Source organism: Ochotona princeps, chromosome X (assembly GCF_030435755.1).
Source record: "Ochotona princeps isolate mOchPri1 chromosome X, mOchPri1.hap1, whole genome shotgun sequence".
Taxonomy (NCBI): Eukaryota; Metazoa; Chordata; class Mammalia; order Lagomorpha; family Ochotonidae; genus Ochotona; species Ochotona princeps.
In genome coordinates, this window is record NC_080865.1 from 5,444,686 (window position 1) to 5,501,831 (window position 57,146).

At 52.2% G+C, this 57,146-nt stretch overlaps 2 protein-coding genes across 2 annotated transcripts; one reads left to right on the plus strand and one right to left on the minus strand.

Moving 5' to 3' along the window:
• The first annotated feature begins 363 nt into the window (after positions 1-363).
• On the plus strand, positions 364-44,733 carry FGD1 (FYVE, RhoGEF and PH domain containing 1). Its single transcript, XM_004598298.3, has 18 exons — positions 364-1,497; positions 18,709-18,882; positions 19,168-19,345; positions 19,494-19,935; positions 21,573-21,662; positions 22,947-23,095; positions 24,351-24,507; positions 24,613-24,751; positions 33,510-33,568; positions 33,720-33,866; positions 34,239-34,331; positions 34,415-34,494; positions 40,791-40,821; positions 41,294-41,395; positions 41,714-41,839; positions 42,017-42,178; positions 43,125-43,268; positions 43,748-44,733. The coding sequence occupies exons 1-18, from the start codon at positions 1,191-1,193 to the stop codon at positions 44,051-44,053; spliced, it is 2,886 nt and encodes a 961-aa protein (XP_004598355.1). The 5' UTR covers positions 364-1,190; the 3' UTR covers positions 44,054-44,733.
• Positions 44,734-45,037: 304 nt separating this feature from the next.
• Positions 45,038-50,301, minus strand: TSR2 (TSR2 ribosome maturation factor). The gene is made up of 5 exons (XM_004598299.2): positions 50,188-50,301; positions 49,926-50,016; positions 46,586-46,677; positions 45,930-46,106; positions 45,038-45,682 (listed from the first exon to the last, which is right to left on the minus strand). Exons 1-5 carry the CDS (start codon positions 50,266-50,268, stop codon positions 45,548-45,550), a joined length of 576 nt encoding a protein of 191 aa, XP_004598356.2. The 5' UTR covers positions 50,269-50,301; the 3' UTR covers positions 45,038-45,547.
• Positions 50,302-57,146: the final 6,845 nt, after the last annotated feature.

The window sequence follows — 57,146 nt, forward strand, 5'->3', positions numbered from 1 at the left end:
GCGACAAGGCAGGAACTGAGGCTACCGCTAAGACAGTGGCAAGGGCCGTGGAGTGTGGTGTGAGCAGAGTCGGAAAGGTGACTGCTCTGTGAGCGACGCCCGACGGGAAGCACTGGAACATGTGGGAAGGGCTTCTGGAACAGGCACTGAAGGGCAAGAGCAGGGGAAGGCACCCGAACTGGGTCAGAAGGGCAAACTGCAGGGGTTCAGCCCGAAATTGGCCTGCGGGACCAGGAAGGGAGGGGGGAAGGCGGGTTGATTGAGGGGGGGTTCTTTAAAAAAGGAGGGCCTGGGGGGGCGGTCGCAGCGAGGAGCGGGGCGGGGCCGAGAGAAGGGGCGTGGTCAAGCACAAATCCCGGGCGAGGGGGCGGGGCCCCGGGAACTGGGTCCCAGCGCCGCTTTGGCTGCGGCTGCCTCGGCGACGGCTCCCGCCTCCCCAACCCCCCTTCCCAGGGCTGCTTCCCGCCTGCCGCCGCTGCCGGGATTGAGGCTGAGGCTGGGGAGGCCGGTGGAGCCCGGCCCAGGCCGTTCCCCAGCCCTCGGGGCTGGAGCATCGTCCGGGAGGATTGGCCCAAGGCGAGCCCCGAAGCCCAGGCGCGCGGCGCACACGCGCGCCCCCGGCCACCGCCATCCTCCCTTCCCTCTTCTTCCCTCCCCTGCCCTCCCCTCTCCTCCGCCCCCAGCCTACGCTGCGGCGGGAGGAAGAACCGTTTCGGACCAGCCTGGAGAGTCTAGATCGATTCCCATTCGGGGAGAAAGAAGAGATCCCGCACTCGGATCCGACAGACCGCTCGCCCCCCGGGCCACGGAAGTGGCTCGCAGCGGACGGGAGAGTCCGCGCCGAGCGCAGCCCCTCGACCCTCGCCCAGCCGCAGCCGCAATAGACAGCGCTCCCCAGTGGGCCCCCGGCCCCGCCAAGCCCACTCCCCGAGCGCAGCCGGGGCCGGCGATGCCTGGCACGGCAGCGGCGGTGGCCGCGCCTGCTGCCGCTGCCCCTGCCACCGCTGCCACGGCTGCTGGCCCAGGCCTGGGCTGGGGGCTCGAGGCTCCGCAGTGGGGCTGAGCCCGCAGCCCCGCCCCCCGAACCTGAGGCCGCTGCTCCGCCGGGCGCCGGGCCTCCTCCGCCCGCGCCTCCGCCCCAGGAGCTGGAGCCAAGCGGGGAGCCCGGGCCCCGCGCCCAGGCCCGGACCATGCACGGCCACCGAGCTCCGGGGGGCGCCGGGCCTTCGGAGCCCGAACACCCGGCTGCGAACCCCCCCGGCGCCGCTCCGCCGGCCTCTGCCGACTCGGACCCTGGAGCCTCAGAACCTGGACAACCGCTGCGGAGGGGCTCGGACTCCGCTGGCGGCGGCCCCCTGGATCCCCAGTTGCCCGGACCCTCGGACGCCAGCTTGGCTGCGGTTGCAGGCCCTCGGGGCTTGCCCTGCGGCCCCAGCCCACAGCACCACCGGGCCCTGCGCTTCTCTTACCACCTGGAGGGCTCGCAGCGTCGGCCTGGTGAGTGATCTCGAGAGCATGGGAGCCCGGGCCAGGGGCCTGGTACTGGGAGCGGGTTCTTGTTCCCGGGGCCCTCTAAGCTCCACCTCGGGGCCGGCCTGCTCATCCTGGTCCTTCGGATGCCCTCCGCCTCCTGCCCTTGGCCTGGGACCTTCCAATCCGTCCTTTCAACCTCTGTCTCCGGTCTCCCTTCTCTGTACCCTGTGCCCTCTACCCCTCCAGCCACCCCCCCCCCCGTTCTTCTGTCTGAGTCTAATGGGAGAAAGAAAACTCCGACTAAAAGAGCAGGGTTGTAAAGTAGCAGTGCAAATTTGGCTGGGGAGACGCCTGTCTACTTGGGGATTTCGGATTTAATTGGGGGAGTAGCAGAAAAAGGAGGAGTCTCCCGTGAGCCCGGCACCTACGTTGTGCAAAGCCCAGGGCTGCATGTTTTATCTGGGTTCTTGTTTCTGCTTCAGAAGCTCTCTGTGAAGTGGGGATCATTACCATCATTTTGTAGGGAAGGTAACTGAGGCTCAGAGGAGTTGAGTAAGTTGCCTGAGGTCACACAGCTTCGTGTGGACTCCAAAGCAGATCTGTTTAAGTCCAAAGTCTGTGCTCTTTCCACCTCTCCAAACTGAGGCTGGAGACCATGAGAATAATGCCAAGCCTTCTGCTTCTGTGATTTTCTGCTGTTACTGTTCAAGCAGCCCTTGACTATGAGTGGAAAAAAAAAAGAAGGCTGGTGGATTGATCCAAGGTTGGGGTTTTGCCAGGTGTGTGTGGCGGGAGGACAAGGGAAGGGAGGAGGAGCAGGTACTGAGGAAAGAGAAAGATGGAATGCTGGAGGTTGAGGGAAGCAAGCTGCAGGGGCAGGTAGGCAGGGAGACCGCAGGGAGGGCAGCAGGGGCAGAAGCCAGGAAGAAATCAGGAGGGTGTTTGGGGTTTGTAGTGGCAGAGCAGCCCTAGGACAGGCTGAGGCCCACAAACCCCTGCCAGGAGAATCTTTTATGTTGCACAAACCTGAGTGTGAGGCCCAGCGGAGTCCTGCAGCTGCAGACAGGAGCCCAGTCCCAGGATGGCAGCGGCACCTGCGAGCCTGCCCTGACTTCTCCAGGGATGGAAGGAGTTGTGGAGCCTCCTCAGCAGGTCCCTGCAAATGTGGCCCAGCAGCAGGTAGCAAGCAGTGGCCAACCAGAAAGGATGTGTCCGACTTGGTTGCCAGACATGACCTTGAGTTAGTCCCGGAGCCTCTGGGAGATTTCAGGGCACTCTGTCCACATGGGCCAGAGCTAATCACCTAACAACCAGTTTCCAGTGATGGCTCTCTAAACTCTCCTTGTCAGGCGGGGGTGGGGGCGGGTCGGAGCGGGCTTCTCGCTGGCTCTCCTGATCTCAACACGTGGCGCCAGCACTGCCACCCCAGGGCCTTTGCATTTGCTCTGCCCTCTGCCACCCAGCCCTCCACCTAGCTTGCTCCTCATCTTTCAAGTCCCGGCTCAGATATCACCTCCTTCAAGAGCCCTTCCCTAGCCACTTTAGGTAGGCCCACTTGGGAGCCTTCGTCGCAGCTGCCAGCTCCCACACTTGTACTCAGACGTTACCTTAACCGTGTGCATCCTCCTGCTGATTGCCCCTCTCCCTCTGCCAGGAGGTGAGCATCCGTGAGGTCAAGGGCATCCTGGTTTCTTCACTGCTGGATCCTGCTGAATATACCAGGCTGGGCTCACACACAGTGGGGGCACAGTAAATCCAGGTTCAACAAATGGCTGGACAGATAGGAAATGAGCACATAGTAGGCTCTGAGGGGCTCTGACCTGACTTCCTGCCCTCCATATTCTCTTGGTCTGGGAGTCAGTGGCTGAGTGTCTGGTCCGCTGCTCTCTGGCCTGTCCGACCCGTATGCCGTGGTGGTTAGGATGCCTTCCCACTCCACCAACCCTTTCCCAGTTACAAAGTGCAGTTGCTTAAGTCCCTCTCCTGCTCTAACCCCAGCACCTCCCTCCCCCCTCCAAAAAAAAAAAAAGCACACAATTCCCAGGAACCTTGCCCCCACTCAAGCCCTTGCCTCTGCAACTTCCTGGATTGGGGGGGGGATCTTTTTTGCTTCAAGATGTGGATTGGGAATTAGAAACAGCCTGGTCTGTTTAAACCGTCAGCAATTGGAGATGTTTTTTTTTAAGATTTAATTATTTATTTTTTATTGGAAAGTCAGATTTACAAAGAGGAGAAGACAGAGAGGAAGATCTTCCATCTGATGATTCACTCCCCAAGTGGCCGCAACAGCCAGAACTGAGCTGATCCAAAGCCAGGAGCCAGGAGCCTCTTCTGGGTCTCCCACGCCTGTTCAGGGTCCCAAGGCTTTGGGCCATCCTCGACTGCTTTCCCAGGCTACAGGCAGGGAGCTGGATAGGAAACAGTGCTGCTGGGATTAGACTTGGCACCCATATGGGATCCCAGTGTGTGCAAGGCAAGAACTTTAACCACTAGGCTACTGGGCTGGGCCCATTTTTTAAATCAAATCACATCATAAGAGAGAAAAAGCTCCTGAAGAGGAGGCGGAAGAATTACTCAGACCCTGGTGAGGCAGGCACTGGGCCCTGTGATTCACGGCAGCATGGGTGGTGAGAGACCCGCCTCCCCCCACTACCCAGCTGGCCCAGGGGTAGACGCAAGCCACTGACTTCTCTCTCTCTCTCTCTCTCCCCAGGACTCGCCTATAATTGGCCTGAAGAGGGCAGGGTTGGTGGTTGTAGGGTGTGTGTGTGTAAGAGAGAGAGAGAGAGAGAGAGAGATTCCTGAGCTTCAATTAAAGGGTTGAAACATTTTAGTCCACATGTTAAGATGTCTGTATGCCGCAGCTGACTTCCTCCCTCAGACGGGCCTTTCATTGACTCACCATCCTCAGGGCCCCACGGCCCATCCTAGAGGAAGAGGCGGGGCGGGGAGGGGGGAGGCTCTGTAAATAAGTCTATCTTAGCCATCTGAAACGCCTTGAAGTACTTCAGAGGCTGTTCCCTTTTTAGTTCCCCTGTTTCACTCCTGGAGAGAGGGAGCAGTTGTTAGTGTGCCCATTCTCCAGGTTGGTAAAACCTTAGGCCTCATGGATCAGTGGGCATAATATATTAAGATACCAGAGAAGGCTTCAAGAGCTGGAAAGAAGGTCCCCAGTATGGATTTCCTCCCAGCGATTTAGAAGAGACTTACCCTATTCGGGGTTGATGCCTAGATGGTGGTGGGCACTGTAGCTGCGGGAGCTTGGGACCTGGCCTTGGCTCAAAGAACTTGCACCTGATGTTGAAGCCTCCTTGTGGGTAGTGGGGGCGGGGAGGAACTGAACCAAACTAGGCGGTTGGTGGGTGGGGATATGTGAAAAGGGCTGGCTGCTTCTGATTTGGAGCCTGGAGGCATTTTCAGAGAGTCCAAGGGTTGAAATGGGAGCTGGCAAGTTATCTACACACTGTTGGGTTCTGAGGGATTGTCATATTCCCTTGTTGGCCTGAAGAAGAATTTCAGGGTGCCCAGACTCCACTTGCAAGCTGCAGCTCCTTGGGGGTGGGACCTAGGCACCTGGTTTCCCAGATGATTCTGACTGCACAGTGTAGAATGGAGACTGCTGGTCAAGCCCATTTTCTGGTTGGGTTAGTAGAGGCTCAGACAGGCAGGAATGTGGCCATCGTTCCGCAGTGAGTCAGCATCATTTGGAAGGATGTACAGGCTGCCTCCTCCTGAGGCCCTCTCCCAAGCACACTATTTGGGCCTCCCTCAACTCCCAACTGCATGGGGAGGCCCAGGATCTAAAATAAAGGGATCAGAGTGAGTGACTCAAGTCCTCGCCTACATACACGTGGAGCAGGACTGCGTCAGTTTACCGTCTGTGCCCAGCTCTCATGAATGGCTGCCACTTGGCAGTTGAGCTTGGAAGGCAGTTGTCATTCTAGAACTCGAAGCACAGGAAATCTTGGTATCAGCAGTGTGCAGCCCAGTGCCTGGCCCAAGGGAAGGGTTGTAGGTGGTAGGGGAGAGATGGTCAAGCAAGAGAAGAATGTGGGAGGCAGTTCAGGAGTGTGGTTTAGTGACTTAAAGGAGCTGAGCCATGAGGCATCAGTGAATGGGGCTGGCATCAGGAGTGGAGCCATGAGACTGGCAGAGGAAATTCCCCCTAGTGGGAAGAGGGACTGCTGAAGGGTTTATGGGGGGCGGTGATGGAATGTCCTCCACATGCTCCCAGGAGGCAGGCATTTGCAAGCCTCCTGGCGAGAATGGATGGAAAGGGTGCCAGAGTGGCGACAATGGCAGGGAGACAGACAGGTGGGTGTTACAGTCAGCCCAGTGCCAGGTGACAGAACTCATGGTGGCAGGCGAGGAAATAAGGCCTGAGAGATATTTTGGGCGTTAACATGAACAGGCTTAGTGTGACTTGGAGGTAGAAGCCAAGCAAGAGAAAAAAGTCTAAGGCAAGGTGGCTCTTCTGTATATGTGTGTTGTGTGTGTTTTACGATTTATTTATTTTTATTTCAAGGGCAGATTTTACAGAGAGGAGAGACAGAGGGAAAGGTCTTCCATTCATTGGTTCACTCCCTAAGTGACCACAGTGGCCAGAACTGAGCCCATGTGAAGCCAGCAGCCAGGAGATTCTTCTTGATCTCCCACATGTGTGTGGGGTCCCAAGGACTTGGGTCACCCTCTACTGCTTTCCCAGACCACAAGCAGAGAACTGAATTTGCAGTGGAATAGCTGGGACATGAATCGGCACCCATATGGGATGCCGACGCCACAGGGTGAAGGATTAGCCTGTTGCACCACCCCATTGGTCCCCAGTGTCCCCCACCCCACCCCCAAATTTTAATGACAGTGACCTGGTGAATAATGGCTGGGCTACCTACATACTAGAGAAGCAGTAGGCTTAGGGAAAGATAATGAATTGTGTTTGAGAAACCTAGGAGGACATCCAGGAGGAGACAGCCTGGGCCAGCAACAAATAGCACGCAGCACATAGCGGCTCATGGGGAGGCTGTATGTGTCGGGCTGTAACAGCCAGTCCCATCCTCCAAGCAGAAAGTGAAGCTCACCCTCGCGTGTATCATCATCCCTTACCACCTGCTCCAACTGACTGAGAAATGCCTCTTGTTGGGGGCGGGAGAAGTTTTTGAAGCATGTTTGCTTGAAGCTGAGATCCATTTTCACTAACACAGTAGCTGGCTGTCAAAAAGAACTAAAAAGCCACTCAAATGTGGATCAAATCCACAAGCCTCTCTGGAGATTGTAGAAGGGGGTTGCTCACAGACAGGTAAGGGGCTCAAGATGGGAGGGGCAGGGGACCCTGTTGCGGAGTTCGGGAGAGTGGGAGTTGAAGATTTCCAGGAGAGCATCTGAGAAAAGGCCCAGATTCTGTTCCTTAGGTGAGGCCTTTCCAGCAGATGCCAACACAGTGTAAAGACTCAGGGTAGCTGAGAGAAGGACTTCCCCCAGGTAGGACTAAAAGAATTGAAGTTTCCAAGTTGCCGGTGTTTGGCGTCCCCCACTGCACCCCACCCCCCAGCCCTTTCAGGCACCTCCGCTCCTTCATTCACCAGGGAGTGACGGGGCTTTCTGGGGGCCAGCTAGCTAAATGCCTTAGGCAGATGTGGAGCTGGCCAGACATTGCCTGGGTGGGGCTAAGACCTGTCTGGAAGGGGGGGGCAGGAAGCTCGAGGTGCTATTGGCTAACCCCTCAATGTGAAGTTCCCTCCTGGCAGCCTTGCTTGGAGCGGCAAGTGCGGCCTCTGGAGGCATCCCACCTCCATAAGGTGGCCATCCCTCCACCACACCTCCAGGCCTCCCTTGCCCTGCCAGAGTCTGTTTGAAACATTGTAACCTTGCAGACCTCGTCATGCCTTCGCCTGGCATGGGATGTGACTCCTGGAAAGTACTTGTTCCACGTGTACTTAATTGAGTGTGTACTACACACTGGGTGCTGGGTAAGCCATAAAAGGAACACAGCAGGGAAACCCCCACCCCACCCCACCCCGCTTCAACTAATGCCACTCGCAGTTGCAGTAGGAACTCCCGGGGTTGAGGGGAGGGGGCAGAGACAAAAGAGGACACTTTTGAGTTGAGACCTGAATCTTGAGGGAAGGAGCAGGGGAAAAGCAATTCAGGCTACGGGTACACCACGTGCCAAAGCCCCGGGTGGAGGAGCGCACTTTCGAGGAACAGACAAGAGGCCATTGTGGCAGGAGGGTGGGGGCGGGGAAGTGTACTTGAGCTTCGGCCTTCCCTGTCCCTGTGCTCAGGAGTCCCGCGTTCACCCCGGAGGCAAGAGGAGCCCTGCACGAGGCTGAGGGCCATGAAGAAGGCTGTGTTTTCCCCGAGCGAGCCGTGGTGCGGAGAGTTGGGGTGGGCGGGCCGGGGTGGGTGGATGAATATACAGATTCACTGCCACCAAGGGGTCTACTCGGCCGGATGTGTGCCTTTACGGGGGTTGGGGGGGGGGAGCAGCGGAGATGACCAGCCCTGGACGGGATGGATGCTAGGGCCGGGTTGCTGTGGGGTTGTGCTCGAAGATGCAGGGGCTGAAGAGCCTGTAATGGCCAGCAGCCATCAACTGATGTGCTACTCGGGGCACACACCCCCTCCCGAGTTGTAGCCGGAGGGTGAAGCGGACAGGTGTGTGGCTGAGGCCAAGACAACAAGCACGGGAGGCTCTTCCGGGTGCCGGGAGTCTTTTTCCCTTTAGTCCAAGGCGCTAACCCCGAGGCTCCTGAAGGGAAAGGGTTAAGGCGCCTGTGGAAAGCGGGAAAGGCGGGCCTGGCAGGGCTGGCCCCTGGGAGCTGCAGCTGGCACAGAAGCCCTTCCGCCCCGGCCTGCTGGGCCCGCGCCGCCGCTGCCGCCCACGCCGCCGCCGGCCGCTGCCGCCCGCCTTCACCTTCACCTTTTCCTGCTTCCCCTTCAGCTGCTTCTTCCAGGCCCCCCTAAGTCCCTAAGGCAGGGCCTCCCTACCTAATGCATTCCAGGTGTAGACGCACCCCTCCCCCTCCCCGGGGCGGCGGGGGTGGGAGCTGGGAAGGCGCCGGTTTCGGTCCCTGTACTTCTCTTAGGGTGAGTCTCCCAGGCACCCTGATGGCTTCTTTTTCAAGAGACTTCCTTCCCAGAACTCCCAACAGTGGTGAGAGAGCCCCCACCTCCTCTCAACAGCCCTCTCCTCCCCACCCCGAGCTTTCTAAAGTTTTATGTCACCTTGGGCAAGTCACCTCATCCCTCTGCGACCTCTGTCTGCCCATCTGTCATCAGGGCTTCTCATCCCACCTATTAAGGGTTATAGCCAGAGCCCAAGTGGCCACAGGCCTCCCTGCGGCACACTGCAGTCAGGTTCAGCAGTTGGGCCTGGCGGTCCTTAGTGTCCTTGCTCCTTTGCTCTTGTCTGACCCCCAGCCCTTCTCAGCGGCCCCTGCCTTTTTTTTTCTTTAAAGATTTATTTATTTTATTACAAAGTCAGATATACATAGAGGAGGAGAGACAGAGAGGAAGATCTTCCGTCCAATGATTCACTCCCCAAGTGAGCTGCAACGGTCGGTGCTGCGCCGATCCGAAGCCGGGAACCAGGAACCTCTTCCAGGTCTCCCACACGGGTGCAGGGTCCCAATGCACTCCCAGGCCACAAGCAGGGAGCTGGATGGGAAGTGGAGTTGCCAGGATTAGAACCGGCGCCCATATGGGATCCCGGGGCGTTGGAGGTGAGGACTTTAGCCACTAGGCTACGCCGCCGGGCCCTGGCCCCTGCCGGGATTAGAACCAACGCCCATATGGGATCCCGGCGCGTTCAAGGCCAGGACTTTAGCCACTAGGCTATGCCGCCAAGCCATGGCCCCTGCCTTTTTCTGGGTCCCTGTAGCTGCTCCCTCTTTGTCCTTGCCCCAGCGTCTTTCTTTAGCTCTTCTGGCTTCATAATCTCTGTGTGGCTCCAATTGTTCCCTTGGACCAGACCTCTGGTGTACGCAGGAGGGGAGCTGGGTGGCTCCTGGGGTCCCTGAGGTGGGGGAGGGATCCCGGGAACCATCCCCCCTAGGTGGCTTTGTCCTGCCAGGAAGGGGAATCCCGCCAGCCAGCGTGGCAGCCCCAGCCCTGGGTAATGACTGCCCCGTGCTCCCAGCTGCAGCTCCACTCCCTTCCTTTCCTGTCCTCTGAAGTCCCCAGCTCCTCGGTGGGGAGGGGCGGGGGGTGGAGTCACTGCCCGGTCCTTTGCTGGCCTTTGGTCCAGAGAAGCAAGGAAGAGGTGGCCAGGCCCTCACAGTAATCAAGCCACTGGAACAGGGATGGGCTGCTTAAGTTCTGCTGTGGCCAAGTGGTTTGTGTGTGCGTGCCTGCGTGCATGTCCCTAACTGCCTGTCTGTGGTTTTTATGTGTCCCTCTGTGTATGTGTGTGTGTGTGTGTATACTCCACATGTGTCTGCGTGTGGTTTTGAGTCTGTATACATTGTTATTGTGTGTTTCACATTATGTGTGGCCTTGGTTCCATGTAAACCCATGTGGATTTGAAGATATTTCTGCTTCTAGGGCTCTGTAGATCGTGTGTGTCTTTGTCTTGTTGTCTCTGTGTCTGTGTGATTTTTTTAAAGATATATTTCTTTGAAACACAAACTTAGAGAGACAAGGAATGCTCGAGTCGGCAGCACATATACTAAAATTGGAACGAGAGACAAGGAGAGATGGAGACATTATGCATCTACTAGTTCACTGCCCAGGTGGTTACAGTGCCAGCGTTACAGTGGTTACACGTCCACTGGGTTACCTCTATGGGGAGCAGGGCCAGAGGACTGCTTTCTGCTGCCTTCCCAGGTGCATTAGCAGGGAGCTGGATTGGAAGTGGATCAATGTGGGTTACAGGAGCTGCTTAACCTGCTGCACCACAGCGTCAGCCCCTGTTTGTGTCTTTATACTCCCTGGAGATCTATGACATGACAGTAGTTCTCGGTGGTGTCAGGGCAGGCAGCGGTGCCTACCTGCATGCTGTCCCGTGTGTTTTGGCCTTTATTGCCCCTTCTTGCTGCTCTGGGACCTTGCAAGCCCATGTTCTTCAAACACATATTTCATTCACACCGGCTTTTTCATTATCCATTTTTTTTTTTGGCCTGCTTTCCTTCCTTTGTCTGCAAGATCATCCCCAGTCTATCTATCCCCTTCCAAAAAAAAAAAAAAAAAAATGCCCCATCCAGGATGGTTTCATCAAAAACTATCTGCTTTAGAAAGTCTTCCCCCAGGTGCTGCACAGTAGCCGAGCAGCTAAAGTCTTTGCCTTGCACACACTGGGATCCCATATAAGCGCTGGTTCTAATCCCAGCAGCTTCGCTTCCCATCCAGCTCCCTGCTTGTGGCCTGGGAAAGCAGTCAAGGATGGTCCAAAGTGGAGACCCAGAAGGGGCTCCGGGCTCTCCTGGCTTCAGATTGGTACAGCTCCGGCTGTTGCAGCTGTTTGGGGAGTGAGTCAACAGATGGAAGATCTTCCTCTCTGTCTCTCCTCCTCTCTGTATATCTGCCTTTCTAATAAAAAAAAAAGAAAGAAAAGTCTTCTCAGCTCACCCCTCCAAATGTGATTTCTTTACCAGCTCAGTAGCATTTCCTGAAGATCTTCTCTGTGACTGGATAGAGACCCACTTGGAATTTAGTCCCAGCTCAGCCACTTCTAGCTCTCAGACCAGTTATTCTGCTTCTTTGTGCCTTGGAGTCCTCATCTGTAAAATGGAACCAATTGCTCACAAGATTATTAGCAGAACACCATATACTCCTAGAAAACATTGACATAAGACCTGGCCCAGAGTAGGTGTTTAACAAACAGGTGCATCGCCATAGCTTACAGCTTCCGCAGAAAAATCAGTGACAAGAGCTTCCAAGGGCTCTGAGTGTCCCTTCCGGGCTACCGTTCCCTTCCAGGCAGGTTTCCTACACAAAGCAGAAGGTGAACTGGGCCAGAGAACAAAAGGCAGGGAGCAAATAAGGAGGGATATCAGGAGCTTTCAGGACCACATAGTGTGGATTTTACAATGTGATGGCCTACAAGTTGAACTTGACTAACAGGTTTCATTTGACCTGCTCAGTTTTATTAAACGTATGTGTTTGAGGGATGGAGCCATAGAAACATAGAAAGCCCCTCTGCTAGTTTACTCCCCAAAATGCTCCCAACAGTCATGGTTGAAGGGCTGGGCCACGAAAGCAATTCAAGTTTGTCACGTGATTGGTGGGAATCCAGTTCCATGAGACACCACTGCTTCCTCCCAGGGCCTGCACTGGCAGAAGTCAGGAGGCAGAGCTGAGAAGCAAGCACATGTACCCTGATAGAGGATGCTGGCATCTTTAACTACTAGGTTAAATTTTTCTTCTGGTCTGCTCCCTTTTTTATACCTAAGGAACTTCATGTAGAAATCTAGATGCGTGGGTTCTCTTGAAGATTTGACGTGTCAGGGCTCTGTCACTGCGAGGTCACAACTGGACAAGAGACAAGGAGCTGCCATCCTGGATTTAGATGAGGCATATGCGTTATAGTTTCCCGCAGTCTACCACTCCCTGTTTGTTTCTACTTCCTTCTTCGGCAGAAAGTTCCTCACTTTACAGATATGTTCTTTTCTCTCTAGAAGGGCCCTTGTGTTAGAAAGGCAAAAGTTGCTCCATTCTGCAGCCTCCTTTTTGTCAGAGTATGTAATTTACAGACAGATCATTCCTTTCACAAAGGGGTCTTTATAGAACCTCCCCACTCTGTAGAATGCCCTTCCACTGCGAAGAAGCTTCCGCAAGTTTCCCTTTACCAATGGGGCCTTCTTTTTTTATCCAAGAGCCCTCCGTGTTACCAGACAGTTGCTCCCTTTTGCAGGCCGGAACACTGCTTAGGGAGCTCCTGATTGGCCAGTGTGGTTCCCACTTTTCCCAAGCGGCTTCACCTTGCAGCAGCTGCACACCCGCGCCCCCCCCCTCTTTTTCTGCCAAGTCCCAGTGTTCGGAAGGACCTGGGAGGTAGGGAGAGCCTCCGGACTACCCGCAGGGTTCCTGTAAACAGTTCCTGCCCATTCCACACTTGACAGAGCTGTGTGTTTGACCTCTCTGAGAGCACACCTGCCAGGCCAAGTGAGGCCTGGGTGTAGTCTGGCCTTGAGGCTGAGAGGGGCAGCTGGGCTGGAGCCGAAGCTTAAGGGAGCAGGTGGAAAGAGGTGGGGGGCAGTTATGCCTTTATCCCCTGCTGTTTTTTCCCCTCAGTTGAGGGACTCCCCTCCCTTTCCCCCAAGGGGTTGGCTTCCCAAAAGGCACATTGCTTTTAGTTGTTCTTCTCCACTCCCTCTGGCTGCCTTTCCTCCAACTCCACCCTCAGGAATTCCAGTTGTCCCTGGGGCCCACCTCTCAGGCAGAGATTTGGGGCGTGTAGGGAGAAGTTCCCTTCAGCTGTCAGCAGGGCAGCCGGCCTCTATCCACCCCAGCATCTCAGATTCCTCACAATGAGCACACGCTCATCCTCACCCCAGCATCACTACCCCCAACGACACACACCTGCTACACAAGTACCTTCTTCTGCAGATAACAATATTGGGGCCCAGAGGCATGAGGTCACTTGCCTCAGCTCACTAGGGAGTTAATGGCCAACATGCACTCTTGGGATGAAGTCAAGGTTACAACTAAGATAAGACAAGGTGGAGGTGAGGGAACTGTTGCTGGCCAGGTCAGGGTAGGGGGCGGTGGAAAGTTAGCAGCTGAAATTCCCAGAAAAAAAAAATGGTGAGAGTAAAAAGCAGAGTCTTATTCCAGGTGAAATGGGCGGAAGGGGGCCTTGTCCTGAAGCACAACCAGGAGCTGGACCTGCTCTGCCACTCCACCTGGAAGCGTGTGCTCCAGCCACCTGCCAAGCAGGGACAAGCAGCCACCACAAAACAATTTTTGGAATGACTTTGCTGTTTCAGCCACAGTAAGTTGTCATGGGAAAATTCGAAACCCAGCAAGGCTCCCACACTGATGTTACCATCTTGGACGGTTCACATTTGCAGTCGACTTTGACTGGGGAGTTGAATTTGGCTGAACACCGTTGTCTTGAACACCCTGCTCCTCTCCTAGGACTCCTCATCCCATCTGTACAGCTGTCCTGCGGAGCAGCGCAGGTTTCCGGGGCCACTTCTGTTTGGGTTTGCAGCATAGCTGTCATTTTACGTTGGTTGGAACCTGCAGGCTCTGCATTTATGCATTGGTGTAGATGATATTTTATGTCCTTGTGATATGTGACTCTTAGGTTTTTTTTCTGCATGTGTGTGTGTCAGGGTGCTGTGTTCTTTCTCTTCGTGGTCCCCTAGGCACTCCCCTCCTGAGTCTGGTTGCTGCAATAACTACCTGAGCATTCCTAATCAGAAAATCTGAAACCCTAGCTGCTCAGAAATCACCAACATGGCAGTTAGAGAGTTCCCTTTTGGATTAACGATGTTGAATTGGTAAAATGTATGCAGATATCTTAAAAATCAAATAAATCTCCCATCCCAGATCTGAAACACTTCTGGGACCATGCATTTCAGATGGGGGATAGTCAACCTACATGGCAGAATGCATTTTTAGCATGAGTACACATGAGATACGCTTACACAAAACAATTCTTTATTGTTTATCTGAAGCTCAACTTTAACTGGGTGTCCTGTACTTTATGTTATTCCCATATCCTTTTTTTTAAATTTATTTATTTTTATTGGAAAGTCATATATGCAAAAAGAAGGAGAGACAGATGGTTCCATCCGATGGTTCACTCCCCAAGTGACCACAATGGCTGGAGCTGTGTCGATGTGAAGCCAGGAACTTCCTCCAGGTCTCCCACGCGGGTGCAGGGTCCCAAGGCTTTGGGCCGTCCTCGACTGCTTTCCCAGGCCACAAGCAGTGGTAGCTCCCATATCCTTACCTTCCCCTTTCCCTCAGTGTCCCCTGCAATTCGTGAGCTTGCCCTGAATGAGTCTCTTGTCTTTGAGATTGGCAGCTCACTGAGGACATGGATGAAAATTGCCTTATGTGCTTCAGTACGTGCTGAGGGCCTGGACGGGGTGAGGACAGGGCAGGGAGGGTATGTGACATCCCTGGGGTGCCCAGTGTGTGCTTCCCATCTGTGATGAGGTACCAGGTGGCAGTGGTGGTCGTGGGTGTGCGTTTTGCTGACTGTCGCACATGGACTTGAGTACTGCTCCATGGTTCTCCTTAGGCCTTCGGTTGGTATGTGGCTGGGTACAGCTTCTTCAAGTGTTGCAGGACTTGGTGATGTAGACCTTGTGGCCTCTGCTGTGACAGACACTGGAGACGCCGGCGCTGGTTGGGGATCTTGTCAAGGTATGCGAGTGTAGGCAGGAATATGCCTGAGAAAGTTGGAGATGATCAACCGTAAGAAAAATGGGCTGCAGAAAATCCATGCAGGGCCAAGCTTGGCGGGGTGGGGTGAGGCCATGGGAAGAGCTGGCTGGAAGTTTAAGGAAGAAGGAGGGGAGGATCCTGCGGGTTCTCCAAGGGCAAGCAGTAGGATTTTCTCATCTCCCCGACAGCATCTACCAGACTCAAAAATGTTTAGTGACCTTAATTCAGCTGAAGGAACCAGAGAATTCTGCAGATGTCACAGAAGACATTCACCCGCTGTATGCCATGGTCACCAGACTTTCTCACAGGCAGTGAAGAGTTCCAGAAGGTTCCCGTGCAGGGTAGTGGCAGGAGCTGAGGTGGATGATAACAATCTATCCAGTCACCTGGAGGAAAGGAATAAAGCCCAGGGACAAAGGAGCCACAGAGGGGAAACAGGAGGAGACGGGCGAAGGTGGACAAAAGGCAAGGCGCGGCTCTTGAACCGTTTTTTTCCCTGGTGGGCCCTCATCTGGTTCCTAACCAGGCTTAAGCTCCTGGTCTGAGGCCCTGTAGTTCCTGTGGGCAGACTTGGGAGTGTCCCTCCCTAGCCATACTGCAGCTGGTGACTTTCTGAAGCCCCGGACCCAGCCCTGGTCTCCCTGTTGTCCAATTTCCTCTTGGTGAGTGGTGTCAAGTCCATAGCCAGTCCTCTGAAAGTCTGTCAGGAATTTGCTGTGTGATCTTGGATAAGTCACTTGGTCCTCGCTGTCTGCCTTGCTCTCATTAAACACTGCATTTGACAACGCCTTCTCCTCTGACACGTGCTGAGAGCTCAGCTTCCTGTTTGTAGGACTGCCTGCAAGGAGGCTCACAGAATGGCAAGGCCAGCCCCTTTATGGGAGCCCAGGTGAGCAGGGATCCAAGGGTAAGCCAGGGCAGTGTCAAGGACGTGGTATGAACATTGCCCTCTGAGGATTGGCAGTGGAGCCGGAGAGAGGGAGCCCCAGCCATGGATCCCGCGGCCATGCTGAGGCCTGGCAGAGGAGGTTCCCTTAGCAGTCAGTGCTTCGAGATGTGGAGACAGGGCCAGATCAGCCCCACACAGCCCCTAGAAGGCAGGCAAGAGATGCCAGGGACCCTGGCACCCGTGCATAATATACAGAGGAGGCATGGCAGTGTACCTGGCCCTGCCCCGGGTCACCTGGCCCTTCCAGCCACTGTTTGCATCTCTTACTTTCTCTGGTCATGGGTCTCTGCAACTATTGTTTCCACTAGGACCGCCTCCAGGTGACTCATCCTCCTCAACTCCACGCCCGAGGGCAGGGCAGGGCAGGGCTGGGCAAGGATGTGCTGAGCCGGGCAGGGTAGGCCGCCCAGCTGAGCTGAGAGGAACACCTCCTTCTCTGGCTGGCCAGCTGGCCGGCTGGCAGCAATAACAGCAACACTACCTGCTCAGGTGGGAAAACTGCACTCAGAGCCAGGTACAGGGTGGCAGAGTGGGTGCTCAGCCAGGGACGTGGGGCACCAAGTGTCTTCCCACGCTGAGAAAGGACTCTGGCCCAACTCCTCGCCACACTGGGGCTTCCTTGGCTAGGTTGGTAGCCAGGGTGGGGGCAGGGGCCCAGGGTATCAGCTGAACTGGGAGATTCCTAAGCGCCCTGTAATTCTTTCTGCTCATGTGACCTTGTAAAGCGAGAGTACAGATGACTTGGGGTGTGTCACAGCTATATGATTTTATAGCAAAGGCCACTTGTGGCACTGAGTGTGTAGACTGGGAGATAAGTGTCATATACGTGTGTGTGCATGTATGTCCCTGAACCATGGTCAAGACCCAGGGCCACTGCGGCCATAGCCACAGACATGTGTGTTTCTGAATATGTGGCAGCCTGCTCTGTTGCTGTTGTATGAGATTGTACCTGCCATGGTATAACTGACCCCACGTGGATACTCTTGATGTGTGTGTGCACATGCAGGCATGTATATGTGTGTAGGCACATTTGCAGGTGTGTAAAGGCATGTTACATGTGTATTCCACCCTGTGGTCCTTCAGTTGTGAGATTCAGCATAAATGACATTGTATATCTGTGATTCAGTGGCATCACGTGTGAACGATGAATACAACCGGGTATGTGAGGGTAGGTGGTTGGGCCATCATTGTATGAAGGCTACGAGAAGGTTGAACCGCCATGATAGGACTGTATCTATGACGGTGCTTGGCCACCATTTCAGGTGAGTGTGAGTTCCAGAGGCTGTGTGACCAACCCTAGGTGAGGCTGTGGCTGTGGGGTCTTTCTCGGTGACTGGGTGTCTGGGCCTGGGTAGCCCTGCAGTTGTGTGAAACAGTGTAAATGGCATCCTGTGATTCTGCGTCTGGCCACTTACAAGGCTGTGTGTGACACAGGCAGCAAACACATTGTGGTTATTGTCTTTTTTTTAAATGAGAAATATGTATTTGTTTGAAAAGCAGAGTTAGAGAGAGAGAGAGAGAAAGAGATGGCTGCAATAGACAGGGTTAGGCTGATCTGAAGCCAGGAGCCTGGAGCTTCTGCTGGGTCCCCCACATGGGTACAGCAGCCTAAGCATTCAGGCCATCTTCTGCTGCTTTCCCAGGTCATTAGCAAGGAGCTGAATCAGAAGTGGAGCAGGTAGGACTCAACCAGTGCCCATATGGATGCCAGTGCCACAGGTGGCAACTTAAGCCACAATGCTTTGGCCCCCTCGCAGCTGTCTTCTGCAACAAGATGGATGTCCAGCTCCTCAGCCTGGCACCCACAGCTTTTTCCTTCCTCTCTGGCTCCATCTGACTTCTCTGTCATCTGAAGCACTTCCCTAGCTCCCCAGCCCCTAGTCTCCAGCCCAACTATGAGCACCTAAGCTGTGGGGCATGTCCTCCGAGGGGTCCTCTGCTGCCTCCCACATCGAATCTTTTCCCTTCCAAGTAGGGCCATCATCTCTTAAAGAATCAGAGACAGAAGTGGGTTTAGGGGACCCTACAGTGAGGGGAGAGGGATGATACAAAGGGGCCTCCCCATTTTCGGAATTCGCTGCTCACTGATTATAAAGTTGCTTCCGTGAGCTGAAGTCCAGCTACTGGGGTTGGCATGTGGATGTGGAAGTAGAGGAAGCTGATTAGTGAGGAGCTGGGATTTGAGGAAGCACAACTTTGGTTCATGAATTATAATTTCATCCTTTTTAAGCATAGCAAGCCGTTAAAAACCATTAACAAGAATGGGGCTGGCATTCCTGGCACAGGAAGTGAAGCCACCGCTTACGACACCAGAATCCCGGATGGGAGTGCATGTTCGAATCCTAACTGCTTCTATTCCAACTCCCTGTTAACGCACCTCAGAAGACAGAAGATAACCCAAGTCCTTGGGCCCCCAGCACCCACATAGGAGATCTGGATGGAGTTCTAGGCTCCTGGCTTCAGCCTGGCCCAGCTCAGGGCCATTGTGGCCCGAGAATGGCCCAGCAGATCTCTCTCTGTCTCTTTCTCTCCCTCCCTCTCTCACTGTCTCTCTGCCTTTTAAATCAATATTTTGAAGACAAAATTGTGGACGGGAAAGTCTAGTTATCCTGAGGGCCTCAAGGAAGAATGGTTTATAGTTAGCCTGGAGCATACACTTTACGGTGATCACTCATGCCCTCGGCCTTGTGAAACACTGGAGTGATATTGACCACTGACATACATGGAGCCAGCGTTCTCATCTTAAAGAACCTTGTTCATGTGCAGGCACTCCCAAGCCCCGGCCTGGCTTCCCATCTGAGAGCCAAGGTAGGGGCCTCCAATAACAGTAGCATGGCCAGGAAAGGGGCCCAGAAAAAACCAACACCTCAGACACCTGCTAAGACATGCAACTCCGCAGTGCCCTTTGGGTCAAGTCAATTTCTTCACACCTACTTTCTCTCTTTGTAAAGGGCTACACCAAGGAAACCGGATCCTGGTTAAAAGTTTGTCCCTTGATCCTGGCCAGAGCCTTGAGCCACATCCAGAAGGCCCCCAGCGGCTTCGCTCAGACCCAGGACCCCCGACAGAATCTCCCAGCCAGCGTCCTTCGCCACTGAAACGATCACCAGGCCCAAAGCCACAAGGTAAGTGTTTCCAGAAAGGAACAGGAAAAATGGCCTGGAGGAGGGGAAATGATAGTCAGTGGCAGAGGGTTTCTTAGGCCAAGGGGGCACCATGGTCTCCGGGCCATGGCTCCTGACCCACAGGTTTGAAGATCGTGGCCTGGGGCCACATGTGTGTGCTGGCATCTCACCCCTGATCTGCACTGTGCCCGCCTGCCTCAGGGGACCATCACTTGGTCATGACAGCCATCTGTGAGGCCACCTCATGAGTTGTCCCCCTTCTTTCTTCCCCTTCCATCTCTGCAGTGCCCCCGAAGCCCAGCTACCTACAGATGCCCCGACTGCTCTCTCCACCTGAGCCTATCCCCCCTCCGCCCTCGCGTCCCCTGCCCGCAGACCCCCGAGTGGCCAAGGGCCTGGCCGCCAGAGTGGAGGCCAGCCTGAGTTCTGCAGCCGTATCCTCGCTAATTGAAAAGTTTGAAAGGTGAGTTCAGTCCCTGGGGTAGGGGTGGCAGTGGGGGCCCCTGGGGTGGGGGGAACGGCAGGCCTGAAACAGGAAGGGATAGTCATAGGAGAGGCCTCACAGTTAAGCTCATACCCTTGCCTCCATGTGTGTCTGCCACCCACCTCAGAGAGCCTGTGATTGTCGCCTCGGATAGGCCAGCCCCTGGCCCCTGCCCAGGTCCCCCAGAGCCAGCCATGTTGCCACAGCCACCCCTGCAGCCACCAGTGCCCCAACTCCCCGAGGGTGAGGCCTCCCGCTGCCTGTTCCTGCTGGCTCCTGGGCCCCGGGATGGAGAGAAGGTACCCAACCGGGACAGCGGCATCGACAGCATCAGCTCGCCATCCAACAGTGAAGAGACCTGCTTTGTCAGTGATGATGGGCCTCCCAGCCACAGCCTCTGCCCTGGGCCTCCTGCCCTGGCCAGTGTGCCTGTGGCCTTGGCCGACCCCCACAGGCCTGGCTCCCAGGAGGTTGACAGTGACCTGGAGGAGGAGGACGACGAGGAGGAGGATGAGGAGAAGGACAGAGAAATCCCAGTGCCCCCGCTGGAGAGACAGGAGTCTGTGGAGGTACTTACCCATGTTCACCAAGAGGCAGGACCCTTGGGAGAAACCAGGAGAGTGGCTTTCAGGCTCATTTCTTCCCCTGGCTCTGTAGTTCTCAAAACAGCGGCATTGTTTCCAGCTGGAAGGATCAGCGTCCCTGCTCCTCCTGGTGCTACATGCCAGTCACCAAGCACTGGTCATTGTGACTAACCAAAGCTGCTGTGCAAGGTCCCTAATGCCAGTGAAGAAGGTCGCTCTCCTGTTATCTCACAACCGCTAGTGGGACCTTGGTTTTGCCATCTCTTGAAGATGGGCATGCTAGTCGGAGGCCTTTGAAGTCCTCTTCCAGGTGGAAAATCCTATGGCTCCGCAGCTGTCATAGGAAAGCTCTCTGGATGTGACTTCCCATTTTACAAATCAAGAAATGGAGGCTTGTGGTGGTGAAGCAGAGAGGGAAGCTATGTGCCCTGTGCCTTCCTGACGGCTGGAGGCTGGTGAGGGGGAGGGGAGCCAGGGCGAGTGCCCTCTAGGAACCTGAGGCTATGGAGATGAAGGTTTTTGGCAGCAGGGACCTTCTGACTCCAGCAGCCCAACATTTCTTTTTCTTTGTTTCAAAGATTTATTTATTTTTATCGGAGAGGTAAATGGATAGAGAGAATGAGATACAGAAATACAGAAAGATCTTCCAACTACTTCCGTTCACTCCTCAAAAGGCCGCAGTGTCCAGAGCTGACTGAGCTGAAGCCAGCAGCCAGGAGCTTCTTCCTGGTCTCCCACACAGGTGCAGGGTTCCAACAGTTTGGGCCATACTCTATTGCTTTCCCAGGCCATGAGCAGAGAGCTAGATGGGAAGCAGAGCAGTTGAGATACAAACTTGCACCAATAAGGGATCCCAGCACTTGCAAGTCAGAGGATTAGCCAATTGAGCCATTATGCCAGGCCCTGCAACATTTCTTCAAAAGGCACCCCTGCCCCTGAATTTGGTCTCCACCAGAAGGCCTGTTCAGCTGGAAGCAAGCTCCAGCGTGGGGGTTGAAAACAGGGACTGCTGGGATGGCAGCAAATAGATGGCTAGTGAGTAGGAAGCCAGACCAACAGGCAGTGAGTTTTATGTAAATTTATCCTTTTGTATTTCTCTCACACCCCTGGTACTCTGCAAACCTTTGCTGACAATGGACTGAGTGGGTACATAAATAAGTGCCATTCATAGACTCTTTGGCCTGCGGTCTGCTCTTTTTGTTTGTTTGTTTGTTTTGTTTATTGGTATGAAACCAGCTCATGATCTCCATCACAGATGCACTTGGATGCTGTGATTATCTCTACAGAGTAGTTACATAGCTTAGGCAAGTTAGTGAATGGTAGAGGTTGGACTTAAACCCAAGAACTCTTGACTGCTCAGCCCACTTGCTTAACCAGTGTACTGTGCGGAAGGAATGGAAAGAGTGGATGAGGGGCCTGTGGGGTGGAGTGAGTAGGAGTAGGAGGGAGTGTGTGCCATCAGGGTGGAGAGGCAGGCGTGATGATAGGCTGAGGAGGGCCAGGAGAAGGGGTTAGCCGTTGGGGTGGCAGTGGGCTTGGAGCAGCATGGGAGCTGTTCTAGACACTTGAGGAAAGCTTCAGGTAGAGGATGTTGTGTCAAGGGAAATCTCTCCCCTTTCTAGTTGACGGTGCAGCAGAAGGTCTTCCACATTGCCAATGAGCTCCTGCAGACAGAGAAGGCCTACGTTTCCAGACTCCATCTCCTGGACCAGGTGAGTGGCCCCTTGGCGCTTCCAGGCCCCCAGGCCTAGAAGGTAGGTCCCAAGGAGGAAGTGATGGGGCCTGAGCCAAGCACCACCTCTGGGGTCAGAACCTAGAAGTGATAAGACCCCTGTTGGACCTGGAAGCCATCTTGTCTACAAAGGACAACTGTGGCTATGATCCTGAACTTGGTCCTTGTACCAACCCTCAGTCGAATCCTACGCAGTTACACCAGCATTAACTAAGTCTCTGACACTAATGCTTCCACTGACCCATGGCCTCAGCTGATCCAGGCTGTGAACCTCATCCTAACTGTCCTGATTCCTGATCCTCAGCCCAGTACAATCCCTGAGAGTAGAGATTATTGTCTGTTTTGTTCACTGCTCTATTCCAGCCACTGGGCAATGTTTTACAAAGTATAAACACAACTGTTATTTAATAAGTGGATCTACTCTCTCTCTCTCTCTCTCTCTGTGTGTGTGTGTGTGTTAGGATTTATTTATTAGGGACCAGCATTATGATGTAGTGGATTAACTGTTGCCTATTGTACTGTAATCCCATATGAGTTCCCATTTCCCATCCAACTTCCTCCTGTTCCACTGTTCCACTTCCCATCCAACTTCCTCTGAGTGTTCCTGAGAAGTCACTAGAGGATGGTCCAAGTGCTTGGGCTCCTGTGCTCCTTGGCTTTGGTCTGGTTCTTTATTTGAAAGGCAGAGTTACTGAGAGAGAAAAAGATAGAAATCTTCCATCTGCTGGTTCGCTGCCCAAATGGCTGCAACAGCCAGAGCTGGGCCAAGCTGAAGCTAGGAACCAGGAGTTAGTTTGGGGTCTCCCATGTGGGTGCAGAGGCTCAAACATTTGGGGCCATCTTCTGCTGCTTTTCCAGGTGCATTAGCAGGGAGCTGGGCTGGAATTAAAGCAGCTAGGACTGGTGTCGTATGGGATGCCAGGATCGCAGGTGGAAGCTTTACCCTCCATGCCCCAACACTGGCTTCGAATGGATCTGTTTCTTTCTGTCTGACCCTGAGACAATTTCAGACTTTGACCATGGTCCTGATTTCTCATGCCTAACTCTAGGTCCTGCCTTGACAACCTGAAATCTATCCCCATATGTAGCCCTAACTCTGTGCCCTCTCTGCTCAGTCTCAAGACAAATGCCAACCCCAAAGCTCCACAGGATTGCCCACAGCACCCCCCACACACCCACACATACTGAAACACTGGCAAGCTGTCTGCTCCTCAGCCAACAGCCAGGTCCAGCTGGGCTGAGCAGTCATGCCCTGCCCCCACAGGTGTTCTGTGCCCGGCTGCTGGAAGAAGCTCGGAACCGCAGTTCCTTCCCTGCTGACGTTGTCCACGGCATCTTCTCCAACATCTGCTCCATCTATTGCTTTCACCAGCAGTTCCTGCTTCCCGAGCTGGAGAAGCGCATGGAGGAATGGTGAGGGGCTCCCCGCCAGGTTGCCCCCTCTCTGACCGAGTCCAGGCCCGGAAGGATAGACAGGATTTGGTTCCTGCTTGCCTTGTACTCTTCCTGACTTTTACAACAAGAGAATCAGGCCCAAGCTCTGTCTTCTAGGCCCTCCCAATCTAATGCAAAACAAACATGAGGGCTCAAAAAATGACAACTGATAGCAGAGGCCTTAAGACTTTGAGATTAGGAATCCAGTTAGCTGGATGCATATTTTGGCTCTGCCATTTGCTAATTTTCAACAAATTTCTCACCTTGCTTTGCTTCAATTTCCTCATCTGTACAGTGGGAATAACAGCCTACCTCGTAGCGATGTTGTGAGTTGATGCAGTTAGAGAGCTTAGAGCAGTACCCGATATAAAACAAGTACTTAATAAAGGTGAGCTGTTGTCATGTGTGTCAGTGCTATGAGACACGTGAGAGTGGCAGGTCTTGGAGACCCACGCCGAGGGAGCAAGGTGAGTCTGGGGCTTTGGGGAAGTTTCGAGGAGGAAATCGGGCCTGAGCCAAGTGGTCCTGGGCATGGCAGGGCAGTGCTGAGTCCCGAAACACAAGAGCAGGGTTTGTGGGCCTTCTCTCAGGCCCGGGGTTCTGGCTCTCCAAGCCAGTCTTCAACGCTTCCATTACTTGCTAGAATGGTCTTCCTAAACGACAGTCAGCCCATGGCACTCGCTCACTTGCTACTTTAAATCATTTCTACATTGCCCCCAGCTGCAGGGTAAAGTATGTTCCTCTCCCTAGAGTGTGAGCACGGAGAGCTGACCTGAAGACTAGTTAGCATGCCTGTCTGCCAGCCTGGGACCCCCCCGAGGGCTGGCACTGGGTCTCATTTATCTTTCTCCCACATCAGGCTGTGACAGTGAAGAGCACTAACAGGGCTGCTCACTTTGCTACCCAGACAGTGAGCTTCTTCATCACTCAGCACAAGACTGGGCACAAATCAATAATCAGGGTTTGAAGTGATTTTTGCAGTCAGGTCAGGAAAAAGTTTCTAGGTCATGTCATTCCTGGTGCTTAGGAGAACAGAACTGGGGCAAGTTGAGGCCCAGGCCCAGGCCTTGGTCTCAGGTCCACCTGGCCCCATTGGCCGCTAACGAAGCAGTGTTTCAGAGGAGCAGACCGATTGAGGAGTGGGTTTCCAGCACTGAGATGAGCACACCTCATCTTAGAGCATACCTAGGAGACACGGTTCAGCTAGAGCATGACAGTCCCTGCTCTTCCCCAGGGACCGCTACCCACGCATTGGCGACATCCTGCAGAAGCTAGCGCCCTTCCTCAAGATGTATGGCGAGTACGTGAAGAACTTCGACCGGGCCGTGGAGTTGGTCAACACCTGGACCGAACGCTCCACCCAGTTTAAAGTCATCATCCATGAGGTGCAGGTAGGTTGCATGGAACGGCCTGGGGGAAGGAGGAGCTGTCTGTGAGGGGAACATTGGGTGGGCTCTGCAGCCTAAACAGAGCTCCTCCGCTTCTCCCCGTCACAGAAGGAGGAAGCCTGTGGCAACCTGACGCTGCAGCACCACATGCTGGAACCCGTGCAGCGCATCCCCCGCTACGAGCTGCTTCTCAAAGATTATCTGTTAAAGCTTCCCCATGGCTCCCCGGACAGCAAAGATGCCCAAAGTAAGTGTGTACACACCTAGGCCCTGCTTTCCTCCCCAGCCCGGCTAGCCCAAGGCCGGACCTCTGAAGCAGGACTGAGTGGGTATCTGTGTGTGTGTGGGTATGATCAATTTGAGAGATAGGGTATTCCCTCAGCTGGTTCACTTCCCAAGTATCTACAATAGCCAAGTCTGGCCTTGGCTGGGCCAAATCTGAGAGTCAGGATCCCAATCCACGTCTCCCATGTGGGTGGCAGGGACTCAACCACTTGAGCCGTCACCACTGCCTCCCAGAGTCAGTGTTTGCAAGCAGTTGGAGTTAGGATGCTCCAGTGTAGTATGTGGACATCACATATGCACTGTTTCATTGCTGGCCACCATGGCCCCCTCCCCATTCTTCGGCCCTGCCATGCCCAGGACCACTCAGAACACAATTCACAAGAAACAGCCTTCTGTTACATTGTCACTAGAAGGTCTGTGTTGAGGCTGTGAGCTGAGACTGCAGGGTGAAGCTCGAGGTGGAGGGCTCTGCCTGAGGACCAAGAGAACACTCAGAAGGAGACCTCAGGGGGAACTTCCCATCTGGGAACTTTGAGCGTGAAGGGCAGACCTTGTATGTTCACATAAAGGGAATTAACCCATTGCCAAGGTCAAGTGCTCAAATTGAGTCCCAGACTCATCCCCAAAATGATGTCGTGTCCACTAGAAATTGAAGCTCAGCATGAGCCCTCAAGGACCGAACCAACAGGGTGAGAGCCCAGTCAGGCCCTGGTCCCTGAGTCTCCATGGCTGAGCTCCCCAGCAAAAACCCTGTCCCATCAAACTCCTGGGCTTCCAGCCTGCATCTTGGGAGCTCCATTCCGTGTGTACCAATCAGTATCCTGGATAAATCTCTCCCCGAAGAAGCTCCATGCCTGATCAGAGCTATGCAGAACTGGCTCTCCACAACTGAGCACCCCAGGCAGGGTCACCTATTTTCTGCCTGTCACGTTTGAATCTCTAGGATGAGATCCCTGCTCCCCAGACTGATGCCTTACACATTGAGCCACTAGGAAGGGATTTTCTCTTGTTTTAAGATTTGTTTATATTGGAAAGGCAGATTTGCAGAGAGGAGGAGAGAGAGAGAAAGATCTTCCATCCGCTGATTGACTCCTCAAGTGACCACAACGCCCAGACCTGAACTAAGCCAAAGCTAGGAGCCTCTTCCAGGTCTCCCATGCGGGTGCAGGGTCCCAAGGCTTTTGGCCATCCTCAACTGCTTTTCCAGGCCACAAGCAGGAAGCTGCATGGGAAGTGGAGAAGCCAGGGCACAAATCAGCACACCTATGGGGTCCTGGCATGTACAACAGGAGGATTTAGCCACTGAGCCATTGCACGAAGCCTGGAAAGGATTTTCTTTTGACTCCTTCATTATCAGCCCCACTCCTATAAGGTCACATTGCTCTGTGGAGGTTCCCAGAGTGTACCTTGGTTTCTCGTTCCCAGACTTTTGTTTTCATTCAGTCATTCTTTTATTATTATTATTTAAAAGATTTATTTTATTTTTATTGGAAAGTCAGATATACAGAGAGGAGGAGAGACAGAGAGATAGATCTTCTGTCCAATGATTCACTCCCCAAGTGGCTGCAACGGCCAGTGCTATGCTGATCCAAAGCCAGGAGCCAGGAACTTCTTTCCGGGTCTCCCAAGTGGGTGCAGGGTCCCAATGCATTGGGCCATCCTCCACTGCTTTCCCAGGCCACAAGCAGGGAGCTGGATGGGAAGTGGAGCTGCCGGGATTAGAACTGGCGCCCACATGCAATGCCGGCATGTTCAAGGCAAGGACTTTAGCCACCAGGCCGCGCCGCGGGCCCCATTCAGTCATTTGTTACCTTACCAGCCACCTACTGAGTCCCTCATGGTGTTCTGGGCATTGTTCTAGGAACTAGAGATAAAAAGGCAAACAGAACAGACAAGATCTTTGGTCTCAGGGAACACACCTCCTAATGAGGAAGAGACAGTAAACCAAAGTAACAAATACACAGAGAAAATTAAGTGCTAGGTATTTCAGAGAATTAAAAACGAGGGTGATGTGGCAGTGACTAGAGACCCTCCTAAAAAAGCATGATAGTCCAGCCCTGAAAAAACAAGAAGAATGTAAGCACCAATTAAGAAGAGCATGGTTCCATGCAGAGGCAACAGCTGGTACAGAATTCCCCAAGGCAAGCAGGAGGCTGCGACTGGGGTGGAGGAGGTGGTCAGTTTGCATATCTGTGACCATACTGAGATCTTGTATGATCTGAACATTACCAGGAGGGTAGGATGACAAAAGAAGTTTGAGATGAACAAGGCCAAGATAAGAAGATGGCTTTTAGTCTGAGAGTAGGTAGGTAGCCAGAAGATTCCAATCTGGGTTACTTGTGAGCAAGAACAGGAACCAAGGGATAAGTTATCAGGCTTCTCCAGTAATCTAAGAAAAGTTGGCGTGGGTGAGGAGTTCAAAGTGGTAAGAAACGGTTAAGTTGGATGTATACTGTATTTGGAGGAAGTACTGAAAAGATTAGGGTCAAATAGGTACAGAGCTTGGGAAGAAAAGTCAAGAATGATATGCTGGGTTTTGAGTGCTTCCTAAGTTTAAGAATTTAATTTTGGACTTGTTCAAGGTAAGCTGCCAGTTGGGTAGTTAGGTGAGCCTAGCATGCGAGGAATGGCATTAGAAAGCCGTTACGGTTAGCAGTGGCATACAGACAGTGATCAAAGCCAGGGCTGACAGCACAGCCACCATAGGGGGAGAATGTAAATGGCGGACAGAAGGGATCAAGAAGGTGGCATCACCCAAGCAGACTTAAAAAGAGGCAGTTGCACCCGCTGTTAGTCTACTTTCCAAACTCAGTCCTCTCCACTTAGCTAGATCGGACATTTTGCTACCAATCGTAGACTTCTAGAAAGAGCTAGAGCCCTAGGAAGTTTGATAGCTGAGCTCCACAAAGAAGGCATCTACAGAGTGAGTCAGTAGCTCATTCTTGCCCCTGCTGCAGTTTCACGATGAGCTTCATCCCTTGAACTGCTAGACAGAACCTTCCGACATGATTCCCTGGGTGAGTCTCAAGGACTGACAGCTCCTACCTCAGCCCTGTGGCTACATCCAGTGAGGGTCCCACAGCAGTTCCTCAAAGCAAGATGCCCAGGCAAGGCTTCAAGAAGATGGTGCCTACAGTAAACACTGAGTGGACTCCCAGTCAGAGCCCTCTACCTGAGGCCCCGGATGGAGAGTGTCCCAAAAGAGCATCCCAAACCTGCTCCAGACTCCAGTTTGTTCTCCCTAGCCCAAGTCCTCCCGACTAAACACCCCTATGTTTCATCCACCATATGGAGAGTCCTTTGCCCACGCCCACACCGATGCCCTAGATTGTCCCCACACAGGCTGAGTCCAGCAGACTGATGGCTCCAACTTGGGCCCTACACTAAGCCCTGAGAAAGCCATCTTCCTGCTTTGTTGCAAGCCACCATCACGTTTCATACAGAATCGCATGTCTCCATGGAGTTTCCTGCACTCAGTGCTACGGTTTTATTTCCAGACTCAGTCCCCTGCATGGCATTCCTAGATAGAAAATCCCTAAGTGAATTCCCTGGATAGGATTTCCAAAATAAGCGGCCACTGTAAGCTTCTTAGACTGGGCCTCGGCTGGGGTCCCTTTTGTCAACTCTGCGTGAAGCTTTTCAGCCTTCCTAGCCTCACAGTAATTTTGAGGCTTGGGATATTCTAGATAGAGCTTTTAGCACGAGCCTGGCTCATGGCAAAGAGGCTCAGTAAAGGCCACTTTCAATGACCTGAGTGCCCTGGCTGACACTCTGTGTGACCTCCCCTCCCTCCCACTAAAGCAGCCAGCCCCCAGATGGTTTACGAGAGTGGACCGCCTGAGTTGTATTGAACTTTGTGTTTAATTGACATTACAGTACAAGGCTTAGGTGACTCTACGAAATGAATAGTTAAATAAATCAAAAGTTTAAAAAAAGTCAAGAGCAGGAAAATACACAAGGGCGCTAAACAATAACCAAAAGAAAAGCTGTCAAACTTCACTCCTAGAAAGTAAATGTTCAAGGAGTTACAAAAGCATTAAAAACTACAGTAGTATGTAATTCCTGTCAATTTATCTGACAGATTTAAAACACAGTTCAGGGCCCGGCGGCATGGCCTAGAGGCTAAAGTCCTCGCCTTCAACGCCCCGGGATCCCGTATGGACGCCGGTTCTAATCCCGGCAGCTCCACTTCCCATCCAGCTCCCTGCTTGTGGCCTGGGAAAGCAGTTGAGGATGGCCCAATGCCTTGGGACCCTGCACCTGCGTGGGAGACCTGGAAGAGGTTCCTGGTTCCCGGCTTCGGATCGGCGTGTACCGGACCGTTGCGGCTCACTTGGGGGAGTGAATCATTGGATGGAAGATCTTCCTCTCTGTCTCTCCTCCTCTCTGTATATCTGAGCTTGGCCAATCAACCTCCCACATTGAGCCCAACAATGAAACCCCCAGAAAGAACTTCCCCAGCTGGTTTCCTGGGCTGCTTGGAATGAGAATCCCTGCATGTGAACCAGCCCAAGATGCCCTTCTGAGCGCCTTGATTTTTTCCTGAGACTAAAATCCCAAGGCTGAGCTCCAGAAAGTTCTTTCAGGTCTGAGATGCACTGAATCACCTCTGATTCCTCAGACTAAGACTCACACATTCCGTTTCCCAACCTCAACTCCAGAGGTTTGACACTAAGTTCCCCAAACCAGGCAAGCTGGAACTCCTGACCTCCACTGTCCATGCTGAGGCCAAAGTTGAACTCTCGGCCCAGAGCCTACACTGCTAAGTCCAGACCAGCCCACTAAAGCTTGCAGACCAAGCTCTTACGCCAGACTCCCCAAATCCTGAGCTAACATCTCCACATTGAACCCCAGAGCTTACCCACGCTGGGCTGGAAATGCCAGTCTCCGCCCCACACGAGACATGTGCAAGCAAAGCTCCCTGTAACAAAACTAAGTCTCAGCCCAGCAGCTTGTGTGCCTACAGCTTGCCAAAAACTTCCTGTCCCCTTCACTAGGCAGCTTCTACCTCCACCACCTAGCCTACCCCGCTGCACAGGGCAGGGGGGATGCCGAATGGGTAGGAGAGAAGGCAGCTGGCAGAACAGCACCAGGCATACATTCTAGGTCGCCCGCCTTCTCTGAGCCTTATCTTCCTTACTGGACAAATGAGCCACAGTAATTTATGGAAAATATCTGCTGAAAAATCTTGCACAGGGTAATGGGACTGTAGCCCTGTCCAGTGGGACACAAGGGAGGAATGGGGAACTGTGAGAACCCAGACCGAGTCCTGACCCAGCCTGGGAACTCAGGGCAGGCTCATTGGAAAAGGGGAGTTGAATCCAGAAAACCAAGTGGCAGTTGGCCAGATGAAGCAAGACGGGGCATGTTCAGGGTGGTACGTGTGGAGGAGGCTGGTATGGTCAGCAGAAGCCGGATCACCAAGGACTTTGAATGTCAAGTTAAAACGCTGAGTCTTTACCCTGCAGGCAAAAGGGGAGGGAGCCATTGACCCACCTGAACTGAGAGAGACTGAAAGCTGTGCTTGAGCGATAGCACCTTCTAGTAAACTGGGAGGGCCTGGAAACTGAAGCCTGGCACGTGAACAGGGCAACTGGAGGCCTGAGCTGGACAAGCAGGTGTAGATCTTGTTGAGGACCAAAACCTGGTCACAAAGAGAACCTCCTAGGAGGACGAGACTTGGTCTTGGGGCCGGTGCAGTGGCTCAAATGATTAATCCTCTGTCTGGAACCACAGTTTGTGTCCCAGCTGCTCTATGTCTAATGCAGATCCCTGCTTATGGCCTGGGAAAGCAGCCGAGCATGGCCGTTGGGATCCTGCACCCAGCTGGGAGAACTGGAAGAAGCTCCTGTCTGCTTGGATCTGCTCAGCTCCAGCTGTTGTGGCGATCTGGGGAGTGAACTAGCAACTGAAAGATATCACTCCCTCTGTCTCTCCTCCTCTCTTTTTGTAACTTTGCCTTTCAAATAAATAAGTCAGAAAAAAGAAAAACGCATATTACAAAAGCACTGTGCACAGATTCCAAGTTTATTTGCATGAAAATAACTATTTTCATTCAAATTTCTATAAGCTTTTTGAAGTAGCCTTGTACATTCTTGCTGATATTTTTCACAAATATTTGACAGAATGAAATTTGTTTATGCAAGTTTGTATTCGTAGCAAACCTTAAGGGCCTGGCGCAGTAGCCTGGCAACCTGGGTCCTTCCCTTGGGCACGCGGGGATCCCATGTGGACGCCAGTTCTGATCCCAGCAGCTCTGCTTTCGGTCCAGCTCCCTGCTTGTGGGGCAGACGGGGGCAGCCTAAGGCCTTGGGACCTTGCACCCACGTGGGAGGCCCAGAGGAGGCTCCTGGCTCCTGGCTTCGAATCGACTCAGCTCTGGCCATTACGGTCACTTGGGGAGTGAGTCAACGGACAGAGGATCTTCCTCTCTGTCTCTTCTCCTCTCTGTGTATCTGACTTTGCAGTGAAAATGAATGACTCTTAACAAAAACAAAGAAAGAAACCTTGAACATTTGGAAAGTTCTTAAGAACCCTACATTGGTGCCATTTATAAATGTTGGTTTGTATTTCGTTATGTGAATGCACCAGAATTTATTTAACTGAACCTGTATAATTTTCTAAGTTTATAAGTTTCTAGTTTGGTACTGCAATGGCAATGTAGATGGAATGTGTATTTTCAAATACAAATGTCTATATTCAGAATTGTTGAGACGAATGGGATTACTTCTTTGTTTCTTTCTAAAAGGAAGGACTTTTTGTAAAGATTTGTCTACCTATTTATTTATTTAACGGCAGGGTGACAGAAAGAAAGGGAGAGACAGAGGGATATCTTTCATCTACCAGTTCAATCCCTAAATGGCCGTAAAAGCTAGGTTTGGGCCAAGCTGAAGCCAGGAGCCTAAAACACCATCTAAATTTCCCACATGTGTGTCAGGGGCCTAAACACTTGGGCCATCTTCTTTGGCTTTCCCAAGTGCATTAGCAAGGAGATAAATTGGAAGCAGAGCAGCTGAGACTTAAAGCCACCACTTCTGACATGGGAATGTCAGAGTTTCTGGTAGTGGCTTCATCCACTGTGCCACAACACTGCCCTTTAGAATAAGAACTTTTTTGTTTTTATAAGGTTTGTTTATTTTTATTTGAAAGCCAGATTTACAGGAGAAGGAGAGACAGAAATATCCTCCATTCATTGGGTCACTCCCCAAATGGCCTCAATGGCTGGAGCTAAGGCGATCCAAAGCCAGGAGCCAGCAGCTTCTTCTGGGTCTCCTACATGGTGCAAGGCCAAAGGACTTCAGCCGTCCTCCACTGCTTTCCCAGGCCATAAGTAGTGAGCTGGATGGGAAGTAAAGCAGCTGAAATACAAACCAGAATTCACATGGGATGCCAGAACCTGAAGATGGAGGATTAGCCTGTTGAGCTGCAGCACTGGCCTCACAATAAAAATTTTTAAATCTTTTATTTGTCTTGCGAGGTAGAGAGATGATTACATGAGTCTTCAAAAAGTTCATGGAAAAAGGCATGTTCCAGAAAAACCGCATGGGTTTCAATTGTGTCTATACCAGAATACACTGATCTTTCAATTCCATTGTATGTGAACTCTCAAAAACATCTGTCTATGTGCTTGAAAGTCAGAGGGACAGACACAGAAAGAGCAGGACAGAGAGCTTGCCCATCCACTGCTGTACTGCTACAAAGCACGGAACAGCAAGGGCCGGCCCAGAACTCAGGCCAAGGCTCCCGCCTGGGGGGGCGCACTCTGGGACTTGAGCTGCGACCTGCGGCCTCTCGTGGTACGCATTAGCAGGAAGCTGGAGCCAGAGCCAGCACTGCAAGCAAGCACCCCAGTATAGGAAATGAGTTTCCCAAATGGCATCTTAACTGCCAAAACCAAATAGTTGCCCCCTCCAGGAATATTCTTGAAATACCCTCATAAAAGTAGCACACACGGGGCATGCATGATGACCAAACAGGCTAATTTTCCACCCACCAGTACCAAGATCCCATATGGACATCTAATCGTGTCCCAGCTGTCCCACTTCCCATCCAGCTCCCTGCTTGTAGCCTGGGAAAGCAGTCAAGAGGACGGCCCAAAGCCTTGGGACAACTGCATCCACATGGGAGACCCAGAGGATGCTCCTGGCTCCTGACTTTGGATCGGCTCAGCTCAGCTCCAGCCATTGCAGCCACTTGGGGAGAAAACTAGCAGATGGAAGATCTTCCCATCTCTCCTTCTCTCTGTAAACCTGCCTTTCCAGTACAAATAAATAATAAAATCATAGTATACATTTTTGTATCAAAAGCATGAAAAATACAGAAACATCTGAAGAAGACAATAAAACTACCCATAGTCCCACCATCCAGGGACAACTTGTTAAACATACGTGCTTCTTCTTCCAGTTACTTACATAAAACTCTTGTTACTGTTCGTGGTCATAATGATCTTGGCAAGTTTGCATTTATCAGATGGCTGCCATTTGTCTCCAGGACTGATTTCACTGTTGGGCCATTGAGGTTGTGTTTGACTTTACATGATGTTTTTCTGGAACTCCTCGAGACCGGCACTTTTTGAACTTGGCAGAGGGAGGGAAAGGGTGGCGTGGTGTGTGTGGCGGGGGGAGCATGAGGACAGGGGGAGGGTCTCCAGGAGGGAAGAAACCGCTACAAACCCGCGCTGTTCTCATTGCCCATGTGACGTCACTGCTGTGTGCCCACAGAGTCTCTGGAGCTGATAGCCACGGCAGCAGAGCACTCAAATGCTGCCATCCGCAAAATGGTGAGTGGCCCTGCCAGCCCCTCCCCTCCCACTGGCCACCCATGTGTCCTTGAGTGTGGGAACTTTGCAACTTGGGTGGGGGTGGAGGGAGCTCTGAGGGGCAGTGGGCATCCCAAGCCTGCATTGCCTTTGGCTCGCTGTCTCCTCCCAGGAGCGAATGCACAAGCTGTTGAAGGTATATGAGCTGCTGGGTGGGGAGGAGGACATTGTCAGCCCCACCAAGGAGCTCATAAAAGAAGGTCACATCCTGAAGCTGTCAGCAAAGAATGGGACCACCCAAGACCGATACCTCATACTGGTAAGTGCCACCTGTGGGCTTGTGCGTGGGTCATGCCCTGGGGCGCGTTGACCTGGTACTCATCCCACTGTGCCTCCTGAGAGCCACTCTTTCCTCTAGGAACTCTGTATTCTCGCTAACTGCACTTAGGGCTCTTTTTCTTTTCCCCTCAGCTGGCATAACTAAAGCCTTAGGGAGGAGGGACAAGCCCAAGATCACCTAGTGGGAAGTCAGGCTCTTGCCTTACCACCCATGTGCCCACTCTGGCTTTTTCTCCGCCGACTCCCTTGAGTCCTCAGAAGTAAAGCTTGGGGAGTCCCCTGAGGGTAGGAAGCTGGGCCACAGGTTCCCCAGCTCCTCCCTGACAGCCATCCCAAACCTGTTCCTTTCTAGTTCAATGACCGCCTCCTTTACTGCGTGCCCAGGCTGCGGCTCCTTGGCCAGAAGTTTAGCGTGCGGGCACGCATTGATGTGGATGGCATGGAGGTGAGCACCGGGACATGGGCGAGGGGTGCGTGGTATGGAGCGCTGGGTGGCGGGCGCAGCACAGCCCTTTGTCTCTGCTACAGCTGAAGGAGAGCTCCAACCTCAATCTGCCTCGGACCTTCCTGGTGTCAGGAAAGCAACGCTCGCTGGAGCTCCAGGCCAGGTACTGCCTGTGCCCTCTCTTAGCCCCCTCTCTGCCTCAACCATTCCAGACCTACAGATGGTTCCAGATAAAAAGTGGGCACCTTCTCCCACGCTCCCAGTCCACCCCCTCAGAGATCCAAGCTTGCTCTTCAGCAGTGGGGGAGATCCCTGAGGGGTAGCCAGCATTCCGACTTGGGGTGAGTACTTGCCGAGGTGGGCGAAGGCATCCCTTCCTGCCTATGGAGGACAGATAAGCCCCCACCTCAATCAGAACCAGCATTTTCTTCTGGTGGGCTTCATTACAGAAGGGGGACTAAACCAGGAGTTTATTGTAATATCCACAAAGCACGGTTTGGGATGGTAGGGAACAGGTGCATAAGAACTGCTTACTAGAAGCCATGCAGTTCCTGCTGACTGAGGCGTGGTAAGGTGTGCTGGCTAGATGCGCTTTCCTCAAGGCTCGCCGAGCAGGTAGTGTTTTTATGTGCATAACTTCCCTTAAAAATGGTTCACTGTCTAAAAACCACCTATTTATACACACGTATTTATCCACAAAAGTGCTTCCAAAAGTTCCTGGAAGATACAATTAAAAGTTTATTTTTATGCAAGAAAAGCTTGGAATCCCTGTACTTTTTCCTAATTTACATTGTCATACACTTCTCAAAGACATGCAGACAAACGTACACATGGAACAAACACAGTAAGACTGTTTCTGAAAACTTTCCACATACTTAGGGAGTAGAGACTGACTGTGCTTGGGCTCTCCGGCCTGCTTTTTGAGAGTTTTCATAATGCCAGTTTTTAAATCATAGCATGAGTTTGCCCAGCCATTGAACAGAAGGGCTTTCATCTGCACCCTCTCCAGATCATAATCATAGCTCATGTTTCGAATTTTAACTGCATTGAAATTGCTAGAATCCTTACAACAACTCTTAACAATCTACCCACTTTACAGTTGAGAAAATAGAGGCACAGAACCATTACATACATTTCCCAACATCCCACAGCTAGAAAGGAACAGAGCTGCTGTTAATGCTCAGCACTGTCTGGACCCGGAGTCCACGCTGCGGACCACTGACCATCAACCTCCTACAGACTCGGGTGAAAGGCCATCAAGGTCACAGTCAGAGAAAGGACTGGCTGAGATTGAGTAGAGGGAGAGAGAGAAATGAGTGAGGAGGATGAAGTAAGCCGGGCGCTGAGCCCTAAAGCTCAGGGAGACCAAGAGCCTCACAGAGCTCTGGGTGGGGCACTGTCGGTGCTGGGGGGAGGGAACGGGGAGCCCACAGGAACGGTAGCATTGAAGAGTCCCACTGAGCAGTGCAGGCTTTCCTCCTGCTGGTAGCAGGCAAGCACAGAGCGTTGGCTTGGAGATCACTGTCACTACCCTAAAAAAAAAAACAAAAAAAACCTTTTCATTGAAAATGTTGAGCTATCCAGACAGGTAGATCACGAGCCCTCATCGGCCCATATCTTAGACAAACATCTTCCGTCCGCTGGTTCACTCCCAGGTAAATGCAACAGCCGGAACTCAGCCAATCCAAAGCCAGGAGCCAGGAACTTCTTCTGGGTGTCTCCCACACAGGTGCAGGGTCCCAAGGTTTTGTATCATCTTCTACTGCTTTCCCAGGCCACACACAAGCAGGGAGCTGGATGGGAAGTGGGGCTGCCAGGACACGAACCAACACCCGTATGGGATCCCAGCATGTGCAAGGCGAGGAATTTATGCCTTCCATGGGTGGTTTTAGCCTGTACAGCAAGGTTTAGAACCATTCATTGAAGAGTCAACAACTATTCACGTTTGTCTTTTATTTTAGAAGCATTTTCAAGAAAACTACAAAGACCATGACACTTCAGCATAAATGGCCAAAACACAGCCGTGGCTCTTTTTGTTTGTTTGTTTGTTTGTTTAAATATATTTTCAACTTTCCAACCAATCCTGTCTTAGGATTTCATCTTTTTTAAGATTTTTTTTTTTTAGTTTTTGTTGGAAAGTCAGATATGCAGAGAGGACCAGAGACAGACAGGAAGATCTTCCATCCATTGATTCACTCCCCAAGTGGTCGCAATGGCCGGAACTAAGCTGATCTGAAGTTAGAAGCCAGGAGCTTCTTCTGGGTCTCCCTCACAGGTGCAGGGTCCAAAGCTTTGAGCCGTTCTCGGCTGATTTCACAGGCCAAAACCAGGGAGCTGAATGGGAAGTGGAGCGGCTGGGATACAAACCTGCACCCATAGGGCTCCTGGCGCATGCAAGGCGAGCACTTTAGGCATTAGACTACTGTGCCAGACCTTATTTTTTTAAATTATTTTTTATAAGACTTATGTTTTTAAATATTTATTTATTTTGTTGGGAAGGCAGATATACAGCGAGGAAGAGAGACAGAGAGGAAGATCTTCCTTCTGATGGCTCACTCCCCAAGCAGCTGCAACGGCTGGAACTGAGCCAGTCCAAAACCAGGAGCCAGGAGCTCTTCCAGGTCTCCCATGCAGGTGCAGGGTCCCAAGGTTTGGGGCCATCCTCTACTGCCTTCCCAGGCCACAAGCAGGGAGCTGGATGGGAAGCAAGACCACCAGGACCAGAAACGGCGCCCATATGGAATACCAGTGTGTTTAAGGTGAAGACTTTAGCCACTATGCTATCACGCTGGGCCCATAACATTTATTTTTATTAAAAAGGCAGATTTATAGAGAGAAGGAGAAACAGAAAGATCTCTATTTCCTGTTTAACTCCCCTAAATGGCTGCAATGGCCAGAGCTAAGCCTAGAGCAAGGAGCTTCTTCTGGTCTCCCACGCAGGGACAGGGTCCCAAGGCTTTGGGCCAGCCTCCACTGCTTTCCTAGGCCACAAGTAGGATAGAAAGTGGAGTAGCCAGGACACAAACTGATGCTCATGTGGGATGCTGGCATTTGCAGGTGAAGGGTTAGCTAGTTGAGCCATTGTGCTGCCACAACTGCGACTCGTGAAAATCAAAACTGGCACCTGTTCACTGTAAATACATTATCAGCTGTAAAATTTAGATATGAATTCGTTAAGAGTCATTTATTCACTTAAGGGCAGAATTACAGAGATTGAGGGAGAAACAGAGGGGTTCTCCATCTGCTGCTTCACTCCCCAGATGGCCACAACAGCCAGTGCTGGGCCAGGCCAAAGCCAGGAGCCTGGAGCTTCTTCTGGGTCTCCCACATGGAGGTAGGAACGCAGGCACTTGGGCCATCTTCTGCTGTTTTCCCAAGCCCATTGGCAAGGAGTTGCATCGGAAGTAGAACAGCTGGATCTTGAGCAAGTTCCAATATAGAATGGCAGTGCCACAGCTGGTGGCTTTAAATGCTACACCACCATGCCAGCCCCTGAAATAAGGTTTTTATTTAAATATATATATAATGGGGCCCAGCGTCCTTGCCTTGCACGCGCCGGGATCCCATATGGGCACCAGTTTGTATCCCAGCGGCCCTGCTTCCCATCCAGCTCCCTGCTTGTGGCCTGGGAAAGCAGTGGAGGACGGCCCAAAGCCTTGGAACCCTGCACCCACATGGGAGACCAGAAGAGGCTCCTGGCTCCTGGCTTCAGATCGGCCCAGCTCTGGACATTGCGGCCACTTGGGGAGTGAATCAATGAATGGAAGATCTTCCTGTCTGTCTCTGGTCCTCTCTGTATATCTGACTTTGCAATAAAAATTTTTAAAAATCTAAATATATATATATATATATATATTTTTTTTTTTATATATATATATAAAAAATTGGGGGTTGGCACAGTGGCATAGCAAGCTAATCCTGTGCCAGTGGTTCCAGCTCCCTGCTTATGTGCCTGGGCCCCTGCACCCACTTGGGAGACCCAGAAGAAGCTCCTGGCTCCTGGCTTCGGTCGGCTCAGCTCTGGCCATTGTGGCTACTTGGGGAGTAAACCAGCAGATGGAAGATCTTCCTCTCCTCTCTTTCATGCTGTAAATCTGACTTCCCAATAAAAATAAATAGATCTTTTAAAATGATTTTAAAATCTATGTTTAAAATACAATCAAATAAAGTCTCCCCAGAATCCTACCACTCATTAGCCACAGTAATGTGTTCTTAGACTCCTTTACTTGTCGCAGCTTATGAGCGTTCTCCAAAATACAACTTGAAAGAATTACACGGTGAGCACCTTGTAAACCCACCATTAGGCTGCGCCTCCAATCCAGATCCCTGTTAATATCCCTGGGAGAGCAGAAGAAAACGGCCCAGCTGCTTGGGCCTCTGTCATTCACGTTGGAGATGGAGTTTCTGGCTTCAGTCTGGACCAGTTCCAACCCTTGTGCTCATTTGGGGGAGTGAACTAGCTGATGGGAGCTCTCCCTGTGTCTCCCTTTCTCTGTAACTCTTCCTTCCAAGAAAATAAACCTTCAAAAAAACTTGAGAGGGTTAGGGAATCTTTTCCTCAGATGACCACAACAGTCAGAGCTGGGACAGGCCAAAGCTGGATGCCAGGAACTGTGTCCTTGTCTCCCACGAGCGTGGCAGGGACTCGAGTACTTGAGCCATCCTTGCTTTCCCAGGTACCTTAGCATGAAGGGAGCTGGAGAGAAAGCAGAGTTAGCTGGGACTCCTAGCTGATACTCTGAGATAAGAGGCTGGTATCTTAAGCAGAGGCTTAACATGCTACACCACAACATCCACTTTCCCCGCCCCCCCTTTTGCTTGAGGCAAAGTTTCCAATGCAGGTGTGACAGCAGGGACCAAGTACTCGAGCTGTCACCTGTGGGTTCAGCACGTGTTCACCAGCAGAAAGCTGGAGTCAGGAGTGGAACTGAGCCTTGAACCTTGAACCCACACAATTCAACACAGGGCACAGGCATTCCAGCCTGTGTCTTTTTCTTAAGATTTTTTTTTTTTTACTTATTTGAAAAAGTTACAGAGAATGAGAAAAACAGAGAGGGAACTAGAGCTTCCATCCACTGCAGGATCCCCTGCGGCCTCGGCAGGGCGGAGCCAGCCTGTAGCCAGGACCTTTAGCCGAGTCTCACTCACGGCTGCAGTGGCCCAAACACTTGCGCCATCTTCTGCTGGTTTTCTTAGGCCGCTAGCAGGGAGCTGAATACAAAGTGGAACAGCTGGGACTCAAAATGGCATGTTTATCAGATGCTGGCCTTGGCAGACAGTGACTTAACGTGCTACACGGTAACACCTGTGTCCCTCACTTCCCCCTGCAACCAGTGCCTTAACTACTAGACCAAACTCCCAACCCTAAACTTGCTTTAATTTCATTTGTCATGAACTAATGCAAGTCCCCTCATGTATATTTTTGAAACAAATGGGATAGTATGTCTAAAGTATGTTCTCTTCAGTTAGCAGATTATAAACATCTTTCTAGATCATCAATGTTCTTTTGCAGTAGTGACACCATGCTTTTTGATTTGTACCTGACTCCTTATTATTGAACACAAGCTGCTGCCCAGTGTTCACTCTAAAGAGCACCGCAACTGGGCATGCGCACAGCTAAATAATGAGTCACGTCCTTCATTTTTCATAAAGTGGTTCCAAGGATGTCACCAAACTTTTCATACTACAGGAAGACTTTGGACATTTGGCATGTGGATGTGGAAGGAGGTTAGAAGAGGCCGCATGGGAAGCCACAAAAAGGCTGGGTCCCATTGCTAGAGAACCCTAAAAGCAGCAGCGCCAGGAGAGAGGCCTTGGAGGCTGCACGGCGCACGGGAGAGGCAGAAGACAGACAGCGGGAAAGGGAGGGCACACTGACTAACCACAGACTCCCATTCCAGACAGCTTACTGGGCACTTTATCCGTCTCCAGTTACTGCTCACAACGACTCAGAGTGATAATCATCTCCCTGGATGGATGAGAAAATAATGACAAACTGCCCTCTGATCGCAAGCTTGACTTCCATTTACTGAAATGTTTTGTTGTGTATTCTAGACACATTCTGACACATATACACACACCCTCACCCTCCACCTGAGCCTAGCACTCCCCTGGAGGAAACATTCCCATCAAGCTGCCACCCCAAATTCAGGCTGAGGTAGGTCCCTGCCTCCAAGCTCCTAGAGCGGGTTTCAGCTTGCTGCAATGCCCATCTCACTTGTAGTGGCCCTTTATACTAGACCAGGTGCTCTGTGGGGACAGGGTCAAGTTCCTGGCACAGGGGCCAGAAAGCGTTACTGAGTAGTGGATACTTTTGCCCACGGTTACACCACAAGAATAACGAGCGAAGCAGCAGAGGGTCAAAGCCCAGGTCTGTCTAACGCCTGAAGTTACCACTGCGACTGCTTTGTGTTGGCCTGACTAACCCACACCTTTCTTCTTCCACCCCTTCTCCAAAAGGACTGAGGAGGAGAAGAAAGACTGGGTCCAGGTAACCTCCAGGAAGGCTTCGTGGTAGGGTGCTGGCTGGGTGTGGGGGGGCCTCAGAAACTCACATATGACCAGAACGGGCCTAGACACATGCCTTCCAACAAACTTGACCATGCCCATTTGACAACTAAGCACACTAAGACGCAGCAGATAACAACTAGAACTCGCAAATCCTCTTAGAAAGCTGCCTCCCTTGGTTATAATCCCAGTGAGTCAAGCCCTGTAAGACCTTAAGTCAAAGCGGCAGCCAGGAAGACCAACTAAGGACTGTAGCCACGCTCCTTATCTTGCATAAGACTGAGGCCTGGATTTGCAAAGCAGCTTGCTCAAGGTCGTGTGTCTCTTAGGAGCAAAGCTGGGCCAGAACCCAACTTCTTTGACTCTAGGCAAAAACTAAGGAAAGGTGAGGTGAGGGTGGAAATGGGTGGTTTCTAGGGTGACGGGACCTCTCATGTCTTACACCTGCTCCCCAGGCCATCAACTCCACCCTCCTGAAGCATGAACAGACGCTGGAGACCTTCAAACTATTGAACTCCACAAATCGGGAAGATGAAGACACTCCACCCAACTCTCCGGTAAGCGGCCCCACACATCTCCCCTCACACTGACCCACAAGTTTCCACTTGACCTTGAGATAATCTACCTTTCCCAGAGAGACAAAGCATGACCTCCCAAGTGCAATCTTCTCTTGCCAGGGCCACCAAATAGAAATGACTTGGCCTCAGGAGCACAGTGACGTAGGGGCAGAGCTAGGACTCCAGGGCAGGTTTTCTGAACTTGACCACAAGTCCCCCTCACTCCTGAGATGATCCAGACCTTGAGGGAATGAGCAGGGACTGGCTGGACTGGGCTGGGGAAGAGAGATCTGACCTGGGACCTGACCTTGCCCCTAGAATGTGGATCTCGGGAAGCGGGCACCCACGCCCATCCGGGAAAAGGAAGTTACCATGTGTATGCGCTGCCAGGAGCCCTTCAATTCCATCACCAAACGCAGGCACCACTGCAAAGCCTGTGGCCACGTGAGTGTTGGGAGGCAGAAGCACAGCGGGAGGGGGTGGGGCACAGGCTTGGATAGCCTGAGCAGCCACATACTGGGGTACCCTCCAAGTAAAGGGAGGCAAAAAGACTGGTGTGGGAGTTGGTACCTCAAAGGGGAAGGCCTGTTGGAATCAGGCTCTTGCCCACTTGCCACCCAGGTGGTTTGTGGAAAGTGCTCCGAGTTCCGGGCCCGCCTCGTCTATGACAACAACCGCTCCAACCGTGTGTGCACAGACTGCTACGTGGCCTTGCATGGGGTGCCCGGGAGCAGTCCAGCCTGCAGCCAGCATACACCCCAGCGCCGGAGGTCCATCCTGGAGGTAAGCCCCGACTCCCACAGTGCTCCAGTGGGGCCCCGGTCACCCATGCAGTGATGGAAGAAGCTGGGACATCTTTTAAGATGGTAGGTGCCCTGTGCACCTGCTCATCATGTGGTTCAGGCTAGCAGTGAGTGAAAGGAGTGCAAGAATGCATGAAAGTGAGTTTTATTGAAATACTTTACACACTTAATCCTCACAGTGGCTAGAGCGCCCTTGCTGTTACCACTCCATATTTCACAAATGAGGAGAGGGAGGCCCTAGAGTGGTCACCAACTCTGAGTGCAGAGCTGTGATTTTTTTAAATAAACAGATAACACAATATTAACAATAATAAAAGACCATATTGCATCAACCCACAAGTCCCCACTGTTAACATTTGTCTTTCTAGGCGTGTGCACATACATATTTTTCAGTTTTTTTTTTTTAACAAATGAATGTACTTAACACTTAAAAAAACATTTCTGTGCCAGAAACTACTCTAAATGCTTTGCATGTACTAACTCACTGGGTCCTAACAGTACTCGGTGCTCTGCTTCCAAGTCGACACATTTCCATCTGGTGCTCAGATTCCCAGCACTACCTGAGCGACAATGCTACACGGCCCCTGGCTGGAGTGCAGGGAGCAGATGTGTGATGATGAAAGACGAAGGCAGGGTGAGGTCCAAATGTGTGGCTGACTTGGGGAATAGAGACACTGAATGAAGAATGCCTCCCTGGCACTTACACACTGCAGTACGGCGTAGACAGCCCTTCTGGCAGCTCTCAGGGCCAGCAGGCAGCTGCGTCTCCATCCCGGAGAGACACTGCACAAATCGCCCCTGCACCTTCAATCTGAGACATGGAAATAGCAATCTCTATACCAGTGGGGGGAGGAGGTTTAAAGGCAGGAGGCCCCAGACTGGGCCTTCTGTCAACACGGATGCCCCATGCATGTCTCCGGCCACAGAAGCAGGCCTCCGTGGCTGCCGAGAACAGCGTCATCTGCAGCTTCCTGCACTACATGGAGAAGGGTGGCAAAGGATGGCACAAGGCCTGGTTCGTGGTCCCTGAGAATGAACCCTTGGTGCTGTACATCTATGGAGCCCCTCAGGTATGCATCCTGCTCCTTCCAGGTCTTGGCCACAAGCGATAAGGTGAGCCCAGCCTTAACTAAGGGAACCACAACTTCCATCCCCGAAACAGACTGATTAGACACAAGGGGCGACTGTGGGCCAGGAATGGAGAGAAACTTGGGGGGTGGGGAGGGAGCGTGGGAGTAGGGCGTGGTTGACTAGCAAGTTAGTTCCAGTTGGAGAGGGGCAAGAGCATTCCAGATAGGGCCAACAGCCTAGGCAAAGGCCTGGAAACATTTGGTAGGTGGGAGACTAGCCCAGTTGGTTTGGGGTGTGGGAAAGGACGTGTATTTTAACTAGCCTATAGTTCAGGCATCTTATTGGTAGCAGTACAGCCGTGGAAGATTCTTGAGCAGGGCAAGGAAAAGAGGGAGGCCGATGCGAAACCAGATGGAGGCTGGGGTGTGGGGGAAGGCCCAGCTACAGTGACTGTAGCTCCTCCATTCCTCTTCTGCAGGATGTGAAAGCCCAGCGCAGCCTGCCCCTCATTGGCTTCGAGGTGGGACCTCCTGAGGCAGGGGAGAGGCCTGACCGACGGCATGTCTTCAAAATTACTCAGAGCCACCTGAGCTGGTACTTCAGCCCTGAAACAGAGGAGCTACAGCGGCGCTGGATGGCCGTGCTTGGCCGCGCTGGCCGTGGGGACACATTCTGCCCAGGCCCCACACTGTCCGAGGACAGGGAAACCGAGGAGGCACCTGTGGCAGTGTCCGGAGCCGCTGCAGAACCGCTGGAGGCCCCCCAGACCCGAGACAAGACCTAGACGGTGTGGGGCAGAGGGGGGAGCCCGGTAGCCCCTGCCCCACACTCTAGCTGCCCAGATCCGATTGCGGGGGCTGCAGTGCCCTCCCTCCCAGCTCAGTCAATACTTGAACTCCCATCACGGGCACTTTCAATCCCGAATGCTGGGTCCTGGGTTTTTTAATTCATCTTTTCACAAAATGTGGGCTTTTAAAAAAATATTCCTACGGTGATGTTCCTCTTCTTTTTTTTTAATCCCTGTCCCCAGGGAGGTTGGGAGCCCAAACTAGGCCATTTTGCACCCACCCCCATATCCCCAAAGCATCGTGCCTCCCTCCACCCGATGTCCCCCCCACCTCCTCCCAAAAGCAACAGGGGCAGGAGACCTGCATTCCAGTGCCAGCCCTGCCACCTCAACCACTCCACCCATCTGACACCGCATGAGGGGGTAACCAGACCCTTGCTGCCAACCCCATGCCTTCTGCTTCTACCCGGCCTCAAGGCTACCCAGTATTTTCTCGTCCAGACCCATGGCAGGGCCACCGGGCAGGACAAGGGGGATTGGGGGTGGGGGGAGGACAATGGATACTCTTTGTTTTGTTTTTGTTTTTTAAGAAAAAAAAAATACAGTTTATTTCAGGCTTACAGTAACTTCCAGAGCACTGCTGTGTGTGTGTTTGTCCCCAGTACCAGGCTGCTCAGGCGGGCCCAGAAACTGCTCTCTTGCTGAACTCCCAAGTTCAGCTCCCAGAAGACTGCTTCCAAGGTTACTCACAGGCCAAGCCACAGAGTCAACAATAAGCTAGCATTTATTAAGTTCTTAGGCCACATCCCTGGACTTCAATGGGATGCGCGAGCACGAAGAAAGAAGTTGGAGGAGAGAGCAAACAAAGCCCCAAGCTCCCAAGCTGCCCACTTAGCCAAGGTCTTGGCATCCCCAAAGAAACCCCAACTGGGAGGCTGGGCTACAGAGAGGGAGCACTTGCCGGGAGGCGTGGGGTGTGGGCAGGGACACACGGCTGCTGGGGGAGGCTGAGGAAGGCGAGGGGAGAGCGGGCCACACTACGTGCATTGCAGCTATTCTCACGTACAACTCTTACATGTTCACCTCCCCCTTCCTGGTCCAGCCAGGCCCTCAGTGCCAAGCCCCAGTTCTCTTTCTGGTCCTTGCTCTTCACAAATCCACCTGCCCAGGGGCAAGCTCAAGCTTCTGCTCCAGCCACACTACACTCATTCGCGCCCTCCCCTCTTTACACTGCCATTACCGGCGAGGCACTCTGCTGGGAAATGGGGCCTCCAGACGCAGAAGGTATCTTAAGGCCTGAGGGGATGCGGTTGGCTGGGTCCTATCACCCACAGGGACCCTGGAGCGAACTGGACAGGGGAATGAAGGAGAGGCTGGGGAAAGGGTAGCCAGTCCAGCGGTCAAAAACCCTCCACAACCCTCGCCACACACACACAAGGAAGTCTCAAAAACACTTAGCAAACCAAGGGCCCAAACCAGCTTCAGCCCTGCTCATTTCTTTCTCCGGACAATGGTCCAGCCATCTTCCACTATATCCTCTTCCTTAATGGTGGGCACACTTGGATCAGCGCGCTCAGGCTGGGGGCGAGCCTCTCCAGGAACACCTGCATCACTTGTCGCCGTGACCTGGTGGGGAAGCAGAGGGCAGCCCTGAACACGCGAGCCCCTGGAGAGCCAGGCTCAGCTCCCAGCCTCTGCCCGCTCGCTCGCTCGCTCACTCGCTGAGGACGAGTGGACGCTGACCTCAGTTAAGTTCCCCACGCTCTTAACGCAATATGCCAGCAGCCCCCATTTGTCACTTCTCTGTGACCCCAGATGCTTTCCCAGCAAACGGAAACCATCCGTACCCCACACTCCAAAGCACCCCCTTCACCTCCATCTCTTCCACACTGTCCACATCGGCTTCAATCTCATCAGCTTCTTTTGGGGTGCTAACGGCGGTGGCTGTGACCTTGCACTTTTTCTGTGTGATGTGGGAGGCCATCTCCTTCAAGGCAGCCCCGTCGCCCCTCTGGAAGTGGCAGAACAAGGTCTGCAGCTGCTGGCTCACCTGCCAAGAAAACATTCAAGCAAGCCTGCATCTTTCTGGCAGTCTGCCACAGAAGCAGCCAGTGGCCGGCCAGAGTGGGAAAGGGAAAGGAATTTTCCAGCAGAGAATGGGGCTCCTGCCTGCCCCCACACCCAGTAGTTGACCAGTAAAACAGCCACACACAAAGGCTTACAGCACTAAGGGAAGGCCTCTAGCAGGGAAGGGAGAGCAATCCGGTCATGGGGACCTAGAATAACCAGAGCTCAAGTACACAGGTGCCCCTCGGATGGGACTGAGGGCCAGGCCTGGCTGGCAAGGACCTACAGAGAGAAATAAAACGACAGACGCAGCATTTGGAAAAACCTAAAAAGATCCGATTCCACTAACCACAGAGTGTCGGATTTGATGCACAGCCCAAGAGAATGGTTAGAGTGGAGGTTCTTGAGCCAAAGTCAACAGCTGAGGCGCAGACAGTGCGCGCGGGACCACAAGCAGCTCACCTGGGGCAGGCTGCCATCCTCCACGACCGTATCAAACTCGTTGGTCATCAGCTCGCCTAGGAAGTCCTCCACCTCCTCAAGCTCCAAGTCAGCTGAGAAGTAGGAAAGCAAAGGCCGGCTGGTCAAGGACCAGGGCCGACCTCCTCAGCCCTGCCCACTACTATTCAATACCTACTTGGTGGCTCCACTTCTGGGAAACAATGAGGCCCACACAATGAGCCTTTCATTTGCTAAAATGCTCTGCATTGCAGGTTTTTCTTTCTTTTTTTTTTTTTAAGATTTATTCATTTTATTACAAAGTCAGATATACACAGAGGAGGAGAGACAGAGAGGAAGCTCTTCCATCCGATGATTCACTCCCCAAGTGAGCCGCAACGGGCCGATGCTGTGCCGATCCAAAGCCGGGAACCTGGAACCTCTTCCAGGTCTCCCACGCGGGTGCAGGGTCCCAATGCATTGGGCCGTCCTCAACTGCTTTCCCAGGCCACAAGCAGGGAGCTGGATGGGAAGTGGAGGTGCCGGGATGAGAACCGGCGCCCATATGGGATCCCGGGGCTTTCAAGGCGAGGACTTTAGCCGCTAGGCTACACCGCCGGGCCCTGCATTGCAGGTTTTTAACACGATTTTTAAAAACGTCTAATCAGTAATACCTAATTTTCAGTCGGCTGCATCCTGATTCCTAGCCTGCCCTTCACCCACTTACGTCTGGCCTGTTCTAACAGGCCTCCCCTCTAAGAAACCTGGAGCAAGCTACTTAGACCTCCTTAGGCCTCAGTTTTCCCATCTGTAATGTGGGGTTAATCATGCTCTCCCAGAAGGTCTGTTAGGAGGAGCCATCCCATGCAGTGTCTGGCACAGGGGCAATCCATGATGCAGGCTAGCTCCCATCAGTCAAGGCCTGGAGGTCTCTACGAGGAGAGATGCTCCCAGCTGTGGCTCCACTCATACAGAAGGCTGTAGGCCAGCAGGCAAGCTGAGAAGAAACGGGCATGCTATCTCCAGGAATGCATTCTGCGGCCTCCACAGCCCCAGCCTCCTGTGAGACTCTGGCCAAGCCCTCTCTGGCCTTCAGCTATCCCGCTGATACTCGCTCTACATTTCTCTGAATTAGAAAATGAGTTGGGGGCACGGTGCCATGGCTTAGTGGCTAAATCCTCTCCTTGCACACACCATGATCCCACATGGGTGCTGGTTCATATCCCAGCTGCTCCACTTCCCATCCAGCTCCCTGCTGGTGGCCTGGGAAAGCAATCAAGGACAGCCCAAAGCCTTGGGACCCTGCACCCACATGGGAGACCTGGAAGAAGCTCCTGGCTCCCAGCTTCGGATCACCTCAGCTCCGGTCACTAGGGCCACTTGGGGAGTGAACCAGCAGATGGAAGATCTTCTGTCTCTCCTTCTCTGTGTAGATCTGCCTTTCCAATAAAAATATTAAAAAAAAAAAAGACTGGAAAGTCTTCCACGAAACTCCTTACACTGTCGCACACGTGCTGTTCCCTGGTTTTCCCCACCTCTCAGCCTCGCAGCCAGGGCAGCCTCCGCCTCCACCTCCTCGGGGCCTGTGCTTCACAGCTACCTGGGACGGGCCACAGCCAAAGCGCATTCTACTCCAAACCGCTGTTTCTCATCCTCTCAGGTTCCTCGCTACCCAGCCGAGGAAGTAAAACCACTCCAGCCTGCCTCTTTCCCCCACCCCGTGCCCCTCTTCAGGCAAGCCTTCTCCCAGGCTGCAGCCTTCTCGCCCTGTCGCCACCGCCCTACTCGGTGCCTCCATGACCTTGACAAAAGCAGCCTTCTCATCATGGGTCTTGCCCTCTCCAGTCTGTGCCCCACATTGGTTACTTTCTCAACTTTCTAGTCAGCAAAGCCCATCCTATTACTCACCTTAGAACCTACCCAGGAATTTTTATCACCGACTGCAGTGTTTCATAGTTTGCCTTTGAGAAATATCTGTTCTGCTGGGTTTTAAGGGAAGCTATCCATAGCAGGCTAATGGGAAACAAAGGTAAATAGGTTTCTTTTTAGTGCTTCTCATCCTTAGCCAAGCCTAGAATATGTAAATGAGTGTCGGGAGTCAAGCGGCAGGTGAACAGAAGAGCTTTTCTTAACAGAATTTGCCTGGAGAAGCTTTTTCTTCGCTAAAGATCTAATGGAATGAGTCTTTCTCAGCATGCATTTTGGAAACCCTGGCCTCAAGGGTGAAAATCAAAGGCCCCATCAGGCCTTCCACGTCTTGCTCCCCTCGCTTCCCCCCCCCCCATTGCATTCTATACCAGCCCACCCCACACCCGTGCAAATACCCTCACTACAATACTGAGGTCCCTAACTCAGTAGCTGCTCACACCACAGGCGCATGGTTCACTGCGCCACCTCAAGGCCGTTATAGCCTTGTCATTGAAGTCCCAGCCCAGGGGCTACCCTTGTGGCACAGTGCATTAAGCTGCCATCTGTAATGCCCACATCCCGTAGGTACACCTGTCCCAGGAGCTCCATTTGTGGTCCAAGTGTCTGCTAATGTGTATTGGAAAGCAGTGGAAGATGCTCCCAGCCCCCACCCACAAGAGGTTCCAGGGTTATAGCCTGGCTGAGCCCACCCATTTGGGGAGTGAACCAAGGGATGAGAGATCTCTCTCTCTCTCTCTCTCTCTCTGTAATGCTGCCTAGGAAATGAATAAATCTTTTAATAAAAAACAAAACTCAGACCTATCTCCACCTCCCCCAGTCCCCTGAGCTTTTATCAGAAGAGCCTGTCATCCAGGGTTGTAACTGTGTATTCTCTGTGCTAGAAAATGGATGAGGAATTTTTGCAGATCTGGTGTTCCTGGTTAACCCCTAAGGCAGCGTTCGCTCTGCAGATCCCCACACGTAATGACTGACCAAACAGAATGGCAGAATGGCCCACGTCAGATGCGCTAAAATTGTAAAGTAATGGATGTGGACAATTTAGTACTAAAAAATTTTAAAAATGAGGTAAGACACTTTAATGGTATTTTGTAAAAACATATTGGAATAGCCTGAATATATTGACTTGGGTGTCTTGTTATTTCAATCTGCTTCTTTAAAGCAGCTGTTTAAAAGAAAGAAAAAAGAAAGCTTTAAACTACAGGATGTGACTCTCTTAGGACAGTGCCAAGATGGATGTTTGGTGTCCATGATGAAGCAAACGATTCAAAGAGCTGTAATATGCATTCGCCTCCAGGATCCCGACTGCAAAGTCAGTGTTTACTCCACCTCGGCTTTAACTCTCCCCTCGGAGGAAGCGCGGGGCGCCCAGAGCTGCTTTCCTCCCATCCCTATCCCCACGACACTGCCAGACAGCTGCGCCCGCAGGGACACTCACCATTGCGCAGGAAGTAATCTTCCACCGCAACCCCCAGCCACTCGGCCTTCTCCTGGCTGTGCACGCCCCCGAAGCCATTGTCCACCGCGATCTGCGAAGACAGGCCCGAACCCACCACGTCAGCGTGCGAGCTCGGTCGGCAGGCACAGCTCTGGGGACCCGCAGCTTTTGACACCCACACAAAGCACCTCAGGGAGTCTCGCTGCTCGAGCTCCTGTTCCTCCCCGAGCCCTGAGCATGATGCTGCGTGCGATCGGCTCACCTGCAAGGCCGGCCAGGCTTCCAGCGCAGCGCGGACACCAGCCTTGAAGAGCTCTCGTACATCCTCCCCGGAGCCCGCCATCACCGCCTCTGATCCACGTGACACCCGAGTGGCCAGATTCTTCAATGCTTCCGCCCAGGCAGAATGAGCCGAAGGCCGAGCCTGAGAACAGACAATAGAAAAGCATGTCGGAGCAATCGATGGCTCCGCCGCCTTGACCCTGGGGCGCTCCGGGATTCCTGGGAATTGACCAAAAACTCCGTGGGGAGCTTATTACAGATGTGGATCAGGTGCCACTCAGAGAGCATATTTTTAAAAATTGCATTTAAGAAAAGAAATGATTTAAGCCCTTACCTGCAGCGCTGGCATCCTATACGGGCAAAAATTCCAGTCCTAGATGTTCCACTTCTAATCCAGCTCACTGCTTCTGGCTTTATAATGTAGTTAGAGATTGCAAGCTGCAGGCAAATGCGGCACACACCACGACGGCCACGTGCACGCACAGAACAAACAAAAATTAAAAATCAGAAGAAGGCAAACCTACGAACACCCTAATCTCAGAGGCATAGCTTCCGGAACAAAAGAAGTCTTGGCTGTGTGTGGTACTGTGTTCCAGGCTTAACAAACTAGTAATTTTTCGTAAGATTTATTTTATTTTTATTGGAAAGGCAGATATATGTATAGAGAGAGGAGGAGAAACAGACGATGATCCACTCCCCAAGTGAGCACAACGGGCCGGTGCGCGCCAATCCAAACCAAGGAACCAGGAACCTCTCCCAGGTCTCCCACGTGGGTGCAGGGTCCCAATGCATTGGGCCGTCCTCAACTGCTTTCCCAGGCCACAAGCAGGGAGCTGGATGGGAAGTGGAGCTGCCGGGATTAGAACCGGCGCCCATATGGGATCCCGGGGCGTTGAAGGCGAGGACTTTAGCCGCTAGGCCACGCCGCCGGGCCCACAAACTAGTAATTCTGAAAATATAAATAAATAAATAAATAAATAAATAAATAAATAAATAAATAAATAAATAAATATTGAATTGGGTGCTTCAAATTGATGTACTTACAGTAAACAAAATCTAAGAGAGCTATTTCATTGATTTGTTTGTTTTTACAACCAGGGACAGAAAAAAAAAATTTCCCACCATTGCTTCACTGCTCACGTGACTGGAACTGAGTTGATCCGAAGCCAAGAGGCGGGAACCTCCTTCTGTGTTTCCTACGTGGGTGCAAGTGTCCAAGTACTTAGCCCACCCTCCACTGCTTTTCCAGCCCACAAAGCAGGGAGCTGGATGGAGACTGGAGTTCCCAGGATAAGAAGCAGCACCCATATGGGCTATAGCACCAGAGACAGACACTTAGCATTCTATGCCACAGCACCAGCCCCAAAAAAGCGATTTTCATAAATGTTAAGTAGGTCGTTACCTTGCACATCAAAGGTTGCAACTTTGAGCAAGACTAACAAACACTCCTGACATTTCTGACCTAGACAGTGCGGTCAAGCGGTTGACTCCTTGCTCAAAGACTGATTAGCTACAACGTTGCAAGCCCAGGGTCAATACAGAGTCATGCAGCCTTTTAAGCTACTGCTGCTTTTCATATCACAGTGCTGCTTCAAGTCCCAGCTGCTCTGCTTCTGATCCCAGCCATTGCTCTGGGTCCACAATGTAGTATTTGTAATGTAAGTTTAAGACTGTTACCAAGGACCCGCGCCATAGCCTAGTGGCTAAAGTCCTGGCCTTGCACACTGGGATCCCATATGGGCGCCAGTTCTAATCCTGGTAGCCCCACTTCCCATCCAGCTCCCTGCTTGTGGCCTGGGAATGCAGTTGAGGACGGCCAAAGCTTTGGGACCCTGTGACTGCGTGGGAGACCTGGAGGAGGCTCCTGGCTCCTGGGTTAGGATTGGCGCAGTTCTGGCTGTTGCAGCCACTTGAGCAGTGAATCAACGGATGGAAGTGTCTCTCCCCTTCTCTATATATCTGATTTTGCAATAAAAAATAAATCATTAAAAAAAAACTGTTACCAAATTTTGGGGAAAATATCTATATTTGTTTTTCATGTGAGCTGTAACATTTCAGAGTGCCCTAACTTTTATTGTGAAATGATAAATACTCTTCAAATCGGCTGTGCTGAATCACCAGAGACTTTTTTTTTCTTTAATATTCATTTATTCATTAATTACATTGCATTACATGACTGGGATTCCCCCCCTTCACCCCAAACCCTTCCCCTATCATGAATTCCTTCACCTCAATGCATAACCACAGCTCAAGTTCCGTTGAGATTCCCTAATTAAAAGTTTACACCATACAGAGTCCAGCATCCCACTTGTCCAGTTCAAGTTCAACGGCCTCTTAGGGAGGCCCTCTCAGGTTTGTAGGCAGAGCCCGCAGAGCGTCACCTCGATCAATTAGAAGCTCCAACATATCATCAGCAACAGTCCAGGTATGATGAGGCTGGTGCAGAGTCCACTGATTGACATAGTCCGTCTTAGGGTTTCCCCTTGTCCAGTTTTCCGCTGCAAGCATAAAGCTGAGGTGGTTGATTCATCTACTCCATTTTCCATCTTTTTTTGATTAATGCTTTGATTCCTCCATTTTGTTCAGGGGAATCCCCCTAAAAAAAACTTTGAGGCATTCCCAGTCCAGGCTCCTACATGTACTACTAGTAAGCACAGTGCCCGCCACCGTCCATCACTCCGATCAGCTGGTGGTTGTAACCCCTGGGTTGGCTCTCTTCTGAGCCCCGACCTCTATTGGAACCAATGAGTATCGCAGCTCTCCCCGGCTCTGCCCATCACACTCTCGTCCCTCACCTAAACCAGTGGGAGGAGTGCTGGTCGGGTGTTGCATTCCCTGCTAGCACAGGCCATTTCACCTTGGCATTTTGTGTTTTATACTGTTGTTGTTGTTGTTGTTGTTTTTTTGTTTTGTTTTGTTTTTATCGCAACCAAACCCGGCCAGGCCCCCACACAGTTTCAGCACTTGGGCTTGCCAGTGGATGACGTGAACCGACTCAGCCTGGTCTGCCCCAACCCGAGCCAAGTGTATTCCAGTGGGTCACATTCCAAAGCCTCTTCTGGGTTATTTACCTCCATGCTTCCTGCGTTTATTTGTAGAGTCAGTGTCCTGTCAGAGGATCTGTTCAGGTTCCTCCCTCCGACTCCTTCATGGTGTCGGGCTTCACGCATTCCAGCAGGAAAGCACCAGAGACTTGTAAGTGGCATGTATAAGCACGCGGTCAGGAGACAGAGCTTGAAATTCATTCCAGTGCCATGCTGCAGTGACGTCCCACGGAAGTCCAGCAGAGGGCGACCAATCCGGCTTTGGGATTTGCTGCCTGCCACTGGGAGGAGATGATGCCTGTGCTGATTCTCAACCTTTGCGTGGAATTTTGCTGGGTGGGGGATTGTGAGCATGGGAGTGGGCATGTGTTGCAAAAAGGAGGAAAGAGAGTTTCTGGGCAGGTATGTACAGCAGGCGAGGTGGAGGCGCCCTTGCAGCAGCACGTGGAGGACGTCATGAAGCTTCCATCTAGAATCAGTGCACAGATTCACAAAGACTTCAGCCAGACTTCTGGGGAACCCTGTCAGATACACGTGCTGTGTGCTAGCCCAGAATGCAGCTCAACTCACCTCTGAGCCTGCCAGCAGAGCTTTGGTGTGGCTAGAAGCAGGAAGGGAGACCATTCTGCTCCAAAACCAAGACGGCCTCAGTGGCAGTGCCCCAAAGGGCCTCTCCACAGCTCTCCTCTGGGCTCCAGCAGCTGGTCCAGGCATGTGATGCTACAGGGTATTTCACCGAACTGGAGAAGTTCCACTAGCTAGGCCATTCATTTCATGCACCCGGCCATTATTCCATTTATTTTCTTTTTTTTTAAAGATTTATTTATTTTTGGGCCCAGTGGCGTGGACTAACTGCTAAAGTCCTCACCTTGAACGCCCCGGGATCCCATATGGGCACCGGTTCTAATCCCCGCAGCTCCACTTCCCATTCAGCTCCCTGCTTGTGGCCTGGGAAAGCAGTTGAGGATGGCCCAATGCATTGGGACACTGCACCCGCGTGGGAGACCCGGAAGAGGTTCCTGGTTCCCGGCTTCGGATCGGCACGTACCTGCCCGTTGCGGCTCACTTGGGGAGTGAATCATCAGACGGAAGATCTTCCTCTCTGTCTCTCCTCCTCTCTGTATATCCGGCTTTCCAATAATAGTAAAATCTTAAAAAAAAAAATCAGTTGTAGTCTTGCCACATCCCTTCCCCTAAAATAATAAACCAATGTGGTTTGGAGGAAAGGCAGAAGAAGATATAGAAGTTTAGGGCAACTTGGAAATCTACATAAGATGGCCCAAGTTCTTGAGCCCCTCCACGTCCCCCTCATGTAAAACCTGGGTGGAGTCCCAGGCTCCTGGCTTCAGCCTAGCCCAGTCCTGCCCTTCACATCCATCCACGGAGTGAGCCAACAGATGGAAGATTCTCTTTCCATCTGACTCAGCTCTCTGAGTCTGCATCTTATTGTTGCACACCCAACAGTAGCGGTCAATCCAGACAGAGCTTCTGACTGATCGATGAACTGAGCCCAGCCACCAGGTTGCCTGAGCCTCCAGCCAGCCAGCCATTGAGCAGGTGGCCTGGACAGGTCTTAGACAAAATCGCCAAACTTGTGTTTCCAGGAAACCATTACTCCAGCCCCATCAAGAAGCTCCCCAGGCTGCATACCAAAGACTCATTTTGCAGAACCACGTTTCAGATGGCCAGACTGATGCCATGGGCTGAGCCCTATCAGATGGAATTCATACTACCCACCTCCGAATGAATCCCAGGATGGAGCACACGCGGACTGAGCTCCTCAGCAATGCCTAATGAGTTTGGTTAAGAAGCATTCCCGAGTTGAGTTTCCTGAGAAAGATCAACCAAACCAAGCTAGCAAGATGGAATGTTAAAGCAGTGGAGGCTGGCCTAAAGTCTTGAGACCCTGCACCCACATAGGAGACCCGGGAGAAGCTCTTGGCTTCGGATTGCCTCGGCTCCCGCCATTGTGTCAATCTAGAGAGTAAGCCAACAGATGGAAGGTATTTCTGTTTCTTCTTCTCTCTGTAAATCTCCTTTCCAATAAAAATAAATCTTAAAAAAAGTAAAGATAGGATGTTTCAGGCTAAGACCCAGACTGGCCTACCAGCACAGCTTTATGTCTGCGCAGATCGTAAGCCCCCGAGTGATTCACCGGATTGGAATATCCATGCTAAATCACTACCAGGAAACTTGGATAACCAGTGACAGGCAAAACTGATTTGAACTTTGTGTTCCTGGCCAACAGCCACAGTCAAAAATACCCAACCTTTAAGGCACTCATTGTTCTCCCAAATCATATCTTGTCTTGGCTCAATGATTCATCCCTCCTCACGGTGCCATAAAACCTGCAGGTCATGCACCCTGCTCTGCTTGCCGCATAGTGTATGGTGGGCTCCTTGTTTACAAATAGTCGGAAGAACATCATCCTCCTTGATTGTCCAATCAGCTTGTCTTTCTCACCTGTCTCAGCCCCCATGCCAAGGTATGGAGTGCTCAGATCCTCTGAGACCCTGTCCCACTCACTCATTCAAATCAGCAAACATCCATTGAGTGAGCCTCCCTGGGTACTAGACTCTGTGCTAAGCCCTAGCATGCCAGCAAGGGGAGGGCGGGAAGGGAAGGCCGAGCAGTGGGCAAAGTGTGGGGATGACGCAGTTGAAGGGGAGATGGAGGTGCCCACCGCAAAGCTTCTGAGAACCAGGGACAAGAAGCCAGAAGGCTGGATGTGAGAGGGACAGGTGCAGAGGAGCTGATGGGGGGTGGGGAGGGCTGGCAAGGCAGCACCCCGGGAGGTAGCAAGAGATCTCATGGGGCTTATTAATGCAGTGGAACGTGTTCTAACAAGGGAATCAGATTATCTCATTTTCTTTTTGCTTTTAGATAAATTTCTTCTAACTCTATTTTTTCCATAGACATGCATTTTAATTTTTTTTAAAAGATTTATTTATTTTATTGGAAAAGCAGATGTACGGAGAGGAGGAGAGACAGAGAGGATCTTTCATCCAATGATTCACTCCCCAAGAGACCACAATGGCCGGTGCTGTGCCGATCCGAAGCCAGGAGCCAGGAACTTCTTTCTAAGTCTCCCACGTGGGTGCAGGGTTCCAACGCTTTGAACCATCCTCAACTGCTTTCCCAGGCCACAAGCAGGGAGCTGGATGGGAAGTGGCGCTGCGGGGACTAGAACCGGTGCCCATATGGGATCCCAGTGCATTCAAGGTGAGGATCTTAACCATTATGCTATCGTGCTGGGCCCTAGACATTCATTTTATTCATGAAGTAGAGACAGAAGGGTAAGGAGAATCCTTTTCTCCCACTGCAGCTGGAATCAAGAGCCAGAGCTGGGACTTGAACTGACACACATAGGTATCTTTTTTTTAAAGATTTATTTATTTTTATTGGAAAGGCAGATATACAGAGAGGAGGAGAGACAGACAGGAAGATCTTCTTTCCCATGGTTCACTCCACAAGTGGCCGCAACAGCTGGAGCTGAGCCAATCTAAAGCCAGGAGCCAGAAGCTCTTCTGGGTCTCCCACATGGGTGCAGGGTCCCAAGGCTTTGGGTCATCCTTGTCTGCTTTCCCAGGCCACAGCTGGATGGGTAGCGGGGCTGCCAGAATTAGAACCAGTGCCCATATTGGATCCTGGTGCTTGGAACGACAGGATTTAGCCACTGAGCCATGGCGGTCGAGCTCGCACACAGCCACAGGTTCCTCTCAAGGGGAAGGGATCCCACAGAACACGAGCACCAGGTGGTGGGGATGACTGAGGCGTCACTTCAGTGCGAGAGAGTGACTTGATGATGAATAATGAAATATGAACGAAGTATTAGTGATGTATTACATAATAAAATTCAGACACGTTGGCAGCTTACAACAATACACACTTGCTG

Coding starts and splice junctions, on each gene's coding strand:
- FGD1 (XM_004598298.3), top strand. CDS start 1,191: ATGCACGGCCACCGAGCTCCGGGGGGCGCCGGGCCTTCGGAGCCCGAA. Junction 24,508..24,612: donor TCATCATCCATGAGGTGCAG/GTAGGTTGCATG, acceptor TCCCCGTCACAG/AAGGAGGAAGCCTGTGGCAA. Junction 41,840..42,016: donor ACTGCAAAGCCTGTGGCCAC/GTGAGTGTTGGG, acceptor CTTGCCACCCAG/GTGGTTTGTGGAAAGTGCTC.
- TSR2 (XM_004598299.2), bottom strand. CDS start 50,268: ATGGCGGGCTCCGGGGAGGATGTACGAGAGCTCTTCAAGGCTGGTGTC. Junction 46,107..46,585: donor AGGATGGCAGCCTGCCCCAG/GTGAGCTGCTTG, acceptor TTTTCTTGGCAG/GTGAGCCAGCAGCTGCAGAC. Junction 45,683..45,929: donor ACAGTGTGGAAGAGATGGAG/GTGAAGGGGGTG, acceptor CTTCCCCACCAG/GTCACGGCGACAAGTGATGC.